General features: G+C 42.1%; 2 protein-coding genes and 1 long non-coding RNA gene across 8 annotated transcripts in view; all 3 read left to right on the forward strand.

Annotated features, from left to right (window-relative positions):
- The window catches only part of LOC119622115 (uncharacterized), a 7,373-nt gene extending 7,216 nt beyond the window's left edge, over nucleotides 1-157 (forward strand). Inside the window, exon 4 of one of the 2 annotated variants that reach the window (XR_012088807.1) lies at nucleotides 1-157. This exon is cut by the window's left edge and continues 5,518 nt beyond it. This is a non-coding gene — a long non-coding RNA (uncharacterized lncRNA). The other variant, XR_012088808.1, reaches the window with a different exon arrangement.
- A 40,286-nt stretch (nucleotides 158-40,443) lies between these two features.
- SRSF1 (serine and arginine rich splicing factor 1) lies at nucleotides 40,444-44,332 on the forward strand. 2 transcript variants are annotated; one of them, XR_005238715.2, is made up of 5 exons: nucleotides 40,577-40,885; nucleotides 41,294-41,478; nucleotides 41,846-42,018; nucleotides 42,219-42,897; nucleotides 43,822-44,332. XR_005238715.2 is itself a non-coding variant. In XM_008011337.3 (4 exons), the coding sequence occupies exons 1-4, from the start codon at nucleotides 40,692-40,694 to the stop codon at nucleotides 42,411-42,413; spliced, it is 747 nt and encodes a 248-aa protein (XP_008009528.2). In that variant the 5' UTR covers nucleotides 40,444-40,691; the 3' UTR covers nucleotides 42,414-44,332. The 2 variants fall into 2 exon arrangements, 1 of the variants encoding a protein (XP_008009528.2); XM_008011337.3 differs by having other exon boundaries at nucleotides 40,444-40,885; nucleotides 42,219-44,332.
- Nucleotides 44,333-59,512: 15,180 nt separating this feature from the next.
- Nucleotides 59,513-71,532, forward strand: part of VEZF1 (vascular endothelial zinc finger 1) — a 15,695-nt gene continuing 3,675 nt past the window's right edge. Inside the window, exons 1-6 of one of the 4 annotated variants that reach the window (XM_037993231.2) lie at nucleotides 59,513-59,788; nucleotides 62,410-62,621; nucleotides 64,490-65,184; nucleotides 65,948-66,011; nucleotides 67,090-67,273; nucleotides 68,528-68,686. In XM_037993231.2, the coding sequence (XP_037849159.1) occupies nucleotides 62,616-62,621; nucleotides 64,490-65,184; nucleotides 65,948-66,011; nucleotides 67,090-67,273; nucleotides 68,528-68,686 (1,108 nt within the window). In that variant the 5' untranslated portion in view covers nucleotides 59,513-59,788; nucleotides 62,410-62,615. Of the gene's footprint in view, nucleotides 59,789-61,903; nucleotides 62,622-64,489; nucleotides 65,185-65,947; nucleotides 66,012-67,071; nucleotides 67,274-68,527; nucleotides 68,687-71,532 lie in introns of those variants that run through there. The other 3 variants (XM_008011339.3, XM_008011338.3, XM_073004905.1) reach the window with 3 other exon arrangements.

The following is a 71,532-nucleotide window of genomic DNA, read 5'->3' on the forward strand; positions in this document are numbered from 1 at the left end:
CTATAAAATGGGTCAGTAATAAAAATACTAGTACTCCTCTTTCTTATGGTGTGTGGTGAGACTTGAAACGGACAACTCATCTAAGGCACTTGGCAGAAGGCCCTGTGTGCTGTTGGCACTCAGTGTCTTGCAGCTGCTATTGCAAAAGTGACAGAAGTGGCTTCTACTCTGGCCCTTTCCTCTCCCCTCTCTGCAATGTTTATCTCACCCCTGCACAGGTGCTCAGCAGCCTGCAACTTCTTTCTCCACCCCTATGGAACCAGCTCTCAGGGGAGGGTCTGCCTTAGCAGTGTCAGTTCAGTGTAAACAGAGAGAACTGTGTGACCTCTCCTAGGGGAGTGGCCTCAAATTTTTTAAACTGTGATCCACAGGACAAAATACATTTTACATAGTGACCAAGGACACACATACTTATCAGTAAATAAAACAGAAACGTAAGTTTCATGAAACCACACTTACACAAACCAAGTGCAATGCATTCTGATACGTTCTGTTCTCTTCCCTTCTCTCTTCTATCATATTCTATTTATACATAGTCTCCAATTTTTTATAGTATATATTTTAATTTATATTATATATGTTTATATTATATAATTTATATTTTATATATTCTTCTAGTATATATACATATATGTATGTATATATGTGTATATACATACGTATATAGCAGTGTCAGTTCAGTGTATATATATACACTGTGTATATATGTATATAAATATGTGTATATAAATATATATGTGTATATATATTTATATAAAACAGTTTTAAAATTTTGCCAAAGGTCAGGATCCAGAAACCTTCAGTGTGAAACACAATGCCCCAGGAAGAGGTAAGTTAGCTTTCATCTCTTACTATGAATTCAAAGCCTGTGTTCTCCATTCTTTTTTTTTTTTTTGAGATGGAGTGTTACTCTGTCACCCAGTTTGGAGTGCAGTGGCACAATCCCAGCTCACTGCAACCTCCCCCTCCCAGACTCAAGTGATCTTCCCACCTCAGCCTCCCAACTGGTTGGGACCACAGGCACACACCACAACACCCAGCTAATTTTTTGTATTTTTGGTAGAGATGGGGTTTCACCATATTGCCCAGGCTGGCCTCGAACTCCTCAGCTCAGGCGATCCACCTGCCTTGACCTCTCAAAATGCTGGGATTACAGGCGTGAGCCACTGTGCCAGGCCTCTGTTCCTGTTAAAGGGATTTTTTTTTTTTTTTTCAATCAGGGAGCTATTGAGAGAGAGAGAGAATTCTGGAAAGCTGGAAGCTTTTCTCTAAAGCCACAGAGCCATGAGAATGGGTTTTTGCATAAGTTCTTTTTAGGGGGGCTTCAGAATTAAGCTATTTCCCAAGAAACATGGAGGCCACCCATCCTTTGCTCCTATACTAATTTACAAGTTAACTTTTCCTTAGCTGGGATTCCAGAAAATCTTCCAAATGCCACTATGCCTAGGTGCCAGGGAAGGGCAAGATTTATGTAGACTCAGTCGGACAGGAAATACTCTGAGCTAGGATTGTACTTAAGGGTTTTTTCCATAACAAAATCAGGGCATGTGGCCTCACAAGTACCTATGAGGACAATAGGATAAAATATTTAAAACCGGAACTGTCCTGGAAAGTCTCCAACTTGGGACTGCACGGTTACCATGAGAAGTGGAGAATCTGATGCCAAGAGAATCAGAAGGAGGGAGAAATCCTCTCTCCTATGCACCCAGGTCTTGCCTTCTGGTTTGGGGGAAGGAGCCTTGGGTTTCCAGAACCTTCTGGAATGCCAGAACTCTCTCCTAATACCCTTGAGCATTGTATTAGTCTATTCTCATGCTGCTAATAGAGACATCCCAGAGACTGGGTAATTTATAAAGAAAAAGAGGTTTAATGGACTCACAATCATGGCAGAAGGCAAAGGAGGAGCAAAGTCATGTCTTACATGGCAGCACGCAAGAGAGACAGCATGTGCAGGGCAACTCCCCTTTATAAAACCATCAGATCTTGCGAGACTTATTCACAATCATAAGAACAGTATGGTAAAGACCCACCGCCATGATTCAATTACCTCCCACTGGGTCCCTCCCACGACACGTGGGAATTATGGGAGCTACAATTCAAGATTTGGGTGAGGACACAGCCAAACCATATCAAGCATGTTCAGTTATTAAATACTTTAGTGGATTTATAGGAGGACTGGATCGTGACTGGTAAGAGGAGAAGTAGAGAGAGTAAAGGGAAATGGGAGGCCTCCAAAGTTTTTCCTAATTTCACTTACAGCTGCTTGAGCTCCCAACTTCTTGCTCCCCCTGCCCTGCTCCAACCTCCCCTCAACTCTCCACCACATCCCCAGAGTGCCCTCAGTTGTCTCTGCCATTAACAACTTGACTGTGGTCAAAGAGGGGCTGGGCTGGGCTGGGCTGAACTTTCACAATTGACTGTTTTCTTCATGGATCAGTTCCACAGTAGGAGAGTGATGTAATCAGAGACGCTTAAATGCTTGGGTTCCTCCCTTCTACACTAGGACCCAGGTTTTGAAGCTTGAGTGGGAAAACAGACCTGTGGGAGGGTCTAAGGACACCCTCATCCAATCTTCCCTACCCACAATTTCTTCTACTTTCAGCCCTAGCTACATATACTACCCTCATCTATATTTCCCAGTAATATACATATACATAGCCACAGAGAATGGTCATCTCCAAGCCTGAGTCTTCTGTGAGCCCCTCAGAATGGTCAGAGCAGAACCACGGAAGGGATGTTGATTGCAGCATACACTCAAGAGCCTGATTTGCATATAACAATTTTCAGACTCTCTCTCTCTATACACACACACACACACACATATATATACACGCACACACGTATGTAAAAAGAGCCTGATTTGGACCCCAGGGTGCAAAGCCAGATGAGACAATGGAGAACCTCCTCTAAGAACCCTCTCTGAGAATTTCCTCCCCACAAGTTCCAAGGAGAAGAACCGAAGGGGAAATGGAGTCACCTTCCAAGACCTCTTTCAATCTCTATTGGTACCAAACAATCCCAACCCCGCACATGAGATCAACATTTGCCAGTCCCCAGCCTCAATGCCAGAAAATAAAACTCAAAGTCTCATTAATCATTTACCCATTTGCCTTGTTCCAAGCTCCAACTCCACTCTTCCTCAGCCCTGCACTTTCTGAAAACAGTGCCTTGAATGAGAACCCCCCCAATTGCTGTTGCTTTCTGCCATCTGCCTCCTTTGCCTACCTGTTTCCTATGTCTATGTTCCTAGGAGACTAATTGTGATTAAATTACAGGGTAATACTAATAGAGGGGTGAGAACCCAGCTAATGGCTTACTGTTCCACTAGGCAACAATTGTAGTAATCACCAAGCTGAAGGCTCCTGTGCATTAGCTGGGGGTTGCTGGGGTTTCCTGGCCCACGCTTCCTCCACAGCCCTGTCTGAGCAAAGGAATGCAGTTCACAGGGCAAACTGAAAACCCAGAGGCAAGTGAAGATGCAAATGACATGATTGAAATAATAAGAGGGAAAGCAAGAAAGCCCTTTCAGGAGTAAGAATTTGAATCACGGCAAAAGCAGAAGCGAATTGTATTGGGTTCAATGTTTCAAAAATATCTTGGAAAATGAAACTAAGTAATCCCATAAATTATTAAAGGAGCTTTGACTTGGGTTTTCCAGGATGCAATGAGGCTGGTCCTTAACTCACTTTTTTCAGATTTGACCTGATGGAGGTATGTGTAACATAAATATGTAGCTCTGCATGGCAAATCCACACCCCAAACCATTTTAGACATGTGGCAACAGCATCACAAGCCCGTCCAAAAAATTGTGCTCAGCCGGGCATGGTGGCTCACTCTTGTAATCCCAGCACTTTGGGAGGCCAAGGCAGGCGGATCTCTTGAGGTCAGGAGTTCAAGACCAGCCTGACCGACATGGAGAAACCCCATCTCTACTGAAAATACCAAAATTAGCCGGGCATGGTGGTGGGCACCTGTAGTCCCACCTACTCAGGAGGCTGAGGCAGAAGAATCACTTGACCTGGGAAGCGGAGGTTGCTGTGAGCCGAGATTGCACCATTGCACTCTAGCCTGGGCAACAGAGCAAGACTCTGTCTAAAAAAAAAAAAAAGTTGTGCTGACATTGGGATGGAAGGAAAACAAGTCATGGTCCCTGACTTCAGGGTCCTCACAGTCCAAGATGGGAGATGAAATCAAATTTAACTGTTAGTACCTATTGCTGACACTTGTGACCCGCTTCTCAATTTAGGAAGCACTTCACAGGACCTCACAGGATCTCATCTGTGAGGATCATAGGGACTATTCACATTCTACGTGGAAACTGAGACTCACAGGGATTAAGTGACTTGCTTGAGGTCCTATACAGCCCAAATTTCTGAATTATTTTGACTCTTGCCTCTTCCCAGCAATGTCTCATTCTGCTCTTGAAGAAGTCTGTCCTTGCACACTCACACTCCTGGAGATGCTATAAAACAGGAAGAAACAGCTCTCTCCCCTCCAGGGTCAGAATATCATACAGAGATGCCCCAAGGCCTTATAGAGTTTGGCCGAAACAGTGGTGCTCTCTCTTTTTAATTAGAGTTCCCTCTCTCTCGCTAAAACCCAGACTTGGATGCACTGAGCCCTAGCCTAGGAAATACATCCAAATGGTAGACAGTATCTTGTGCTTGAAAAAAAAAAAAGAAGTAAATGTCATGTTAATGCTCAGCATTCAGAAAATAGAAGCATTTGAGTTCAAAATGTGTCATAAATCAAATGTAATCAGATGTTAAAATAGGAATTTCAGCTGAATCACAAATAGATACCAAATTCCAGAGTGAAGTGCTAGACCAGGATTTACAAAGTAAGTGGCCAAGAATAAATATGGTACAAAAGAGTTGAGGGGAGGATTTAGATGAGAATTTCTTTGGAGAGAGCTGTGCTGCGAGTCCTACCCCATCCCTACCTCAAATATAGGTGTCAAGCCTGAGAAACCAAAATGGCAAGAAGTACAGCAGAGTACACATGGGAGGTACACATGAGGGTTACACATGGGAAGTGACTGTATTCACAGCGTTGTTGGGGCAAAGGTGTGAGCCATGACCAAGAGAGGGGATTGGCCTGGTGTGTTCAGAGAACGCTACTCTAGAGAGTAACCTGGAGGGACAAAGAGATCTTAGCCAAGAGAAGCTGGGAGGTGTGGCCAGATTCCTAGGGATGTGGATGGAGTAAGCAAAGAGCCTGAGGAAAGCATATCACTTGAATTGAGAGGTCCCCAGCAATGGGGGAGCTGAAAGCACCCACAAAAGTGTCAGCATTAAATACTTGCCAAGTATAGGAAACCTCCCTGCCAGATCCTCACACCAGGGCCAATCACATGGAAGCTTTCCTGCTTCTTCCCACTGCAGGGATCAGAAATCACGGTTTAAAAGAAGAGAGAGAGGGGACAAAAGTGCCCCCTCCTCTAAGTGCCCACCCTGAACTGAAGGAGAGGGGAGAAGCCTCAATTTTATGTCATATTTGGAGTCTTAACGACTATATAAACGTTTTAATCACTGAGTTGAGAACAGACACAAGGTGACTAAGAACAGACCTAGAAAGTCATGAGATCTGGCTCAATTTTTATCCAGGTACAGGCGACGTGCCAGCTCCACCAAATTTAAAGGGTTAATGAAAGAGGAAACTTGAGTTTCTTTAGAAATACATCCCATGAGTTATGCTTGTTTAATGTAACAGTTGTTCAAAGAATGTACTGATTTGTTAAATTGCTTTGCTACGAAAGCTAGAAACAGTTATGCCATTTATAAATAGACCCCGCTCCTGGGATGATGTTCAGCTTTTGGGAGGAGACAGGCCAATGAGAGACAGACCTCCACTCTCGACGTCACTGCCTTGAGGGAAGCGTCCAGGCAGGAGCAGACCTGCTTCTACGGTCCTGGGGAAATTGTTACCCAAGGTCAGGCCTTCATCATGGTCTGCAGCTGGTGGAACACCACCGGCCTGTTCTGAGGATGCCCTGAGACTCGAGACTCTGCCAGCTTGCCTTGGACAGGAGAGACAGAGAGAATTATGTGGCTGAGCCTCAGTGCAAGAGGATCCATGAGCACAGAATCTGCTCCATTTGTCCAGATGGGAGAAATTCTACCCTGAGCTGGGTCGAAGGGGGTGTGGAGCTGTTGGTGCCACTTGCTTCTTGGTTCGCAGTGTGCCATCAATAGCCTCTTTGTACATCTGACTGCCTGGTGTAAGCACACTCACTTCAGCTGAAGCATGCTAGTGGGCAAGGGAGGATGGAAATAGAGAATGTGGAAATTACTCAAGGTGGCTCAGAGGTCACGCATCTGGAAGGCACCCCAATGTGCTCATCAGACATGTCCTAGCAAGTTTGAATTCAAGCTGAGACCTAACCCCCAGGGCCCTTCTCCCTGCCCCATCACATACATACACACTCATACATGCAACATTAGGAAGTAAAATATGAAAACACCAAGAGTGAAACCCAGGACTTCTGACACACTCCTGCCCACTGCAATAGTGTCCCCAGCGGCCTCCTTGCCTCAAAATTTTCCTCCTCAAATGCGGCCTGCACACCACCACCAGATTAATATCCCCGAATCCCTGTTTTAACCTTTCCTGTTTCTCAAGTATGGATCTTCCTGCCCCGGGAGGGCTCAACTCATCTACCTTCTTGACCTTCTCTGGGGCTTTTCTCCCATACAGCCCTCCTTCTTCTGTGGCTGCACCTCTCTCTTTACTGGCCCTGGACAGGCTTCAAGTTTCCCTCTGACCTGTTCACATGCTTCCCCCAGTGCACAGAATCCCACAAGCCTCAGGCACATGGGCCAGAGAAGCTGGCAGTGGACTGACACTGTGAGACGTAGTCACCTCTTCTGACTCTGACACTCCACTCTTCAGACCTGTGTCCTATAGGAAGCAGCTTCCATCTCTAGGTCTCCTTTCTTCTATCACAAAATTATTAGACTGGATAATTTTGAAGTTTTCTTCTGTAGCTCAAAAATTGTATTACTGCCTCAGTCAGCTTATGTCTGAATACAGTCTCAACTCAGTAACTAAAATGTTTATATAATAATTATTGTCTCTCCTTCATCTCTGCTGAAAACCCAAGGAGTAAATCATATTTAGAGGGTAGCACAAAAGATAAAATGATCTGTCATGGGATTTAGGTTCACTTGGGTCTGGAATTACCAATTCCATGACCTAAATCTCATGACCTAAAAGGTTATTTCAGACCCAAGTGAACCTAAATTTTAGATAATTCCAGACCCAAGTGAACCTAAATCCCATGACAGATCATTTTATCTTTTGTGTCACCCTCTAAATATGATTTCTCTCCTTGGGTTTTCAGCAAAGACGAAGGAGAGACATATAATGATTATATAAACATTTTAATTACCAAGTTGAGACCGTATTCATACATAAGGTGACTAAGAAAGATCTAGAAAGTTATGGAATCTGCTTGAATTTTTATCCAGGTGCAGGTGACGTGCCAGCCCCACCAAGTTTAAATTTGCTTTTCTTTTGAGCATCTCCACCAGCAAAGGAAACTTTGTCTTTTTTTTCTTAGCATATTCTGGGTCTCCAAATTTGTGTTTTTTAATGGCAACAGCTTGACTTGAGGCCCTGCTTCAAATGGTTGAAGGATTTTAAAGATTCTGCTGTCCAAGCCTTAATTAGACACAAAAGTTTCTGGGTTCATTTGGGGCCACAAGAATGGATTTTTTTTTTTTTTTTTTTTTTTTTTTTTAAGAGAGACAAGGTCTTACTCTGTAGCCCAGGCTGGAATGCAATGGCACAGTCTCGACTCACTGCAGCCTCAACCTCCGGGGCTCAGGTGATTCTCCTGCCTCAGCCTCCCAAGTACCTGGGACTACAGGTGTGTGCCACCATGCCTCACTAACACAAGAATAGGATTCTAAAAGAGAGAAAGGGCAGAGGTTTAGCTGCAGTATTTTCTGACTAAATTTTCATCACTCAGGAAAGGCTAGAGGCTACTACATAATAAGAACCTTGCCAAAGACGTTGAGATTTTGCCTGCTTATCTGCTCTTGGCAACTGCTCTGCTTCCACTCTGGGGATCAAGGATCACAGTGCCTACCCTCCTTTTCAATCCTAAGTCCATTTGAGAAACCCATTTAGATGGACATAGGAGCATCAAAAATGCAAAACATTTGCATTAAGGACTGGGTTCCCTGGATACCAATCCTAGACAACTGTTCTATTAGTTGGATGACCATGGGCTAGAGTCTAAACCTTTCTGTGCCTCAGTTTATTACCTATAAAATGAAAAATAGCAATAGGATTATCATGAGGATTAAATAAAATAATGCATGTGAAGCCCTTAGCACAATGCTTGGCAAAGGTGATTCATAGTATAATAAGGTATATATAACCACACTAAGTGCTCACAGTCACTCAACTTTGTGCTCCTGAGAGTGAGGTTTGATAATGAGAGAACACAGAGAATGCAAGGGTCCAGGGTCTAATCCTTGTTCTCCTCATCTCCTTGCCTTTGACATGAGTTCCAAAGTATCCTTCCACCTACCTACCCTTCAGCACCATGCTACAAAAATAGGAAGTAACATGCAGGCAGCAAGCAGTATAATGAGTGACCCTTAGCAGGACATAGGCATGGGCAAGGACTTCATGTCTAAAACACCAAAAGCAATGGCAATAAAAGCCAAAATTGACAAATGGGATCTAATTAAACTAAAGAGCTTCTGCACAGCAAAAGAAACTACCATCATAGTGAACAGGCAACCTACAGAATGGGAGAAAATTTTTGCAATATACTCATCTGACAAAGGGCTAATATCCAGAACCTACAAAGAACACAAACAAATTTACAAGAAAAAAAAAAACAAAAAACCCCATCAAAAAGTGGGCAAAGGATATGAACAGACACTTCTCAAAAGAAGACATTCATACAGCCGACAGACACACAAAAAAATGCTCATCATCACTCACCATCAGAGAAATGCAAATCAAAACCACAATGAGATACCATCTCACACCAGTTAGAATGGCAATCATCAAAAAATCAGGAAACAACAGGTGCTGGAGAGGATGTGGAGAAATAGGAAAACTTTTACAATGTTGGTGGGACTGTAAACTAGTTCAACCATTGTGGAAAAGAGTGTGGCGATTCCTCAAGGACCTAGAACTAGAAATACCATTTGACCCAGCCACCCCATTACTGGGTATATACCCAAAGGATTATAAATCATGCTGCTATAAAGACACATGCACACGTATGTTTATTGCAGCACTATTCACAATAGCAAAGACTTGGAATCAACCCAGATGTCTATCAGTGACAGACTGGATTAAGAAAATGTGGCACATATACACCATGGAATACTATGCAGCCATAAAAAAGGATGAGTTTGTGTCCTTTGTAGGGACATGGATGCAGCTGGAAACCATCATTCTCAGCAAACTATCGCAAGAACAGAAAACCAAACACCGCATGTTCTCACTCATAGGTGGGAATTGAACAATGAGATCATTTGGACACAGAAAGGGGAACATCACACACCGAGGCCTATTGTGGGGAGGGAGAGGTGGGAGGGATAGCATTAGGAGATATACCTAATGTAAATGACAAGTTAATGGGTGCAGCACACCAACATGGCACATGTATACATATGTAACAAACCTGCACATTGTGCACATGTACCCTAGAACTTAAAGTATAATAATAATAAAAATAAATAAAAATAAAAATAAATGAAAAAAAAAAAGGCTTAAGAGGGCCAGCCATGGTGGCTCACGCCTGTAATCCCAGCACTTTGGGAGGCCAAGGCGGGCAGATCACTTGAGCCCGGGAGTTCGAGACCAGCCTGGCCAACATGGTGAAACTCTATCTCTACTAAAAATAGAAAAAATTAGCCAGGTGTGGTGGTGGGTGCCTGTAATCCCAGCTATTTGGGAGGCTGAGGCAGGAGAATCACTTGAACCCGGGAGGCGGAGGTTGCAGTGAGTTGAGATTGTCCCACTGCACTCCAACCGGATGACAGAGTGAGACTCCATCTCAAAAATGAAAATTTTAAAAAAGCTTAAGAGAAGGTGAAGGTAAAATGTAAGAACTGGGGCAGGGCAGGGGGGTGAGAGGACCTGGACTCCATTCACCCTTAAATTCTCTCTTTATAATAAGCAAAGGAAAATCCATAGAGTAATAGTGAATCAATGGTAAAACTAATTCAGGGAGATCTTGGTAAATGGCAGACCCAGGGAAGTAGCGCTAAGTCAAGTTTTAGGAAGCTGTGAAGAAACTGGTATTAGTTTTTGCCATTAATTGCCATTATAATTGCCATTTAGATTTATTGCCTAATAAATCTAAACCATTTTCATTAATACCCCAAAAACTCTATACCTACTGGCAGTCACCCCCGATTTTCTCCCAATTCACACCCTAGGCAACCACTAATCTACTTTGTCTCTATGGATTTGTCTAATTAGCTTATTTCCCTTAGCAGAATGTCTTCAAGGTTCATTCATGTTGTAGCATGTGTCAGTACTTCGTTTCTTTTCATTGTGAGAGACTATTCGGTTGCGTGGGTATACATATTGTGCTTATCTACTCATCAGTTGATAGAAACATGCTGTTTCCACCTTTTGACTGCTGTAAATAATGCCTCTATAAACATTCACATACAAGCTTTTGTGTGGCCATGCATTTTCATTTATTTGAGTGGAAATGTCAGATTATGTGATAACTCTGTTTGTTCATGTGACGAGCAGCCAGGTTGTTTTCCAAAGTGGCTGCACCTTTTATACTCCTACCAGCAGGGTATGAGGGTTCCCATTTCTTCACATCCTTACCAACTTGCTACTATCTGACTTCTATTATACCCATCCTAGTGGCTGTGAAGTGGTATCTCATTGTGGTTTTCGTTTACGTTTCCCTGATGGCTAATAATGTCTAACATCTTTTCAAGTGCTTATTGGCCATTTGTATATCTCCTTTGGAGAAATATCTATTCAGATCTTTTGCCCTTTTTTTTTTTTTTTTTTTTTTTTGAGACGGAGTCTCGCTCTGTCACCCAGGCTGGAGTGCAGTGGCCGGATCTCAGCTCACTGCAAGCTCCGGCTCCCGGGTTCACACCATTCTCCTGCCTCAGCCTCCCGAGTAGCTGGGACTACAGACGCCCGCCACCTCACCCGGCTAGTATTTTTGTATTTTTTAGTAGAGACGGGGTTTCACCGTGTTAGCCAGGATGGTCTCGATCTCCTGACCTCGTGACAGCCCGTCTCCGCCTCCCAAAGTGCAGGGATTACAGGCTTGAGCCACCGCGCCTGGCCTCTTTGCCCAATTTAAAATTGAGTTGTTTGTCCTTTTATTTTATATATATACACATATATACACACACACATATACACACATATTTAGAGAAGGGTCTTGTTCTGTTGCCCAGGCTGCTATGCAATTGTGCAGTCTCAGACTGCTGCCTCCAGTTCCTGGGCTCAAGCGATCCTCTCACCTCAGCTTCCTGAGTAGCTGGGATGACAAGTGTTCACCATCATGCTCAGCTAATTTTTAAATTTTTTACAGAGATGGGTCCTCACCATCTCACCCAGGATGGCCTCAAACTCCCGGGCTCAAGCAGTCCTCCCAGCTTGGCCTCCCAAAGTGCTGGGATTACAGGCATGAGCCACCACACCCGGCCCTGTCCTTTTATCATTGAGTTGTAAGTGTTCTTTATATAATCTGGATACTAGACTGCCATCAGAGAGATGGTTTGCAAATCTTTTCTCCTATTCTGTGTTGTATTTTCACTCTCTTGATGGTGTCCTTTGAAGCCTGTGATGGTTTTACTTTTGATGAAGTGCACTTTGTCTATTTTTTCTTTCGTCACTTCTGCTTTCGGTGTCATATCTGAAACACCATTGCCTGATCCAAAGTAATGCATATCATTATTTGCCTCTCCGGGCATTTTGTTAGTGTGCAGCAATTTTGGGTGAATTATAAAATAACGATGTTTAATTAATAAATTATATTTTATTCCATAAGATTTATTTTATTGTCTTTATTTCAGCAATATCACCAACTATGTTGCTATAATCTAGAGTCTTCACATAATTTACATTCTATTGATCTAAGGGGTCAGCAAACTATGACCCACTGGATAAATTCAGCCCACCACATGTTTTCGTAAAGATTTATTGGCACATAGTTACACTCATTCATTTATTTATTGCAGCAATCACCTATAACCGCAGAATTGAATAGCTGTGACAGAGATCACATGCCTAAAATACTTATTATCTGGCTCTTATTACTTATTATTACTATCAAGCTCTTTAGAGAAAAGGTTCACCAAGCCCTGATCTAAAGGATTAAAAAATAAAATGTAATTTTGTTCAAAAGGTATACAATTTAAATATATTTCATCAAAAATGTACATTAAAGGGCTGGGCGCACTGGCTCATGCCTGTAATCCCAGCACTTTGGAAGGCTGAGATGGGTGGATCACTTTAGGTCAGGGGTTTGAGACCAGACTGGCCGACATGGTGAAGCCCTGTTTCTACTAAAAATACAGACTGGGTGCGGTGGCTCACGCCTGTAATCCCAGCACTTTGGGAGGCCAAGGCGGGCAGATCACAAGGTCAGGAGAGCGAGACCATCCTGGCTAACACGGTGAAACCCCGTCTCTACTAAAAATACAAAAAATTAGCCGGGCGTGGTGGTGGGCACCTGTAGTCCCAGCTACTTGGGAGGCTGAGGCAGGAGAATGGCGTGAACCCGGGAGGCGGAGCTTGCAGTGAGCCAAGATCGCGCCACTGCACTCCAGCCTGGGCGACAGAGCGAGACTCCATCTCAATAAAAAAATAATAATAGTAATACAAAAGTTAGCTAGCTGTGGTGGCACGCACCTGTAATCCCAGCTACTTAGGAGGCTGAGACAGGAGAATCACTTGAACCTGGGAGGCAGAGGCTGCAGTGAACCAAGATCGCCTCACTGCACTCCAGTCTGGGTAACAGAGTGATACTGTCTCAAAAAGAAAAAAAGTACATTAAGGTCAGTGTCAAATATTGAAAAATTGAAATTATATTTCTGTTATTAAATCTTAAATTGCCTATTAAAATTAAGACAAAATTCAGACCAGGCATGGTGGCTTACACCTGTAATCCCAGCACTTTGGGAGGCCAAGGTTGGTGGATCACCTGAGGTTAGGAGTTTGAGACCAGCCTGGCCAACGTGGTAAAACTTCATCTCTAATAAAAATACAAAAATTAGCTGGGCGTGGTGGTGTGCACCCGTAATCCAAACTACTTAGGAAGCTGAGGCAGGAGAATCACTTGAACCCGGGAGGTGGAGGTTGGCGTGAACTGAGATCACACCATTGCACTCCAGCCTTGGTGACAGAGTGAGACTTCATCTCAAAATAAATAAATAAATAAATAAGACAAAATTCAAGCTATCAACAAATAAATATCAGCATTTTAAATCAAAATAATTTAAGGCTGTGTACGGTGGCTCACACCTGTAATCCCAACACTTTGGGATGCCAAGGCCAGCAAATCATTTGAGGTCAGAAATTCTAGACTACCCTGGCCAACATGGTGAAACCCTGTCTCTACTAAAAATACAAAAATGAACTGGGCATGGTGGTGTGTGCCTGTAGTCCCAGATACTTGGGAGGCTGAGGCAGGAGAATCGCTTGAACCCAGGAGAGAGAGGTTGCAGTGAGCCAAGATGGTGCCACTGCACTCCAGCCTGGGTGACAGAGCAAGACGGTTTCAAATAAATAATTAATTAATTAAATAAAATTGACACTTTAATTTATTTTTGGACACTTTAATTAAATCTTAATATTTTTATTAAAATAAAACTAATCTCCATTTGTCTTAGTCCCTTAAGACTGCTATAACAAAACATCTTAGACTGAGTGCCTTAGAAACAACAGAAATTTCTTGCCTACTGTTCTGGAGGCTGAGAGGTCCAATATCAAGATGTCGGCAGATTTTATGTCTGATGAAGACCCACTTCCTTGTAGATGGCACCCTCTAGCTGTGTTCTCACATGGTGGGTGGAAGGAGTGAGTGAGTTCCCTTGGGCCTCTTTTAGAAGGGAACTAATCCCATTCATGAGAGCTCTACCCTCATGACCCAGTTACTTCCTAAAAGCCCTACCTCTTAATACTATTACTTAGTACTATTATACTTAATACTATTATGCTCTTGGGGGTTTGGTTTCAACACATGAATTTTAGGTGGTGCTGTAGTTTGGATGTTTGTCCCCTCCAAACCTCATGTTGAAATTTGATCCCCAGTGTTGAAAGTAAGTCCTAATGGAAGGTGTTTGGATGATGGGGGCAGATGCCTCTTGAATAGATTAATGACCTTCCTTGAGGGTGAGTTCTCATTCTATTAGGTCTCTGGAGAAGGGGTTGGTAAAAAGAGACTGGCACCTCCCATCTCTCTTGCTTCCTCTCTTGCCACGCAATCTCTACGCATGCTGAATTCCCTTCCCCTTCCACCAAGAGTGTAAGCAACCAAGGTCCTTACCAGAAGCCAAGCAGATGCCAGTGCAATGCTTCTTGTAGAGTCTGCATAATCATAAGCTAAGTAAGCCGCTTTTCTTTACACATTACCCAGCCACAGGTATTCCTTTATAGCAAAACAAAACAGACCAAGGCTGGAGACACAAACATTCAGACCATTGCACAATTCTAGTATACAATGTTCATCTAGTGACCAAAATAAAGAACCTGTCTCATGCATCACAAATCATGTTACCTACACTTTAGACACATTTAAGACTAATATGAATTGTTCAATATTGCAAAATATTCCTCAGTCACAATGTGAAACTTTTGCAAATACCACATTAATTAGCATGAGCCACAAATGGAACAAAAAGAGAAGCAAGAAAATAGATGTGTGGTACTCCTGGGAAACAGTGCTTCATTATGCAAGAATCTATTGCATTCATGTTATCTAAGAGAAAGGATTTGACAAGTTAATTTGTCTTTTCTCTTACCTAATCCCCCTGATGCTCAAATCCAAAGCATTCTGTCACCAGCACAGGCAGCAGCCACAAACCATTTTGTTTCATGGATACTGGGCACAGGCAGTGAAAAAGCATTGCCCTGGGGCCTGAAGAGCATTCATCATGAGAATGGATGTTTAGGATGATAGGTCATGTTGGTTCCATGCCAAGCGTAGAATTCAGAATGACAAAGGCATATGTTGTTTTTTAAAATAAATGTGTGCTTGTGATACAAAGACCTACCTATAAAGCATTGAACCCAGTGCAGGGGTCACTCTTGCCTGCATCTAAAGGTGGTATTTCCAAGACTGTTAGAAGGAACTGGCATGAAAACCTGGGGTTTAGGTAGAATCATCTTGGAAACAGAGCTAAGAACCAATATTTTAGTACAGAATATCTTACTGTAACTCAAATCTGTAACTATATTGTGGTACCGAGCCTTTGACTAAATAAGCCTAGTTGGTTGGCTTCTCTTGGATAAGGGACTTTATCTCGTGAAGGTAGAGAGGTAGATGTTTGAAATGTCTTAGAAAATTTAAATTCTCTAAAATGTTAGATAATTTATTATATAAAATTTGTTATTTCAATTTGAAATGTTTAATGTCTTTAGGCATGATATTTTTAATTTTTTTTTTTTTTTTTTTTGAGACAGGGTCTCACTCTATCACTCAGGCTGGAGTGCAGTGGCACAATCACGGCTCACTGTAGCCTTGGCACCTCCTGGGCTCAAGTGATCCTCCCACCTCAGGCTCCCGAGTAGCTGGGACAACAGACACATGCCAGCACACCCATCTAACTTTTTTGCACTTTTTGTGGAGACAGGGTTTTGCCATGTTGCCCAGGCTGGTCTTGAACTCCTGGCCTCAAGTGATCTGCTTGCCTTGGCCTTCCAAAATTCTAGGATTACAGGTGTGAGCTACCACAGGTGGCTGACATTTTAAAAACCTTAATCAAAGTTCTCTATGCTTAGGGATGTAAATATTTTTGTTTGTTTGTTTGTTTGAGATGGAGTCTCACTCTGTCACCCAGGCTGGAGTGCAGTGCTGGCTCTCAGCTCACTGCAACTTCTGCCTCCCAGGTTCAAGCGATTCTCCTGCCTCAGCCTCCTGAGTAGCTGGAACTATAGGCACGCGCCACCACTGTTGGCTAATTTTTAGTATTTTTAGTAGAGATGGGGTTTCACCGTGTTAGCCAGGATGGTCTTGATCTCCTGACCTCGTGATCCGCCCGCGTTGGCCTCCCAAAGTGCTGGGATTACAGGCATGAGCCACTGTGCCTGGCTGTAAATATGTTTTTAAAGATAACTTAAAAAGTGAAATGAGGGGGCCGGGCACGGTGGCTCAAGCCTGTAATCCCAGCACTTTGGGAGGCCAACGCGGGCGGATCACGAGGTCAGGAGATCGAGACCATCCTGGCTAACACGGTGAAACCCCGTCTCTACTAAAAATACAAAAAACTAGCCGGGTGAGGTGGCGGGCGCCTGTAGTCCCAGCTACTCGGGAAGCTGAGACAGGAGAATAGCGTGAACCTGGGAGGCGGAGGTTGCAGTGAGCTGAGATCTGGCCACTGCACTCCAGCCTGGGCAGCAGAGCGAGACTCTGTCTCAAAAAAAAAAAAAAAAAAAAAAAAAGTGAAATGAAGCCGGGCGCGGTGGCTCATGCCTGTAATCCCAACACTTTGGAAGGCCGAGACAGGCGGATCACGAGGTCAGGAGATCGAGATCATCCTGGCTAACACGTGAAACCCCGTCTCTACTAAAAATACAAAAAAACTAGCCGAGCATGGTGGCGAGCGCCTGTAGTCCCAGCTACTCGGGAGGCTGAGGCAGGAGAATGGCGTGAACCTGTGAGGCGGAGCTTGCAGTGAGCCCATAGTGCCACCGCACTCTAGCCTGGGGGACTGAGCAAGACTCCCTCTCAAGAAAAAAAAAAAAGTGAAACGAGCTGGGTGTAGTGGCTCATGCCTGTAATCCCAACACTTTGAGAGGCTGAGGTGTGCAGACTCAGAGTTCAAGACCAGCCTGCGCAACATGGTGAAACCCCATCTGTACAAAACAAAACAAACAACAACAACAAAATTAGCCGGGTGTGGTGGCACGTGTCTGTAGTCCCAGCTACTTGGGAGGCTTAGGTGGGAGAATGGCTTGAGGCAGGGAGGTTGCAGTGAGTTGAGATGACACCACTGCACTCTAGCCTGTGCAACAGAGTGAGACTGTCTCAAAAATAAAAAATTTAGAATGAAATAATAATTTAAGGCTTAACAACAACAACAACAAAAACCATAGTTCCCCATCAGTTCCCAGTAGCATGTATTTCCAATCTTTTAGTTCCTCTAGTAATTACTTCCATATTTCTATAGCATATTGCTCTCTTTCATTTCATCAATTGCAAACAATATCTATGACTTCCTATTATGGTAGATGAGAATGTTTAACTCTCTTATAGCCCCCATCCAATTTCCAAATATACTTATATCACAATTTTGCTTGGATTCATGTTTTACTTTTTTTTTTTTTTTTTTTTGATGGAGTCTAGTTCTGTCGCCAGGCTGGAGTGCAGTGGCGCGATCTTGGCTTACTGCAACCTCCGCCTCCCAAGTTCAAGCAATTCTCCTGCCTCAGCCTCCTGAGTAGCTGAGGAGCTCAGCCTCCCGAGTAGCTGTAGGTACTACAGGCACGCGCCACCACACTTGGCTAATTGTTGTATTTTCAGTAGAGACAGGGTTTCACCATGTTGGCCAGATGGTCTTGATCTCTTGACCTCATGATCCACCTGCCTCAGCTTTCCAAAGTGCTGGGATTACAGGTGTGAGCTACTGTGCCCAGTCCATGTTTTACATTTTAATTATGATGATTATATAAATATTGCTCAAGGTTGAGCCAATATTTTACTACGATTTTTCTTCATTTTTTGTAAACCTATTTGGTTCTCTTAGAATCAACATTGCCTCATTGTTAAAAATAAACTTTCAAAATTTGAGAATAGTTTTAGTTCACAGAGTTGTTGAGAAGATAAAACAGAGAGATCCCATATACCCCACACCCAGTTTCTCATATTACCTTAATGGGTATCTCTGTCACAATTAATGAAACACTAATGATACATTGTTATTAACTAAAGTTAATACTTCATTCAGATTTCCTCAGTGTTTCCCTAATGTCCTTTTTCTATTCCAAGATCCCAAGCATGATACTTTGTTACATTTAGTTGTCATGTCTCTGTAGACTCCTCTTGGTTATAATAGTTTCCCAGACTCTCTTTGTTTTTATAACGTTGAAGGATTTGAGGATTACTGGTCAGGTATTTTATAGAAAGACTCTCAATCAGGATTTGTCTGATGTTCTTCTTGTAACTAGACAGGGGTAACATTTTTGAAGAGGAAGATCACAGAAGTAAAGTGCCATTTTAATCATGCCATACCAAGGTTACATGTTATCAATATGACTTATCATTGTTAATGTTAACCTTGATTGCCCGGCTTAATGGAGTTTATCAGTTTTCTTTACTCTAAAGTTACTTTCCCCTCTTCATTTCTGGTTTTGTTTGTTTGTTTGTTTGTTTTGAGACAGTGTGTCGCTCTCTTGGCCCAGGCTGGAGTGCAGTGGTGTGATCTCGGCTCACTGCAACCTCCGCATCCCGGTTCAAGCAATTCTCCCTGCCTCAGCCTCCCGAGTAGCTGGGGCTACAGGTACCCACCACCACACCACACCCGGCTAATTTTTTAGTAGAGACAGTGTTTCGCCATGTTGGCCAGGCTGGTCTTGAACTTCTGACCTCTGATGATCCACCTGCCTCAGCCTCCCAAAGTGCTGGGATTACAGGCATGAGCCACCACACCCTGCCTGCCCCCTTCATTTCTATACTGTACTATAAAAGAAAACCACAGGCTGGGCTCCTAATACATTTAATCATGTATTTATATCATTTATACTTTGGTGATACTCCAATTCTACTTTGTGTACTTTTTTTTCTTTGTTACTTCTCAGATTGTTTTAGCTTGGGCCATTGGGTGCTCTGTCAATTGGCTCCTATATCCCTTAGACATATCCCCATTATTGTGGTGTTTTTTTGTTTTGTTTTGTTTTGTTTTTTGAGATAGAGTCTTGTTCTGTTGCCCAGGCTGGAGTGCAGTGGTGCAATCTTGTCTCACCGCAGCCTCCACCTCCTGGGCTCAAGCAATTCTGCCTCAGCCTCCCGAGTAGCTGGGATTACAGGCATGCCCCACTACCATGAGCTACCACAGCTGGCCTCATGGTGGGTTTTTAGTTTGGTTTTGGTTTTGTATGTACTTTCTTACTTTATGGCACTAAAAGATGCTCCAGACTCATTATGTATATTTCCTCTCCCAGTCCTACAATCAATCATTTCTCCAAGGAACGCTGGCTCTTTTATTGGAGAATGGTATTATAAACTAAGATCTGGGTGCTAAGTGTGCTCATTGCTACTGTGGTGTCTTGCTTCTAGGCCCTCTCAGCTGATAGAGCAAGAAGATATATGTGTGTAAACTAACATGTGTGTATATATATCTATATATATATTTATATGCATATTTATGAATATCTATATGTAGGCATCTGTGTTAGTCAGTTTTTGCATTACTATAAAGAAATACCTAAGGCTAGGTAATTTATCAAGAAAAAAATTCAATTGGCTCAAGATTCTGCAGGCTGTATAGAAAGCTTGACACTAGCATCTGCTTGGCCTCTGGTGAGGCCCCAAGGAGCCTTTACTCATGGTGGATGGTGAAGTGGGAGCAAGCATGTCATATGGCAAGAGAGGGAGCGAGAGAGAGAGAGAAAGTGGGAGGTCCTAGACTCTTTTTTTTTTTTTTTTTTTTTTTTGAGATGGAGTCTTGCTCTGTTGCCCAGGCTGGAGTGCAGTGGTGCAATCTCGGCTCACTGCAGCCTCTGCCTCCTGTATTCAAGCAATTCTCCCTGCCTCAGCCTTCTCTGGGTGGCAGTGGGGCTTCTTCCTGGCAAAGAGCTTTAGGAGTTCTTTTATCAGATCCTCATGGTTTTGTTTTTGTTGTTGTTTTTGAGACAAGAGTCTTGCACTGTCACCCTGGCTGGAGTGCAGTGGCACGATCTTGGCTCACTGCAATCTCCTGGGTTCAAGCGATTCTTCTTCCTCAGCTTCCTGAGTATCTGGGACTACATGCACACGCCACCACACCTGGCTAATTTTTGTATTTTTAGTAGAGATGGGGTTTCACCATATTGGCCAGACTGGTCTGGAACTCCTGACTATGATCCGCCTGCCTCGGCTTTCCAAAGTGCTGGGATTATAGGCACAAGCCACCACGCCTGGCCCCAGGCTCTTTTAAACAACCAGATCTCGCATGAAGTAACTAAGCAAGAACTCACTCATTATCACAAGGACAGCACCAATCCATTCATGAAGGATCCACACCCAGGACCCAAACATCTCTCTCCAGGCTCCACCTCTAACATTGGGGATCTCATTTCAACATGAGCTTTGGTGGAGACATACATCCAAACCATATTAAGGTAAACATGAGTTCATGCTGATTTCTCTAATTGTAATCCATTACCACACAGATTATTCTAGCCCTTGCCCCTTGCTTGTCTGTAAGCTTTCCTTCTAACAAGGAGAGCCCCACTTTCACCAATGGCCATCCATTTTCTTAATTGTTCAATTCCAGTATACATGTATAATGATTTTGGAATTCTTAACCTGTATCCCTGTGAGAAACAACTAGGATTTTTTAAAAAATTAACTAGTGTATTTACAGTGTTTATATAGAATAACTTTTGCCTTATAATTACAGACTCCACTCATTTCCAAAGTTACAGAGGTCAGACCCTTATTCCCCCATCCTCTCTAGACAGATTGCTTTGTATGTTTGCAACACATTTAGATTCCTTTGTCACATTCCGAATTTCATGCTGAGTTCCCCCAACCTCCTAAATGATTTAAATTTTCATACATTAAACTTTACTCTTTGTATGGTAGTTTTAGCGATTTAAAAAATGCCTAATGTCTTGTGTTCACTATAACAGTATCATGCAGAATCATTTCATCTCCCTAAAAAATCCCGAGTACTTCACCTATTCAACCCTCCTCCTTGAGACTTTGTTGACCACTGATCTGTTTACCATTTCAGTAATTTTGCCTTTTCCAAAATGTCATGTAATTGAAATACATCATGTAGTTTTTTTCAGATTGGTGCTTTCACTTAGCAATATGCACTTAAGATTTATCCGTGTCTTTTCATGGTTTGATAGCTCATTTATTTTTATTGCTAAGCAATATTCCACTGTATGAATGTGCCAATCCCATTTTTCATGCACTTAGATTACCTTAAACTTATAGTTAAATCTTGCAACACTACCCAACATTGAAGTGTTTTCATGCAAGTTTTACATGGTCAGTTGGTCAATGCTGTCAGATGATCTACCAGTTCCTTCTCTTCCCACCTCCTGCCCAGAGATACCACACCTGAAGTTTTCCATTGTTCCTGCTCCAATCTAAACTAGCAGTCCTTGGCCGGGCATGGTGGCTCACGCCTGTAATCCCAGCACTTTGGGAGGCGGAGGTGGGCTGATCACCTGAGATCAGGAGTTTGAGACTAGCCTGGTGAAAACTGTCTCTACTAAAAATACAAAAATTAGCTGGGCTTGGTGGCACGCGCCTGTAATCCCAGCTACTCAGGAGGCTGAGGCAGGAGAACCACTTGAACCTGGGAAGCAGAGGTTGCAGTGAGCTGAGATGGCACCACTTCACTCCAGCCTGGGCACCAGAGTCAGCGCTGTCTCAAAAAATAAAATAAAATAAAATAAAATAAAATAAAATAAAATAAAATAAAATAAAATAAAATAAAATAAAATAAAACAAAGCAGTCCTCTAACGAAGCTATGGAATCGTTGTCCTGGATCTGTTCCTTGACATCATGCTGAAAATTCCTTTGTCTCTCTCTGTAAACCTCTTGTTCCCTGCATCCAGTGTTTTCCTTTTTCATGGTTTATTTCTTTATTTTAGTGGAACATATCCTCCAGCAGCTTCCGGAGAAATAGTAAATGGAAAATGCACTTTAATAATAAGAGCAAAAATGGGCAAAAGTCACAGATAAGCAAAAAAGAAGGAAAGAGAGAGAAAGAAAGAAAATAGAAAATGCACCACTGAAAGTTGTGGCTTCACTCACAATTGAGAGTTTGGCTAGGTTTAGAATTGAACATTAAAAATAATTTTTACTCAAAAATGTAAAGAAATTGCTCCATCATTGTTATTGTTGATTTTACCTCCCCACATTGTTGAGAAATCTAATGACATCTGATTCCTGTTTTTCATATTTAAAGGTTTTTAGGATATTTTCTTAAGCCGTTGTGTTCTAAGATTTCACGGTGTTGGCCCTTATCAGTTTGAAGATTAATGTTCTTCAGTTCTGGAAATGTTTTGGGCTCTTTAATAATAATATTTTCTCTACCACTGTGCTTTTTTGGAGTGCCCATTTGTAGTTTTTAGACTTCATGAATCTTTTTTTAAATCTTTTTTCTCCTTAGTGGTATCTATTTAGTTTTTCTGTTCTAATTTCTAAGAAGCATCCTTGATTTTATCTTCTAACTCTTCTGTTTAGATTTTCTTTAATTTTTTCTATCATATTTTGAATTTCAAAATGTGCTTCTGTCTTATTCCCTGATTTTTAATATATGTACATATATATGCATGAATGCATGGATGTGTGTGTTAGTGTGTATACATATGTATAAAAGATAGATGATAGATAGATAGATATTCCTGTTACTAGTTTGTAGAGATGTATTATCTTTTATCTGTTTGGGGAAACTAATTATAGTTTCTTTGAAGTTTTTTCCTGTACCTCACATTGTATCTATTTTCTCTGAACCCTCTTTTTTTCCTGTGTTCACTTCAGTCTCTCTCATTGGACATTTTCCTTAAACACCTAGCAATCCTTGGCTGGCTATTCATATTTTTAAGTAAGGCATTAAAAGTTGATTGAAAGCACCATATATATGGGTGAGACTTCACTGAAAGGAAATCTCTGACTGTAGTCTTTCTGCTTTTTGTCAAATGAAACTTTTCCAGAGATTTTATATTCTGTGCTAGTCCCACCTACCCAGGTACCTAAAATCTGTTTCTGAGCCTTTTTTGGGTTTTGAGAGAGAACCAGCTTGTTATTCAGGGTGCCCACATTTGCCCTTCTGTGACTCTCCCAGCTTGCCAAGTCATCTATCACTTCCCAATCTGCTTTCTATTTTCCTTTATGGCTCAAGGCCTCAAGTGTCTTCTTGTTTTCTTTACTTTCCTTTTTCTTTCTCTTTTTTTCTGCAAGATAGGGTCTTGCTCTGTTGCCTAGGCTGGAATGCAGTGGTGGCAGTGAAATCATAGCTCACTACAGCCTCAAACTACTGGGCTCAAGCAATCCTCCTGCCTCAGCCTCCCAAGTAGCTGGGACTATAGGTGTGTATTACCACAACCGGATAATTTTTTTTTTAGTAGAAATGAGGTCTCACTATATTATACAGGTTGGTCTCGTCGAACTCCTGGGCTCAAGTGATCCTCTCCGGCCTCAGTCTCCCAAAGTGCTGAGGTGTAAGCTACCTCACCCAGCCAATATTTGTGATTTTAATTTTTAAAAATTAAAGACAATTTGGTTAATTTTATTTAATTTATTTATTCATTCATTTTTTACTTTATAGCCCAGTGTAATGTTGAAAGCCCTTTTTGTTTTCTTCTGTGGGTAGTGGAGTGGAGGGGAGGTGTGGGATGGGGACAGTGTCTTGCTCTGTTGCCCAGGCTGAGTGCAGTGGTACAAACATAGCTCACTGCAGCCTTGGATTCCTAGGCTCAAGCAATGCTTCTGCCTCAGTCTTCTGAGTATCTGGGACTACAGGCGTGAGCCACCATGCTGGCTAATTATCTAAGTTTTTTGTGGAGACACATTCTTACTATATTGCCTAAGCTGGTCTTGAACCCCTGGGTTCAAGCGATCCTCCCACTTCAGCCTTTCAAAGTGCTGGGATTATAGGCATGAGCTATCGCACCCAGCTCCTAATTTTCTTTTCTTTCTTTCTTTTTTTTTTTCCCGAGACAGAGTTTCACTCTTCTTGCCCAGACTGGAGTGCAATGGCACAATCTTGGCTCACTGCAACCTCCACCTCTCAGGTTCAAGCGATTCTCCTGCCTCAGCCACCCAAGTAGCTGGGATTACAGGCATGCACCACCATGCCCAGCTACTTTTGTATTTTTAGTAGAGACAGGGTTTCTCCATATTGGTCAGACTGGTCTCAAACTCCCAACCTCAGGTGATCCACCCACCTCAGCCTCCCAAAGTGCTGGGGTTACAGGCGTGAGCCACCACACCCGGCCAATTTTCTAAATATAATTATGTTATTATTAAATTGGTAAGCAGTGTTACATTAGGACATTTTTCTTTATATCAGGTTTACGTGATGGCCATGAGTGCCATTCCCAACACACTTGTGCAGCTAGCATTCTGGGTGTAAATTAAGTTACACCAATTAGATCTACAGGTGGACTATGCAACAAACTAAAACTTTCAGCTACAGCCAATGACTACCAAACATCTACTATCCACAGCAAAATAGCTACTTAGTAATGTCTGCAATGGATGCCTCTGTTTCTAATTGGAATTGGAAGTGCCAATGGAAGTGACCCAGTTATCCTTTCCCATTTCAATAGTGCTTTCTGTGTAAGCTCAGGTTTGTTTTTGGTTGGTGTACCGAAAATTGAGCTAAAGAGTCTGGAAGATGAGGATAATCCATCAAAACCCAAGGCATCAAGATGACAGTATCAAAATAGAGAATACCCAACCATCAGAGTCCATTTACTGAGCAACTTCTGTTTGCCTGTGCCTCGGGCTGAAAGCTAAAAAGTCATAACACCTTTTCTCATGGAGGTTTCAGTTCACTTAGCCAAATCACAACATGTATATGAGCAACAATTACCAAACAAGACAGTGGAGAGAAAAGCAGCAAGGTCCATCTTCCTGACGCCCTGCAGTATGTGGTGCTTGTGAAATTTCGGCTTCAGTCTCTCTCTTTGGTGTTGAGAAGCCATTGCAGCAGTGGCAGCCAGATAGCACAATTCAGTGATGAGACAGTTGTGGTTGTGGCTTCTACAGCTTCCTGATCCTAGCTTTATGATCTCTGAATGGCATTTTGATCAGTATGCCAGGGATCTTTTGATCGTAGTAGTTTACTTTTGGCCTCCTGATCTCCACTTTTCTGTCTGTGGCAAAGGAAGCATCATTCTTGATAGACCAGTTCTGCAACATTCTGGGAGTCATGCCAGAGGTATGCCTAGAGCCCACCCCTCCATCTCTTCCAAAAAGTTTCTAAATATCTAATCTAATCTACTGTATTTAACCCCTTTCTGCTTAAAATACCTAGAGTAGACAGAGCGAGGTGGCTCATGCCTGTAATCCTAGCACTTTGGGAGGCTAAGGTGGGCAGATCACCTGAGGTCAGGAGTTCCAGACCAGCCCGACCAAAATGGAGAAACCCCGTCGCTACTAAAAAAATACAAAATTAGCTGGGCGTGGTGGCGCATGCCTGTAATCCCAGCTACTCAGGAGACTGAGGCAGGAGAATCGCTTGAACCCGGAAGGCGGAGGTTGTGGTGAGCCCAAGATCATACCATTGCATTCCAGCCTGGGCAACAAGAGCAAAACTCCATCTCAAGAAAAAAAAAAAAAAAAACTAGAGTGTTTATGTTTCCTGCATTGAACCCTGACTAATGAACTTTGTTAGGAATTTGAAGTGTTTGAGAGAATAAGATATATTAAATTTTCAATTACTTGAAATATTTAATAAAAACTAATGAACTACTTATATAATACGCTAAATGTTTAGGGATTTAATTTTTTTTTTTTAAGACAGAGTTTTGCTCTTGTTGCCCAGGCTGGAGTGCAATGGTGCAATCTCAGCTCACTGCAACCTCCACTTCTCGGGTTCAAGCCATTCTCCTGCCTCAGCCTCCCAAGTAGCTGGGATTACAAGCATGCACCACTATACCCGGCTAATTTTTTGTATTTAGTAGAGATGGGGTTTCACCATGTTGGTAGGGCTAGTCTTGAACTCCTGATCTCAGGTGATCCATCCGCCTCCGCCTCCCAGAGTGCTGGGATTACAGGCGTCAGCCACTGTGCCTGGCCGGGATTTAATCTTTTACATATAAGTATTTTAAAAAATATAAGTATTAATTGAATATTAATCACAGAACAAGTAAAAATAATGAATCTAATTTCTTATATAATATAGGATTAGATTAATAATTATCAAGATTTGTAAGTTGAGTTTAAAGACTTAAGAAAAACTACTGGGTTTAGTGGCTTACACTTGTAATCCCAGTGAATCAGGAGCCCAAGGCAAGAGGATCATATGAAGTCAGGAGTTCGAGACCAGCTTGGGCAACACGGTGAGACCCTCACTACAAAAAACACAAGTATTAGCCAGGGGTGGGACATGGTGATGCACAGCTGTAGTTCCAGCTACTCAGGAGGCTGAGACAGAAGGATCATTTGATTCCAGGAGTTTCAGGCTGCAGTGAGCTATGATCACACCACTGCACTCCAGGCTGGGCAACAGAGAGACTCCAATTCTAAAAAAAATTAATGTTTTTAAAAAAGAAAAACTAGGTGGGGCATGGTTGCCCAGCCTGGAGTGCAGTGGCACAATCTCTGCTCACTGCCTCTCGGATTCAAGTGATTCTCCCACCTCAGCCTCCTGAGTAGCTGGGATTGCAGGCACACACTACCACGCTTGCCTAATTTTTTGTATTTTTGGTAGAGACAGGGTTTCACCATGTTGGCCAGGCTGGTCTGGAACTCCTGACCTCAAGTGATCTGCCTGCCTCAGCCTCCCAAAGTGCTGGGATTATAGGCATAAGCCACTGCACCCAGCCTCACAGTATCTAGTTAGTCATAAGACAGACTGACTTAAATTTCACATCTTATTTCTTCTGAAGAAGAGTAAAACTGGCTGGGCGCAGTGGCTCACGCCTGTAATCCCAGCACTTTAGGAGGCCGAGGCGGGCAGATCACGAGGTCAGGAGATCGAGACCATCCTGGCTAACACAGTGAAACCCCGTCTCTACTAAAAATGCAAAAACTTAGCCGGGCGTGGCGGCGGGCGCCTGTAGTCCCAGCTACTGGGGAGGGTGAGGCAGGAGAATGGCGTGAACCCGGGAGGCGGAGCTTGCAGTGAGCCGAGATCACGCCACTGCACTCCAGCCTGGGCGACAGAGCGAGACTCTGTCTCAAAAAAAAAAAAAAAAAAAAAAAGAGCAAAACTGATCAGTCTAACTACACATGTTGAAAAAGCAAGGGAATAGGTTTTTGCAGCCTTAATAAGAAACACTGTTTATTATGGTGCAGGGCACAGAGTAGTGCAGAGTATAGATCACTACTATGTGCAGGGCACTCGACGACTAGTTGATTTCCATGTTATTTCATTTAATCTTCACAACAGCTCTGTAAGTGTTATTATTGACCCCATTTTATAGATGAAGAAATAGAGGCTCAAGCAGGTTAAGAGAGTTGCGCAAGATCACACAAGTAAGAAGTGGTATTGGGGATTCAAACCCAAATCCATCTTGTTCAAAGCCCATCTTTCCACTGCACCTTCATGCCTTTTAGCGATAAGATACACGGGCCGTGCCTCTGCCAACTCGTGGCTGCCAATATGTAACATAAGCAAGAAGCAAACCTTAGTTATTTTCTTAAGCCACTGGTACGTTTGGAGTTGTTTATTACTGGAGCCTTATCTAACACAAGTTGGCTGATAATAGGTATCTTTATTTTCTATGTACAGCAGTGTAAACCTTGGAAACTGTTTTAGTATTAATAACTTAGTACAGTGCAAAATATGCTTGGTGAGAACCTCTATTAATTTACACCATCCCCAAACAAGTACTTTTTCTTTCTTTTTTTTTTTTTTGACAGGATATCGCTCTGTCACCCAGGCTGAAGGGCAGTGGTGCAGTCTTGGCTCACTGTAACCTCCACTTCCCAGGTTCAAGCGATCCACCCACCTCAGCCTCCTAAGTAGCTGGCACCACAGGTGTGCATCACCATGCCTGGCTAATTTTTGTATTTTTTGTAGAGGCGTGGCTTCACTATGTCGCTCATGCTCTCAAACAAGTACTTTATTTAGACAAATGCTCAACAATGATTGATGCTCTCTGGGGAAGACAATTAATCCGTTGGGGGCATGGCTTTGGCATTCAAATTTGTGGCAACATAAATTCCTGTATAAGTATCTAGAGAAGTATATTTTCTTAAGAGCAACTAGAAAATTTTAAAACTATATTGTCAGATGGGAAATATAAATAGAGCCCCATATTTTCCTATGTGTATTTGCAAAGTAATTAAGAATTTATAAGAAACTTACTAGAATTATGACATAACATTATTAACAAGGTGCCCAGGCAAATGCCTATAATTTTTCCTACCCTGGATTTAGTTGAGGCTAAGAAAATGTAAACTAAGGTGATAAGCAGTTATTGTATCTATAGAGGTGGAAAGCCTGAATAATTCTTTAGAATAGACTGTTTCCTTTGTGTTAGGAAGTCTGCCTAAAGGGGCTCTTCAGTTGCACAAATTTAAAGCAACACTCGCTTGTCTTGGGAAAAGTTATAAAGCTTTTTTCTGAATGCAAATATATATATATGTGTGTGTGTGTGTATTATATATATATATACACACACACACATACATATTTTGAGACAGAGTCTCAGTCTGTCGCCAGGCTGGAGTACAGGTACAATTAGAGCTTACTGCAGCCTGGAACTTCTGGGCTCCAGTGATCCTCCCACCTCAACCTCCTGAGTAGCTAGAACTACTGGCATGTGCCTCCCTGGCTCTGTGTGTGTGTGTTTGTGTGTGTGTGTGTGTATCTATAAACAGGGTCTTGCTGGTCTCCAAAAAACTGGAGACTCAGAGCCAGGGGAAAGAATTTTTTTCTCCCCTGGAGTCTTAATTTGATGGAGCAGAAATTAACCTGGAGTGAATTGCAGCTGGTGAGCAGAGTGGCTCCTCGTCACATGGAAACAGATGGGAGGCAAACAAGGAAGGACACCCCGGACATGGGTCTGGACTGTAAACTGTAAACACATCTAGTAGCCTCCTGGGGACAGGGTGGTGGTATCAGCAGCAGCCTGAGAGTGAGTGATCCCAGTACTGTAGAAAAACAATATGAACATTTTGGAAATTTCACCTGCAAATTCCATAGTGAGTGGACACTAATATTTACTTAGAACAAAACCTGTCATGGACTTATTGTGTGCCACATTACTTCAATGCAAGAATGGTTACAGAAACCTGCCATCATTGAACAATTTTGATCAACTAGACTGAAATACAAAAGAAGGAAAGAAAGAAAAAAAAAGATATCAACTGCAGTAGAGCAACACCTCCTCTTCTAGGCTGGGCAGATGGGCAGGATAATTTCTTTCCACCAGTTCTCAGTACCTTATTACTGAACTGTAGTAGTGGCTGATCAAACACGTGTTAGCTACCTATCACTTGAAAAGGTTTATTATTTATGTTTACAACTAATAATATATTACCCATGACAGAAGCATCTGCAAGAGGAAAAGGACATGCATGACAGAGCTGAGTATTTGAATTAGTTAAGCACAAATGACAAATGCAGGTTATTATTTTCCTTTTGGTAAGGGGTTGACAAACTTTTTCTGTAAAGGGCTAGACAGTAAATATTTTAGGTTTGTGAGCCATTAAGTTTTTTTTTTTTTTTTTTTTTTTTTTTTCCTGAGATGGAGTCTTGCTCTGTCGCCCAGGCTGGAGTGCAGTGGTGAGATCTCGGCTCACTGCAACCTCCTCCTCCAAGGTGCAAGTGGTTCTCCTGCCTCAGTCTCCTGAGTAGCTGAAACTATAGGCACCTGCCACCACACCCGGCTAATTTTTTGTATTTTTAGTAGAGACGGAGTTTCACCGTATAAGCCAGGATGGTCTCGATCTCCTGACTTCATGATCTGCCCTCCTCAGCTTCCCAAAGTGCTGGGATTACAGGTGTGAGGCACTATGCCCAGCAGAGCCATGAAGTCTTTGTTGAAACTACTCAACTCTCCTTTGTTGAATGAAACCAGCCATAGACAATATGTAAATAAGTGGTGATGGCTGTGTTCCAATAAAACTTAAATATGGACACTGAAATTCGAGTTTCATATACTTTTCACATGCACAAAATATTATTCTCTTTTTGTGTGTTTCTTAACCACTGAAAAATATAAAAAACATTCTTAACTCATGGGCATTCCAAAAAACAGGTCATGGGTCAGAGGTCTGTAGTTTGCTGACCCAGTGCTCTCAGTCTAATAAGCTCTGCGATGGTCCTGCAAGTAAATATACAAAAGTAATTCTGAGAGATTTTTAGCGCACCTAATCTGGAATACCTTTTACAACAGTAAAGAGGAAAAAACTGTCACATACTCAAAATTTCAAACTAAAAAATTTGTCAAAATTAATTTTCTAACATACTTGATAGTAGTAGTAGCATAGAATACCACCATCACTATTAATAAAGAAAGCTAACATTTATATAGGACTCACATATTTGTGATTTGTATAAGAATCACAAAAACGGCCAGGCATGGTGGCTCACGCCTGTAATCCCAGCACTTTGGGGGGCCGAGGTGGGTGGATCACCTGAGGTCAGGAGTTCAAGACCAGCCTGGCCAACATGGCGAAACCCCGTCTCTACTAAAAATACAAAATTAGCTGGGCGCAGTGGTGTGTGCCTGTAATCCTCGCTACTTGGGAGGCTGAGGCAGGGGAATTGCTTGAGTCCAGGAGGAGGAGGTTGCGGTGAGCCGAGACTGCACCATTGCACTCCAGCCTGACAGAGCGAGACTCCATCTCGAAAAAAAAAAAAAAAAATTACAAAAACAAAGGTAGCATTTTTAGCAAATAAAGTATGCCTGCAATATGTTTTTATAGGATCTTAAAGAGCCACTTACTCTAATTAGGAAATGTACAATTTGAATTGGAGTCTGATTTTAAAAAGAAAGAACTAGATAGAAAGAGGAGACATAAAGTTAGAGTAGTAATAGGAAAAGAAAAACATGGTGAAAATACATCTTTTCATCATCTTTTTTTTTTTTTTTTTTTTTGAGACAGAGTCTTGCTCTGTCACCTAGGCTGGAGTGCAGTGGCACGACATTAGCTCACTGCAACCTCTACCCCTCGGGTTCAAGTGATTCTCCTGCCTCAGCCTCCTGAGTAGCTGGGATTACAGGCACTTGCCACCACTCCAGGCTAATTTTTTGTATTTTTCTAGAGACGGGGTTTTGCCATGTTGGGCAGGTTGCTCTTGAACTCCTGATCTCAAGTGATCCATCTGCCTCAGCATCCCAAAGTGCTAGGATTATAGACATGAGCCACTGCGCCTGGCCCATAATAGATCATTTTAAGAGCTGTTTCCTGTCAAAATCATATTCTATTATTATCAATAATGGGACAATAAAGATGGAAAGAATTAGCCAAAGATGAAACAAAATGAATGAAAGAATGAGGTGGGCAAGTCATGAAATAAGATTACTAAGACTGTATTATTAGATGAGTTATTTGGGCTTAAAAGGTGGCCATCCTTTTTATACCATGAAATAAAGAAACAGGCTGGGTGCAGTGGCTCACGCCTGTAATCCCAGCACTTTGGGAGGCTGAGGCGGGTGGATCACGAGGTCAGGAGTTCGAGACCAGCCTGGTCAGCATGGTGAGACTCCCATCTCTACTACAAAAATAAAAAATTAGCCAGACGTGGTGGCACACACCTGTAATCTCAGCTACTCAGGAGGCTGAGGCAGGAGAATTGCTTGAATCTGGGATGTGGAGGTTGCAGTGAGCTGAGATTGCACCATCGCACTCCAGCCTGGGCAACAGACTCTGTCCCAAAAAAAGAAATAAAAAACAATCCTTATACCCATTGTGTGTATTCACTGACAGTAACATGATGAAGTTTCCATGGAAACAACATTCTGCTCACCTAACTTCCCACCTTTTTCAAAGAGCAGTCAGTAAACAGTCAATAATATTCATTTTAACAGATAACATACTGGTAATAAAGGGAGTTACAGCAGAAATCTGTCCTCAATATAATTTACTAGGGAAGATGAGACAAATATAAATGAAAAATTAAAAGACATGGTTTCTTTCCTTTTCAGGGAATATTTATCCCTGAATCAAGTGGAGTAAGGGAACAGAGAATCTTGCAACTGAATTGTTTCTGGAAGTAAACTCCTGTACACAGTGGAATCGAGTGGTAAGCCTAGCCTTTCTAAGTGTCTTTTTACCTAGTAGTAAAAATAAGAATTATCCGTTCAGAAGACAGTAGGGATTGGCACAACAAATGTTGGAAACAGAGTTTCCAGATTAGGAAAGCCATATTTCAGTACAAATTACTCTTAGACTTCCCCCACTCCCAATAATGCCTTTCGAGGACTGGTACTGAAGAGAGATTTTTCTGACTGTGGAGATACAGAGGTATTTTTTCCCCCAGTCATTTGAAAAAAAAAAAAAAAAGTTACTGAGTTATAATTTACATACCATACAATTCATCTGCTTTAAGTAGACAATGCCATGATTTTAAATATATGCACAGTTCTGTAACTATCACCACAGGTGGAGTTTTGAGTAGTAAGCAAATCACTGAAAAATTGTGTCTCGTGATTTCAGCTCTTACAGCAGTTAACTCTTTGAATTTCTTTCTTCTCCCACCCCCCAAGTAATCATTTCCAGGATAAAGTATGATGCTGACACTAATATGAGGGAACTTCAAGAAGTCTATGGAAAAAAATGGTATTAAAAAATAAAAATAAAAACTTTATTTCTCCATATAAGCTCCATCAAGCTCAAGACACTTCTGTAAGTAGAATACCAGCCATTTAGTCCACCCCTAAAGAACTCCAGGTCCTGGGAATTTAACCATGTCAGCGTACTCTTTCACTTAAAAAAAAATTTTTTTTTTTTTTAGATGGAGTCTCACTCTGTCGCCCAGGCTGGAGTGCAGCGGCGCGATCTCGGCTCACTGCAACCTCTACCTCCGGGGTTCAAGCGATTCTCCTGTATCAGCCCCCCGAGTAGCTGATTCCAGGCGTGCACCACCACGCCTGGCTAATTTTTTGTATTTTTTGTAGAGACAGGGTTTCACCATGTTGGCCAGGCTGGTCTTGAACTCCTGACCTCAAGTGATCCTCAAGTGATCTGCCTCGGCCTCCCAAAGTGCTAAGATTACAGGCATGAGCCACTGCGCCAGCCCCTTTTCACATTATTATTATTATTTTTAAAGGGTGTCATTTACACATTTTTAAAGATTAAGAAACAAAAAGATATCAGAAGGGGTCACATAAAGACTGCAAGGTGAATGCCTAATCATTTCCCATCAAACCTCTTGCAAAATTGCCCTTGCTTGATGAGAGGAATAAGCAGGAGCATTGTCATGGTGGGGAACTCTCCAGTGACGCTTTCCTGGGCAGTTTGTTGTTATTGTTGTTTTGCTAAAGTTTTGGCTAACTTTCTCATAATAAGCCTATCTGCTTATTTTTGTAATAAGCACAAATTATCATTCTTTGGCCCTCCAGAAAGTCAATAAGCAAAATACCTTGAGCAGCCAAAAAAACTGCTGCCATGATCTTTGCTCTGGGACTGGTCCATTTTTGCTTTGACTGGACCACTTCCACCTCCTGGTATCCATTGTTTTGATTGTGCTTTGCCTTCAGGATTGTACTGGTAAAACCATGTTTCATGTCCTGTTATAATTCTTCAAAAAAATGCTTCAGGGTCTTGATCGCACTTGTTTAAAATCTCCATGGAAAGCTCTGCTCTTGTGTGCAGCTCATCTGGGTGTGCAGTTTTAGTAACCTTTGAGTGGAAATTTTGCTCAGCTTAAATTTTTCAGTTAGAATTGTGTGAGCCAAACCAATTGCAATGTCTATAGTACTGGCTTTGGTTTCTGCTATTGTTGGTCATCTTCTCTGAGAGTATGTGAGAAACAAACTTACCCATCCAAACCCAAAGAATGGACTCAGAGACCCAGAGAACTGTGAAAGTGAGACTTTTAATGACACTCTTGCAAGACTGGGTGTCTGATAGACAGGCACACCCAGCACAGTTTTTTATTTTATTTTTTTGAGATGGAGTTTTGCTCTTGTCGCCCAGGCTGGGGTGCAGTGGCACGATCTTGGCTCACTGCAACCTCTACTTCCCAGGTTCAAGTGATTTTCCTGCCTCAGCCTCCCAAGTAGCTGGGATTATAGGTGCCTGCCACCATGCCCAGATAATTTTTATATTTTTAGTAGAGATGGAGTTTTGCCATGTAGGCTAGCCTCAAACTCCTGACATATGCTGATCCACCCGCCTCAGCCTTCCATGGTGCTGGGATTACAGGTGTGAGCCACCACGGCCAGCCCCCAGCATAGTTGGTTTTTTTGAGACGGAGTCTCACTCTGTCAACCAGGCTGGAGTGCAGTGGTGTGATCTCAGCTCACTGCAACCTCCACCTCCCAGGTTCAGGTGATTCTCCTGCCTGAGCCTCTCGAGCAGCTGGGACTACAGGTGACCGCCACCACGCCCAGCTAATTTTTGTATTTTTAGTAGAGATGGGGTTTCACCATATTGGCCAGGATGGTCTCTTGACCTCATGATCTGCCTGCCTCAGCCTCCCAAAGTTCTGGGATTACAGGCGTGAGCCACCATACCTGGCCCCCAACATAGTTTTAACAAGCAATTTATCCCCTAGTATGCAGGTCCCTCCCCCGGTTTCTCATAGGCTGAGTACTATGGGGTCACAATCTTCCCAGACATTGCCTATTAATTGTTGGGTAGGGGCTTTAGGTGTTTTGTTTTGTTTTGTTTTTTGCGGGGGGGGGAAGGTGTCTTGCTGCATTTTATTGCAGCCCACAATGCACTGCAATCCTAGTTAGCTCAGGGGCTTTTCAAGTATTTAACTTATGACCTAAGTAGCTAGGCAGGTTGATAAGAGAAGACAAAGTGAGCTATTTTGCAGACTAGTAAACTTTCATCTTAGACTAAACTTTTTCGGTTTGGGTGAAGGCAACTAAAGGGGGAAGGAGAAGTGTTGGGGAAGAGGGAGGGCGACAAGCAGGCATCAGCTATCCAAGCAGCAGCCCAGTATGTCCTGTTTCTTCTGTAGTTTGCTGACCTATGCCCATGTAAGGCATTTTGTCTTGAAAACGGGCCACTGTATACGTTATTGCCTTCAAGCATGAAAAGATTATTTTTTTCCTTGCAAATTGATGTGGGTAGGCTACCACTGCAGGCTTCCTCTTCAACACTGTCTCATCCCTTCTTAAAATTAACTCTCTAATTATAAAATACTGATATCTTTGAGGCATTGTGCCCATAAACTTTTTGTAAAGAATTAGTGATTTCACCATTCTTTCACCCAAGTTTCATCATAAATTTGATGTTCATCCTTGCTTCAATTTTAACAGAATACATGTTGCTCTGATAGGGGCTCTTTTCAAACATATGTCTTATTCTTTTTAGTACATCAAACTAGATGCTGTTCATACGTGTTATAATAAGTTAGTACGAGTTTATTTTGGTGTAAAAAATTTTTCAAATCCATGCATGATTGTTCATAACACATTTTCCATGAACTTTTAAAAGTCTCCTCCTGAGATTACTGGATTGAATCAAAAGTATTTAAAAAGTTTCTCTTGGTCGGGTGCAGAGGCTCATGCCTGTAATCCCAGCACTTTGGGAGGCCGAAGCAGGCGGATCACGAGGTCAAGAGATCGAGACCATCCTGGCTAACAGTGAAACCCCATCTCTAATAAAAATTTAAAAAATTAGCCAGGCATGTTGGTGGGTGCCTGTAGTCCCAGCTACTTAGGAGGCTGAGGCAGTAGAATGGCGTGAACCCAGGAGGCAGAGCTGGCAGTGAGCCAAGACCTCCACTGCACGCCACTGCACTCCAGCCTGGGTGACAGAGTGAGACTCCGTCTCAAAAAAAAAAAAAAAAAAATTTCTCTTGGAGGAAGTAACTTTTACTAAACAGCGATAGTGTTAAAAATTAGGTTGCTTCCGACAATGAAGTTGGTAAAGTTCATGCTTAATAAATCCGCTGGTTGTGGGAGCAATTCATAAAACTGGCAGTGAATGTATAACTAAGGAGTTTAGAAAACCCTCAAACTCCAATTAAGATGAGGATGTAATCTCAGGAGGCAAAACTGGAAGTGGTTGTAATTTGCTCAGCACAAAAGGAATCAACCATCTAGTATACTGTTTAGAGAATTGTGTGAAGATTAGTCTGTAGAAAGATAATTGCCAGTCTTTACCCAGCACTGTCCAGGGTACAGAGACACAGAATTCAGGTGCTGTGAATTTATCTGTCTTGGAGAGAAATACTTCGTTATGGGGGCAGGGATCATTTATCAGGTCTCAGGATCTGAATGAAATATCCCTCAAAATGATTCACCTTGTTTTGTTCTTATTTCCAAATAAGTTGTTTATTTGCTTTTTTGATGTTTTACTCTTGTGGACTGAAATATGTTAACTCTGGTTAACTGGTAATATCCTTAATTGTAATCATCACCAAGCTAACGCCATCCTGGGAGACCTGATAAAACAGCCGTCAAGACTCTTCCTACCATATACTGACTTCATCATCAATTCCAGAACAGTTGGTTACATTCAAATACAAAAAAAGATGCCAGTGGAGAAATAAGAATGTCCTATTCACTCTCAATTAAGTTCTACTTTGTATTGTGCTGAACTGAACAAAATCAGAAATTACTGCATTAAATTAGACAGACAAGAATAAATCAAAGCAAATTCAGGTTGGGTGTGGTGGCTCACGCCTGCAATCCCAGCACTTTGGGAAGCCAAGATGGGCAGATAATTTGAGGTCAGGAGTTCGAGACCAGCCTGGCTAACATGGTGAAACCCCATCTCTACTAAAAATACAAAAATTAGCCTGGTGTGGTGGCATATGCCTGTAGTCTCAGCTACTTGGGAGGCTGAGGCACGAGAATCGCTCGAACCTGGGTGGAGGAGGTTGCAGCGAGCCGAGATCCTGCCACTGTACTCTAGCCTGGATGACAGAGTGAGACTCCATCTCAAACAAACAAACAAAGCAAATTCAGTTATATTTTTCTGGAATGAAAATACCTTGAAATTAAAAGTACCTATGTATTGTCTCATTCCTTCTTAAAATGAACTATTCAATTATAAACTATGGATTTCAGTTATTACTTCAGTTATCATTGACTTATCATTAACAGAAACTTTGCCTGCATAAATTTAAATTGATGGATAAAAGAACATAAATGTGTTCAGCAAATAACTGTTGAATGAAAGAATCAACAGGCTGCAAGTTTTTAAAAACTCTCCTCTTTTCTGCCACTCACTTAATAAAACAATGCTAGAAACAGTAGATTTGTTGAAATAGTATCTTTTTTGGTCACTTTCTCATTTAAAAACATATCAGGCTCTGGCCAGGCAAAGTGACTCATGCCTGTAATCCCCCCGCTTTGGGAGGCCGAGATGGAAGGATTGCTTGACTTCAGGAATTCAAAAGCAGCCTGGGCAACATGGCGAGACCCCATTGCTACAAAAAATACAAACATCAGTCTGAAGTGGTGGTGCATACATGTAGTCTCAGCTACGTAGGAGACTGAGGTGGGAGGATGGCTTGGGTCCAGGAGGTCGAGTCTGCAGTGAGCTGTGATTGCACCACTGCACTCCAGCCTGAGTGACAGAGCAAGACCCTGTCTCAAAGAAAAAAATTGGCCGGGTGCGGGAGCTCATGCCTGTAATCCCACTACTTTGGGAGGCCAAGGCCAAAGGATCACTTGAGGCCAGGAGTTTGAGACCAGCATGGCCAACATGACAAAACCCCGTCTCTACTAAAAATACAAAAATTAGCTAGGCATGGTGGCATATGTCTGTAATTCCAGCTACGCGGAAGGCCAAGAAACAAGAATGGCTTGAGCCAGGGAAGCAGAGGTTGCACTGAGCTGAGATCACGCCATTGCACTCCAGCCTGGGTGACAGAGGGCAACTCTGTCTCAAAAAAAAAAAAAAAAAGAAAAAATATATATACACACACACACACACACACACACACACACATCTATATATATACTTGAAGGATGGTCTGAAGGATAGGCAATCTATCCCTCCCTTGACAATTTTCAGAAGTTCTTTTCCCTTTTGGGATCTATGGACTCCTTTAAGAAGTTGATTAAAATTTCAAATCCTCTTCCCAGAAAAAAGTACGCACATGCATATAATTTTGTACATGCATACATGCATATAATTTTGGAAAACATTACAGAAAGCTCAAGGATTACCAAAGGTCATCTGTGGATATACTGAGGATCTTCAGACACAAGACCAAGCATCCCTGCTCATTTCAAATTGAATATGTATTTTGGGGTCACCGAGAGACATTTGTAAAATACATTTCATCAGCTTTTAGAATTAAGAAAACATGTCCTTCTCCTGAATGACCTATTTATTTTTATCCCAAAGGCACTTTGGATTTTGAATACGCAATACTGGTGTACCCTTCTTTACCGCGACTTCTGCTAAGACTAAAGTAAAATTTGCAGTCTATCTCAACAAATTCAACAGGCTTTCACTGCAGGCATTTTGTATAGTAATTTATGCTTATTTCATTTAATCCACCCCTTATTTTCCCATTCCTCTAGTTTTTGTGTGTGTGTGTGTGAGATGGAGTCTTGTTCTGTCGCCCAGGCTGGAGTGCAGTGGCATGATCTCCGCTCACTACAGCCTCCACCTCCTAAGGGTTCAAGAGATTGTCCTGTCTCACCCTTCCAAGTAGCTGGGATTACAGGCATGCGCCACCATGCCCGGCTAATGTTTTGTATTTTTAGAAGAGACGGGTTTCGACATGTTGGTCTCAAACTCCTTACCTCAGGTGATCGGCCCGCCTCGGCCTCCCAAAGTGCTGGGATTACAGGAGTGAGCCACCACGCCCAGCCTCATCTACTTTTAATAATGTTTTATGGTATCTCTGTAAGTTGCCTCACATCCTTGCGGAGAGGGACTGCTGTAAATAACATGAAGAAAATTATCCCTGAAAATCAGGGTGTAGATCTGTTATCGCAAATTTATAACTGCAGGATTTGATTTTGCTGTTGTTTCCCTCTCCTTTTTTTTTTTTTTTAGGAGGAGTCTTACTCTGTAGACCAGGCTGCAGCGCAATGGCGCGATCTCGGCTCACTGCAACCTCCACCTCCAGGGTTCTAGCGATTCTCCTGCCTCAGCCTCCCGAGTAGGCTGGATTACAGGCGCCCGCCACCAAGCCCGGCTAATTTTTTGTTTTTTCAGTAGAGACGGGATTTCACCATGTTGGCCAGGCTGGTCTCGAACTCCTGACCTCAAGTGATCTGCCGCCTCTACCTCCCAAAGTGCTGGCGCAAGCCACCGCGCCCAGCCTGATTTTAATTTGAATTCATTAGCGACGTTTAAAAATCCCAGGATTTCACATAAAAATCCAGATTGCAGATGTCGAAAAAAAAAGTAAAATGTTATCTCCCAATGCCGCAGGCAAATAGGATCACAGTCCTGAATAGCAACCGCGGTCTCTAGTGGTTACGGCTCTCATCCATTTCGCTCCATTTTATTACCTGGGAGGACTGGTATTTTCAATTTCAGTAACTTTTAGAGGAAACTTTTGAAAAAAGGACTGCACACACGCACCTTTTCTTCCTTCTCGTTCTTTAAAAGGAAACAACGGAAACAATTCATTCTGCAGGCAATCTGCGCTAGTCCCACGGATAGGCGATTAACAAGAGATAAAGAGGTGTGGGTCCCAGAAGCAGTACTGTTACCCCTTCTGGTTGGCGGGTACCACGTTGAAAGGTCGGGGTACGGGCCCACTGCGACTAGCACAAGGAGTGCTGAACTCAGCTATGCAAAGTTCTGACGAGAAGGTGGAACGGTTCTTAATGAAAAGGATTAAGGAATCTAAATCGGTTTCGCTAAATTAGACACATCTGTCTAAGCAGCCACAGCCTGTTCGCAGCAGGGGCGGGAAGACAAACCAACGACCCAGCTCTCCATTCAGTCACCGGCATCTCAGCTCTGGACTAGACGCACTCTACGAAGATATCCGGGTTTCCGGAGCAACCGCCCGAGCCCTCCCCCTTTAGCCCCGCCTCCGAGTCTCTTTCCCGCCAAAGGCCGTTATCGCCGCAGAGCATGGTGGGACAAGGCTTTAGGCTAGGTTTCACCCAGTCCTTTGAAGGCGCCCAGTTGCTTTCAAAGCTCCTCATTCCTGGGGAAATTGACTGTCCTTCAAGACCCGACCTGGATGACTAGCTCCTTTAACGAGAGTTCTTTATTTAACTTTTACCAAACGGCTGCTCACTCTATTCGCAAACCACCCCAAGAGGGGAACGCGGGGGACTTTTTTTCCCCCTTCGTGCGGAGGGTGACGTCGCGCGTGCGTGCGCGTGCGTTGCGCGTATCCCTCGCAGCATCCGTTGCGCTCCCGCGCGTGCGTGTTGGGGTCGAATCGCTGTTTCCTTCCGCTTCTCTTCCTCTGTCTCCCCCCCATATCCGTGCGCCGAGCTGATAAAGGCGCCATTTTGGAGGGGCCGCGGGAGACGTGGTGCCGCTGCGGGCTCGCTCTGCGGTGCGCTAGGCTTGGTGGGAAGGCCTGTTCTCGAGTCCGCGCTTTTCGTCACCGCCATGTCGGGAGGTGGTGTGATTCGTGGCCCCGCAGGGAACAACGATTGCCGCATCTACGTGGGTAACTTACCTCCAGACATCCGAACCAAGGACATTGAGGACGTGTTCTACAAATACGGCGCTATCCGCGACATCGACCTCAAGAATCGCCGCGGGGGACCGCCCTTCGCCTTCGTTGAGTTCGAGGACCCGCGGTGAGGCGGCATGGGGCTTGCAGCCTTGAGGAAATAGGTCCGAGTAGTCGGGGAAGGCTCCAAGGCCTTAACGTAGAGAACGGGGAAGCGGGGGCTCTTAGAGAGGTTGGGGCGAGACTGTATCGCCCATGCAGGAGTCGAGTAAGGAGCTGAGTTGGTGTGGCTTCTCTGGCGCCTCGCCTTGGACGTCCCCGGAGCCCATTCGCAGGCTGGAGCGGGAAACTGAGGCGCTGAGGGCTGGTGTAGTGGTTGGGAGCCTGGCGTGTTTCTGGGTGGGGGAGGGGCCATTCCTATTATGCGGCGCATGTGGGCTCTTCCACGTTGGGTGCGCATGTGCGGGGGGTTCCCGACTGAGCGAGCTTCTCCTCCTGGTCTTTCTCATGCCTTTTACTTTCTGCGACCCTGCAGAGACGCGGAAGACGCGGTGTATGGTCGCGACGGCTATGATTACGATGGGTACCGTCTGCGGGTGGAGTTTCCTCGAAGCGGCCGTGGAACAGGCCGAGGCGGCGGCGGGGGTGGAGGTGGCGGAGCTCCCCGAGGTCGCTATGGCCCCCCATCCAGGCGGTCTGAAAACAGAGTGGTTGTCTCTGGTGAGTGTACTTGGTTGTGTGGATTGATGTGAAGGGACGGAAGCTACCTAAAATTTTTGTCTTGCATGACCGGTTTAACAATTGCAAATTTTTCATGCTAGGTCTTAAATTGCTTTAGTTTTTGGGTGAATTTAATAAACGAGGATTGCTGCTGTGGTGATTTACCAAATTAGGTTGCGGTACTAGATACGAAGATCCGTTACAAATAATTTTGGACTCTGGATCCCAGAATCTTACCAACTCTTTACCTGGTATCACTTAAGTACACCTATTAAGTATTTTAAAGTACTCTTTGTCCTAATGCACCTTACCAGCTTAACGTGAAATTTAAGATAATTGATACTAAGAAAAAAAATCACTTTTTCAGGACTGCCTCCAAGTGGAAGTTGGCAGGATTTAAAGGATCACATGCGTGAAGCAGGTGATGTATGTTATGCTGATGTTTACCGAGATGGCACTGGTGTCGTGGAGTTTGTACGGAAAGAAGATATGACCTATGCAGTTCGAAAACTGGATAACACTAAGTTTAGATCTCATGAGGTAGGTTATACGCTTATTCTTTTCTTTGACCAGAATTGGATACAGTGGTCTTAACAGTGGAATTTGAAGGTAAGAATTCAGGCAAGGGTGTCCAAGTAAATTGCCAGATTTCTGGTTGTAGTTACATTGTATGCATTCAGCATGCCTGAAGATAGATGAAAGCTTAGATCTTTCAATGGAAAGTTCTGTCTATCCAATAGGGAGAAACTGCCTACATCCGGGTTAAAGTTGATGGGCCCAGAAGTCCAAGTTATGGAAGATCTCGATCTCGAAGCCGTAGTCGTAGCAGAAGCCGTAGCAGAAGCAACAGCAGGAGTCGCAGTTACTCCCCAAGGAGAAGCAGAGGATCACCACGCTATTCTCCCCGTCATAGCAGATCTCGCTCTCGTACATAAGATGATTGGTGACACTTTTTGTAGAACCCATGTTGTATACAGTTTTCCTTTATTCAGTACAATCTTTTCATTTTTTAATTCAAACTGTTTTGTTCAGAATGGGCTAAAGTGTTGAATTGCATTCTTGTAATATCCCCTTGCTCCTAACATCTACATTCCCCTCGTGTCTTCGATAAATTGTATTTTAAGTGATGTCATAGACAGGATTGTTTAAATTTAGTTAACTCCATACTCTTCAGACTGTGATATTGTGTAAATGTCTATTCTGCCCTGGTTTGTGTGAACTGGGATGTTGGGGGTGTTTGTGGTTATCTTACCTGGGGAAGTTCTTATGTTTATCTTGCTTTTCATGTGTCTTTCTGTAGACATATCTGAAGAGATGGATTAAGAATGCTTTGGATTAAGGATTGTGGAGCACATTTCAATCATTTTAGGATTGTCAAAAGGAGGATTGAGGAGGATCAGATCAATAATGGAGGCAATGGTATGACTCCAAGTGCTATTGTCACAGATGAAATTGGCAGTATTGACCTTATACTAAAAGGCAGGGGTTAAAAATGATTATATACATTTTCCTTAAAACACTTGCAAACATTTTATTCAGTTATCTTTAGCTACAATTGCTTTGCTCTTTAAACCTTGGCAATTGTGGCAAAATTGTATTGCCCATTTTGTAGCAACTTATTTTGCTCCCTTCCCCCCATTTTTGTTTTAATAGGGACTAATGTGGGAAGAACTGGCTAATTTGTCACAGTGCTTAGTTACAACTGTTAATGTGTGACCTGCTGTTGGTGTACATGTGGGTACAGGGTGTCTTTAAATCCAACAAGATAGAGTATAATATCAATACTGCTAAATCTGCATGTCCTCTGTGTGACTGATAGAGCGTTGCTATTTCATTTTTTTAAGACAAAATGAAAGCAAAATATAGAGTTCCAATGTATTGGTGTAGATAATCTAGTTGGGAATACTTTTTTTAAGTCTCACCTTCCCCTTTAAACTAATATTCATAATTGATTCATATGTTTAAAAGACTTTAATTTACAAATTAAATTGCAAATGGGAGCATTAGATATAGTTTTAGACTTAGGTGGGTAGCAATGCCAGTAAACTTAAATTACGTAACTTCTTGCAACCACGAAACCTGTAATACGCTGTACAGTAACAAGTGTTGGCATTATCAGTTGAACTGTAAATACAAAATGCTTCTTCCAGTTAGTCTCTATGATGATTAAGTTTCTAAAATTTATCTGAACACCATTCAGAAACTTGTTTTGGGGAATTTGATAGTTATTGATGTGCATCTGTTAAACTGATGACAGACATAACTCATCATTCCCCAGAAACCTTTTTTGATTACAGTATCTAACATTTTGCCTCCTCTTTTTTGGTTTTGCTGGTTATAAAGGTTTGGATTGGAGAGGGCTCACTGGATCCCAATCCTTGGAGCTGGATCATTGGATTCAAATCATAATGTGGATAGGATAGGGAGGATGAATTACCAGGATTCATGGAGCGGGATCAGATTACCAGGAACATAGGAGTGGATTCCTGCCCCAACCAAACCGCATTCGTGTGGATTTTTTTATTCAACTTAATTGGCTATTCCAAAGATTTTTTTTTTTCCTATTTTTGACGATTGGAGCCCTTAAGATGCACGATGGAATTGTGTTTTGCGTTTTTTGGTAAAAGGAGCAAAGCGAGGACCTGGAGATAAACGCTGGAGCAATCTCCTTGGAAGGATTCAGCACGAGTAGATGGTAAACATTTAAAGGGGAAAGGGGGGGTTTGTTTAAAATAGTAAATCAGTAAGTCACTTCTAAATTTAAAGAAAACAAAATTGGAGTTGAAGAATAAGTAGGTTTCCAATTGGCTATTGCCGTTTTTCTTTGAAAAAATAAACATTTTTTAAAAAACTATGCATGGTTGTCCTTTTTCCTCTTCATGTAAGATTCTAACTGGGTCTATCAGTTAATCTTTAAATTGTTAAGTAAGATAAGATTTTGACTCTTGTATTAATGTGTTAGCAAATTAAAAGTTCTTAAAAGGCACTATAATGGTATTAGCCATCTTTTATTGTTAATTGTAAAAGTCTTCAGGGGAAGGCAAAAGGGGAGAATAAGGCATTTGTGTATGTAACTTGGTAAATGACGGTGGGGGGTTGGATCTAGCATCTGAAAGATAAGCTTCTCTACTTTGTTATAAAGTGGTTAAAAAACTGTAGATGCTGCTTATTTTCTGGTGGTCATAGACAACAGGCTTTTGTGCAAAGTTGGTTGATGGCTAGTAAATTAATGTTCACTTGGAGATAGCTTTTGATATTTTCAATGAAACTCATCTCAAAAAAAGGTAAGTATTAAATGTTAACATCAGCACAGAGGTATTAGAACTGTTTTTTGTTTTTGAGACAGAGTCTCGCTTTATTCCCCAGACTGGAGTGCAGTGGTGTAATCTGGGCTCACTGCAACCTCCACCTCCTGGATTCAAGTGATTCTCGTGCCTCAGTCTCCCGAGTAGCTGGGATTACAAGTGTGTGCCACACTTGCCTGGCTAATTTTGTATTTTTAGTAGAGGTGCAGTTTCTCTGTGTTACCCAGGCTGGTCCCAAAACTCCTGGCCTCAAGTGATCTGCCTGCCTTGGCCTCCCAAAGTGTTAGGATTACAGGTGTGAGCCACCATGCTCGGCCTGTAGAACTTTTAACACAAGTCACGTTTCTTTTTTGAAAGGGAAAGTGTGTACAAGATTAACTGCTTCTTTGGATGAATCGTTGCTAATAAAAAGCTGGGCATTTAGAATTTTGCCTTATAAGCCCTTCTCAACCATAAGATTATTTTGTACCTAAAACTTTGGTGTTCTCTACCAAAGCAGTCGTTAAAAACTTGTAGTCTGCTACTTTTTGTATTTGTCTACTGACAGCCCCCGATACTATTTAGGTTGGGGGAGGGGACCTAAAATAAGTAACTAGACTTTAACATTTCCCTCGGGTGCTAATCATAGTTGGAAGTTGAATTTAAGGTGATTATTCGGGTGACAAGTAAAAACCTAGGGAAAACCAGAAATCTTGGTAGTGGAAGAAATGTGTAAGGTTACCCCAATCAGATTTTAATGAACGTTGTGGAATGTTGGGAAGAGGGGATGTTGAATGCAGAATTTCACTAAGTAAAGTACTTAGTTTAAATTTATTAAGGATGTAGCTCTTTTTATGTAAGAATTTAATATAATGGCTAAAAGGCAGATTTACTGTTTAAAATTTGAATAATTTTACATGACATTCTTAAAGTTCTAAATTCTGTTTTATGTGTAGAACATTTTAATTCAGATTATTAAAGGGAAAATAAATGATTAATGATCATTTTGTAAGGTTAATGTGAGCTAGACTTAAGCAAACTTTGGTTCATTTGTGTTCATTGAATGTTTTGGAAACCACCAAAAAATGTAAATGGCCTTCACTCAAGTTTGAGTGTTTAAAGTTGAAAGATGTGCTCTACTAAAAGTTACAGTAATTCTAACTTCACATTGAAATGAGACAGCATTCCTTGTTATACAGGCTGAATTTGAAGATTAGAGAGGACCTCATGTTTACTTACGAAAGGTAAAGGGGCATAGATTTTGTAGTTAAGATGACCAGACAGCTAAAAGCTGTGATGGGAAGTATGGACTGCTCCTATTTATAGTCTCAGAAAATGGACCTTTAGGTCTCTATCCATATTGGCAATTATTAAAGTCACACCCTTTTGAAACTACAAAAGCTGTCTTGGAATTTCCCCTTCTTCTCCCTATTTATGTCCCCTTAGAATGTTTTAGGGAGCCTATAATTATTTTCTAACCAAGGAAAAACTTAAGTCTCTTTAAGAAGCAATTACTTTTCATAACATCAGATTGAATAACCCACCTTGCTGTTCAGCCCACATCCTACTGGAAACAAAAGGTAAGAAACCCATTTTCTGGTTCCTGATTGTTTGGGTCTGAATTTTGTTTTTAAAACGAAGCTAAGTTTAATATTTTTAAAAATGCTGTTTGGAATATGTGAATAGATTCCCCATAAAATGGTTTTTCCTGTTTTATGCTTTAGAAAATATTCAATGCTCACGTCTGCGCATCATAGTGCTTGCATTTAATATGATTTATTGTAGAATCTCAACTTTTCTTGGTGTTGCCTTTGAAACATTGTCTTGGTCATTAGGGCTGGTGTTTTCACATTTCTGTGGTCAAGGTGAATTTCTTATGTGTGCCTTTTTGCTTACTTTGTATATGAATTTTGTAATTTAAATTGCAAGTAAGTTATATATATGTATTTACCATAAATAGTATTAAAAGATGAGAAACTGTTAGACTGAAGTTCTGTTGTAACATAACCACTCTTATTTCCATCACAGTATGAAGAGTGCAAACGCAGAAAACAGATTACAGTCTCTTATCCATTTTTTGAAATCCAAAAACTATATGAAAACGAAAGATTTTCTGTTGTTGAGCTAATTAAATGTGAAACCTGACCAGAATTGCTGCCTTCATTTTGCACTTAGTGTGACTAAACTGTTTCCTGTTGAACTTCATTATTCATTGCACAGTTGCCACAGACTTTGCTGAGGGTTTTATGTAATACAGGGTATATATGTACCTCATAAAGTGCATACAGCTCTGAATCCCAGATATGTCTGTCTCCAAAGAGTTCATATAAGGGAGTGTACTAGCATACACAGGCCTAGTGCTTTTGTCTGTAACTGGGGTGTCTTGGCTGAAAAACCTATTGTGAATCCTTTATTGATTGAATTTTAAGTTCCCCCATCTTTTTAGGCTGAAGCAGCCACAAGAAAAAAAGGTACGGCCCACATTTCTTTACATTCTGTTGTATTAGTGGACTCAACAGTTATATCCCATTGAAGCAAATACTCAGGCATCCTAGAGTGTACAATACAACATTCTTTTGAGTTATTGTGTCTGTATCAGTACTTACAGGAACACTGACCAATTAGATCCTATAGGAAAAGCTGGGATTGGCATGAAGTAAAGAGATTATAAGGAAACATCTGTTCATTGTGTCTATTGTGATTGTCTATTGAATAAATAGTAATGCTACCAAGGTAACTTTTGCTTTAAACATGGACCCCAAGAGATTATATATAGTATACTTAAACCAGTACTTATTCCTGTTATTGAGACCTTTGGAATGCTTCTTGGTAGCTTTGAAAGCTAATGCCTAACAATCCTGAGGGTGGTTGTGAGCTTGTAGTGATTAAAGGAAGGATTTTTTTTTATTATAAAAATCATTCCGTGCTTCATTAATGCACAGAATAAAAATTGAATAAATGACTCTTTGTCATATATAAGTTAACTTAGGCAGATACAACATTTGTAGTTTACAACATTTTAATAGGTGCTAGGCTGGGATTTCAGGGGGTGAAAAGTCATATATGACTTTTCATAAGAAGTTTAATAGGTAAGCAAAACAGAGCACTTAGTTCAGCTTGACACTCAAGCATCGGGTTAAAAAGCATCAAACTTATGTCACCAGACAACTTCTAAGTGCCAACTATTGGTAGAACTGTGGACATGGAAATAGTGGAAACAGCTTTTCTAGGATACTATACTCATCTCCACCAATTGCACTTTGAACAAAAACAACTTGTAGAAATATGTCTTTATTTTTTTAACAACATGCTGTACTGCTCTCCATTGGAGTAAGTGCTAGGGAAAATCACTTAGCCACTAGAGGGAGCTATAACACAAAATTAAGCAGGAAATAATCCCCATTGTAGATAGGTACAACAAAGTGGAGACCAGCTTAACTACCTTGATCCTCTGTATCAGCTCTAAAGTTAGTTGGTTTGGGTAAGTTTTCTTGTAACTTTACCTTTGTCTTCCCATCTTTTGTGCAAAATTCTTCCCCTTTTCAGCTTTTGCATCCATTTAGGTTTTCGGTAGAGTTTAACTTACAGTCACTCATTTTGTAACGGAAAAACCTAGGTTCTGGGACTAAGAAAAGGATGAAGACATAAGTCTGCTTGTTTTTCTGCCTACCTTGTACATCAGGTATGGAGTAAGAAGGCCTTGAATGTGAGAATTGGCAACAGGAGTTAGGTGTGCTGGTGAAAAAAAATCTAGACATAACAATTTAGTTATGAACTGGAAGAAATGAATATGCTTTTAGAGACCTGTAGTTTGCTTTTACCGTGCGACAGTTTCAGGCGTGATGATCTTATTTCTCAGTATTACTAAGAGGTTCTTAAAATTTGCCTTAAAATTCTACTTACGTGTCAACTTAGCTGTTTGCTATTTTCTAGGCCTCACTTAAGTAGGAAGTTGTCTTGTGATCAGAAAGTCAGTACACACAGTAGTTAATGCCATATTAACAGCTGAAAATTACTGAGAATTAAACACTTTAGTATTTTAGTATTTAGTATTGACTAAACACTTTAGTCATTTCCATCATCCCTTTCTCCCCAGGTTTCTTCTATAAAAATGGGAAGGACACAAACTTATCTCCTGTTTAAAGTATGAATTGTCATTGAGAATACTAAACCTTTTAGGCCCTCATGATGGGATTTAGTCGTCCAGAAGACAGGTGTGGTACAACTGGCCTTAAAATTAATTTTAGAAAGTCGATCTATTTCAAAAATAAGGCACTAAAAGTGGACAAAGTGGACTTCTTGTGGGGGAAAAAGGAATCAAGTTTACACAGTAGGGATTTCCCTGCCTGCTTAGTTAACACTAAGTAGCAAGGAAGGCTACAGAAAGTAGTTACTGTTAACTAGCAGTCTTGCTGCAAATTGGATTGACAGCTGAAAGGGCACTAGCTAGATTGAAACCTGTCTTTAATCCTGTAGATGTTAGCTCTGGTGTGCCTTTGATAATTTTTAAATAAGTTTTGAAAATGCACTCTGAAGCCACAAATGAGGCAAATGAAAATTCAGAATTCTCTTTGTAGAAAGAAAAGTGCTAAACCTGGAGATTGTAAAGTGCTAAGAAAAACCATGGTAGAATTATTCCCTCAGGTGCTGTGTATTAGAGGAGTCTTTATATGTCATTTTGGGATAAGCTTTCAACAGTTATTAAGGCTTAATACATAGGACTATAGGATCAGTCAAACAAAAGGGAAGGTATAGCCTTTAGATAGGACTGGGAAGTCCTGGGTGTATCTCTTCTGCCCTTAATGGTGGCATGCCTAGAAATTTGAACTACAAAATAATAACCACCAAGAGTGACTTTCACTTTTTTTGGGGGGGGGGTCTGTTTTTGACACAGGGTCTCTGTCACCCAGGCTGGAGTGTAGTGGTGTAATCTCAGCTCACTGCAACCGCCGCCTCCCGGGTTCAAGCGATTCTCCTGCCTCAGCCTCCCAAGTAGTTGGGATTACAGGTGTCCACCACCACACCTGGCTAATTTTTGTAGTTTTAGTAGAGACGGGGTTTCACTATGTTGGCTTGGCTGGTGTCTGAACTCCAAACCTCAAGTGATCCACCTGCCTCGGCTTCCCAAAGTGCTGGGATTACAGGCATGAGCCACTGCACCTGGCTGACATACACAACTTAAGGCTAGAAATGTAAAATGTTGGTTCGCAGTGCAATGAGCACATTCCAAAGAAAACTCAGATGGCTCCTTTGTACTCTAAAAACAGTAAATTTGTAGCAAGATGATAGTCAAGTTCTGTGTCTTCAGGGTGTCATTGCATCTATGATTTAGACTAACCTAGAGATTTGTTTACTTGCCAAATAGAGTTCAAGATGCTGTTTGGATTTGTCTTCCCATCTCTAACTGCCATATCAGCATTTTTGTCTGTACCCAAATTCATATTACTGAAGTGTTAGAGCTGGTTTCAGTGACTCCAGTTTCTTCTTAAAACTTGTCACTCCCATAATATGAGTTAACAATGGGTTATATTCTACCTTTCCAATTTATCCTGTTCTCAATTACATCTTCCCCTACCCTGGTTGGTTTGGTAAATATATATTTTTTTTAACTCTACAGACCCAGGAACTTGAATATATTTATATTTCCCAATAAGCTAAATGCAATGCTGACAGTTTAATATTGATTGGCGAGATGGAAAGAACTTAATACTCCCTAAAAGCAAAGCGTTGTAGAAGTCTGTCTCACAAGCTGTTCGTTAACTGGGTGGATTATTGGAGAAGGTATTTTAATACTAATAACTCCTCAGATGTGAAGCCAGAAATTTTGAATTAATTTAAATGCTAGCCTAAGTCCAAGTATAATGGATAAGTAAATGTTGCTCCCAGAATTGATCTTGCAAAGTAAGACCAATTGTAAGACCAAAGTAAGTGGTTTTGTTGTAAGCTATGCACACTTTCAGTACAGATCACCAAGAACTGATGACATTGTCCCCAAAAAGACTAAGTAGTTGCCTCCTAGGTATCCTTTTTCAGTCATTCTCTTTTAAGCTTCTTACAGAAGAAGCTTTAAGTTGCCTCTGAATTTAGTGGTACTGCCTCAATGAGAATTTCTGCATATTTCTCTTTGGGATAGAATCCTTTTAGTTCTTTTTTGTTGTTGGTAACTATATGTAAAGAGATTAATACACAATGATGTATTGTGAAGAGACTAGTGTGTATGTATATTATTCCTTGGGTTGGGAGTCTTAAGCATTACTTTAGGACCCTGACCCTGGTCTTCAGGTTTATAGGATCAGCTAGCTTAAACAATGCTCTCAAAACCAAGAGACCCAGCATTCATACATTTTAACACCCCACACCCTAAATCCCATAAGCAGCCCTGTTCCTTTTGCCATTAAAAATCTCAGTCCTTCATGATTACACCTAATGACTGAAGCATTCTTGAACTAATTGCATTGTTTCTGCTTTGCTTCAGCATGTTTTAAAAAGTGTGCTACACATGCATGCACATGTTGACTTTAAGCTGTTCTCTAGTTCAACATGTATGTTTTGTTTCCCTCAGCTACATAGTAAACCGGGAGCAAAGGCTGTGTTTTTTTTGTTTTGTTTTTTGTTTGTTTTCTAAATGGCGTCTTGCCACTGTCAACTGGGCTGGAGTGCAGTGGCGCAATCTCGGCTCACTGCAACCTCCACCTCCTGGGTTCAAGCGATTCTCCTGCCTCAGCCTCCCAAGTAGCTGGGATTACAGTTACCCGCTAGTTTTTTGTATTTTTAGTAGAAACAGGGTTTCACTATGTTGGCCAGGCTGGTCTCAAACTCCTGACCTCATGATCTGCCCACCTAGGCCTCCCAACGTGCTGGGATTAGAGGCATAAGCCACCGCGCCTGGTCCCCCAGAGGCTATGTTTTTAACTTTTTGACATTTCTTCTAAGATGTCCAGAATGCTAGTACCTATACCTTAATAAATGTTGGTGAATAAATATATTATTGAAATCTTAGGCTGGTGTGCCACGTAGCTTAAATCTGAGACACTGTTCTTCAGTCAGATCACGCATATTCCTAGAATAGTAACCTCAAATTTGGGTTTATGCCCTTGCTACCTTTTATATATTTTTTGTAGAGATAGGGTCTTGCTCTGTTTCTCAGACTGTTTTTGAACTCCTGGGCTCAAGCAGTCCTCCCACCTTGACTTCCTAAAAGTGCTGGGATTACAGGTATGAGCCATTGTTCCCAGTCCTGATACTGTGGCTCATATTAATCCTCATGTAGTATTTAGTCTCATTTTGCAGTTTGAGGAAATAGGCTCAGAGATGTTAAAGTGGCAGGCCCAGAACTTGAATCTAGGTTTTGTGATGAGAAATTCTTGTTTATTTTACTACCAGGTTGTTTTTTAAAGCCAGCCTGCTTTTTCCAGTTGGGAGGCCTTGGGGAGAAAAGTCTGACCCAAGTGAAAAACACCTGTAATATCTACCAGATGCCAGCAGGGTGTCCCATGGTGCTGTCTTTGATCCACATTCTTAACCTGTGTACTGAGGGTTGTTCTAGAGTAGGACTACATCTAGTCACAGTGGCCATGGTCCAGAGCCTGGCAGCAAGAAAGTGGGATGCCTAGCTCCTTGGCTTTCCAGTGTGCAGTGCATAACCAGCTCTCTCAGAGAAGCCCTTGCCCTCTTTTGACCTCTACCATTGAGGCTGGCCCACAGGAGTACAGCTGGTCACACAGTGGCCGGGGCGTGGTAGCCACTCAATAACTATGCAGCAGCCCCACAAAAAAAATCATAGAAAAGAACCTGTGAAAGGGTAAATGTTTGAAACATCTGCATTTGTGTTGATAGCTGAGTATACACTTACATTTGTATTAGTAACAGATCCACAAAAATGACCCACTCTAGGAAGATGAGTTTTAAAAGCCAGTGTGTGGTAACTTCCAGTTTCCAATAAAAATGTTTGCATTACACTTAGCATACGCATACAACCTCTTAGGTATCAGTTTTTGTATTCAGCAACCCTAGTTGGTAATCTACAGTGTCAAAACTATCATGTGAAAACAAATGAGCAAATAGTCCTTTTAAAATTTCCTTTCCCAGTGCTCCTTAAACACTGTACAAATGTCTGTAACTGTTTTATAATTATTTCTTTGCAAGTCTTGGTTTCTTCACTAGAGAATATTCTTAGAAGTATCCCCAGTGACAGTACAGCTCCTGGCATTTAGTAGGTGCTCAGTAATTATTTTACTGAAATACTAATGCTTTCATAATAGTTCTGGGATAATTCTACACACGAGCCATTTTTCTAAGGAGAGTTCACATTAGAGAGGTCTTTCTTTTGTATTCAAGATGATTAATTATGAACTGGGAAGTTAGTCCCTGGGGTGTCCTGGCTGGCCTTTGGAAATCGTCACTACATCTTTCTGGGTTGGAATTCTCACCACAGCTTTAATGTGGGGCTGTATCTGAGCTGTCTCTGAGTGCTGTCTGTCTGATATATCGAGGACTGGGTGTTTACCAGGGCTCTTCAAGCCATTGGGAGAAACAGCTAAAGAGTAACCTACTGATTTGAGATGTGTATTTGTGCCCCATCCCTTTCTCCTCCCTGTTTCCCACAGGAGTTTTATCTCAAACTCCTAAGTCATTTTTAAGGAGATCACTGGAACAAACTCCAAACCTACCCTCTAATAGTCAAGTTTACCTGAATTTTCTTAGTTCTCTCGGGAGAAGACTAATCATGTAGTACCAACTTGGACTTTTCATGTGCTTTTCTTAACTGATTAGAGTAACGCCTCAGCTACAGTGTATAGAACATACATGGGGCTTCCTCAGGCTTCAGAATCAGCTTCACTAGGTGTGCTATGTAGGAGGCCACGGAAAAATTACTGTAGGAGTAAAAGTTACCAGTTCTGATGCAAACAATCCTCTCATCCCCAAGAAGTATCACTAAGGGATTTTTTTGTCCCGTATTATAAATTGGCCTGAAAATATCCTTTCATATGTGAGGAATGAGTATATGATGACTTTCTCCTTTAAAGTATGAACTGCTAAAGGACAGAGATAATATGTATTCTGTATTCCAACACCCACTGTGTGTTTCTGGTCTTTGTACCAGGTGCTCAGGAAGTGTTTTCACTGGCTTGGGTTGACTACTTGCCATCTGCTCTCTGAGCATTCATTTCTGAATGAAAAGGGAGAAAGTGAAAGGAGTGGTGGGAAGAAAGAGGAAGCTGGAGAAATAAGAGGAAACAGCTGGAGGAGGGAGGTGAAACTGAGGAGGTGGAACTTATGTAAGGTCAGTAAAACAAAAAGCTAGCAGAGGGCAGGGTCAGGCCCTGGGGGTAGAGGGCTAATTAACTTCTGTCAGCTAGTTGAATAGAGCCTTGTGTGCTTTGTTAGAGACCAAAGGTACTTCAAAGGAAAAAATCTAGATTCTTCCCTGTGTACCTTAATAATTGTTCATCAGGTCAAAATCTGTCCTGTCCTCTAGGAATTCTGGTCTTCCCTCAGGCCTAGCAGAGAGCTTTCTGCCACTACTCAGGCAACCAAGGGTGAAGTGCTTCAAGTAGTATTTGTGGACAGCAGCAGGTAAGCTTGGTGTGTTATTCACAGCTTAAAGAGTAAATGCTGAGTACAGCTGTTGTCCATGTGTAGAGCTTTTAACAACCAGCTCAGCAGGCCCCTTCACCTGCTTTTATGCTGGGACCAGATGACTGAATGTGGAACTTCAGGCACTTTTTTTTTTTTTTTTTTTTGGAGGTGGAGTCTCGCTTTGTCACCCAGGCTGCTGGAGTGCAGTGGCACGATCTTGGCTCACCATAAGCTCTGCCTCCTGGGTTCACACCATTCTCCTGCCTCAGCCTCCCGAGTAGCTGGGACTACAGCCTCCTGAGTAGCTGGGACTACAGACACCCACCACCATGCCTGGCTGATTTTTGTATTTTTAATAGAGACAGGATTTCACCGTGTTAGCCAGGATGGTCTCGATCTCCTGACCTGGTGATCCACCCGCCTCGGACTCCCAAAGTGCTGGGATTACAGGTGTGAGCCACCATGTCTGGCCCTTTAGGCACTTTCTACTTCTCAAAGTCAAGAAACATCCTTTAAAAAGTTAATTCCCTTTTCTGGAGTCTAAGCCAGATCTTATCTAAGCCTTGTGTTGCCATCTGTTGGCATTGTTTTCTAGAATGGAGCAGCTTTCTCAAAGTTTGGTCTTGCTAGACATAAGGTCATGTCAGTGTCTTAGGTCACTGCTGCTCACCTTCCTTACCCAGGGAGCATACTGCCTAGGTTTCTGAACACCTGTTTTCATTATTCACTGTTCTTCTCACTACCAAGAATGGAGGGACCCTCAGATGAAGATCAAATTGACTCTGAAGAAAAACTGGAGATGTTTCTCTTGGAGTTTGGATAGAGTATTGATAACATGTTTTTGCTCTGCTTTGCTCTTCAGAAGAACATTGGGCCAGACATTAACAATTAGTAATTTTTTTTTGCATATGAACAGTATTTTTTTTCTGGTGATGTAGATAGGTGCACATGACACTAAACAATGCTGTTTAGTGTCATTATATCCCTCTTAACTGGTGGGATGTATTTGGGGTGGAGGCTATAGCCAATGAGAAGAGGTTCACCTCTGTACCCAATAAACTTTGTATAGGAATTTATTTTTTGACTATTAGCACAATGCTATAATTGAGCTAATCTTTGTAGTTTGGTGCAGGACCACCAAGTTTGTGTGACCTATTACCTACTTTTCCCATGCTCAGCCATTACGCTGTCCTGGGGCATCTGAGGGCAGTAAGGAACAGGTGTCCAAAGGAGGAATGTTGGTGCCTATGGTATGTTTTCCAGTTGTATTGAATTTCTTACTTGGTGTATTTTTGACTTGTCTTAGTTTCTTTCCTTGTGGTCTATGCTATTTTACTTGCTATTTGTTGGATATTCTCCCCTGTCATTAAAAGGGAGTTATAAAATGGAAGTTAGTATTTCTATGCAAATGCCTAGGTTTAGCGTTGATTTTTGCAGGTGTCCTTCAACAAGTGTGAAGGTGATAAATGTATTTCCATGGCTTTAGACTCATTTTTGAAGTATTGGATTGTGTGAACATTCTTAGAAACAATAGAATGTTTTAATTAAAAGCCCTCGACTACCAGTTGAACTCAGTGTCTACTAGGAAAATGGGTAGATTTGTTACATTGTCCCTTTGCTCTCTATGACTTTGTTCCAGTTGTCAAGGAATTTAAATGGGTATTCAGGGAAAAAGAATTCTTGTTTCCCTTTCCTCACTTTGCCAGTTAAAACAAATAACTCCTGGTGATACTTCAGGTGGTGGAATTGGAACAAAACCTGACTTCTGACCACATGGGTCAAAGGCAAATGGCTTCATTTGCCTTTAGTGTGGTTATCCAGTTTGGGTAGTGAGGAGATAACTTCTGCTTTCCTCCCTGAGGAGTTTGGAGTATTTAAGCGGGGAAGGGGGGGAGGTGTCACTTTGAAAATATGTTGCTTTTTCTCCTGATTGTATTGAGGCTGATATGGAAGGGTTATTTCTTTCTGGCCAGTACTTTTTGGTATTTGTAAATATTGCAATTTTGATTTTTACTATTTGTTAATTGTCAGTTCTGGCTTTTTTTTGCATAAGGAGTTGGTCCATTAACTTGTCAATTTGAAGCTTCTAACTAGATATTCCCTACTGAAAGTTTTGGATTTGTTTTTAGTTTGTGGAGCAGTCTTAGCTGGGGACAGGTAATTAACAACAGCAGAGATACTTCCTTTTCCTAGGATTCTAAGTCTGTAATCCACATCCTCAGTGTATTCACAGGACTTTAAAATTCTCTCCAAATGAGGAAGGAAATATCCTGTTGCTTTCTAATGTTTACTAAAAGTTGTGTTTAGAACAACAGATTTTAATAGGCATCTTCCTTTGTTATGTGTCATTAGCCCTTTGCCCGTTTACCTTAGGGTTCTTTGAAGGAGAAATGGATGGGAGAAAACCTGTCACTTGGAAAAAGTAAAAGGAATAATTAACTGACTCAGAGCTTATGTGCAGAGTTCCCAGCCTCAAAGTTAATCTGGAACTGCTTGATAGCACCAATAAAAATATTTATTTCACATCTGTTATTTCTGGAAAATGTTCTAAGCATCTTACATATATTTCTCATTAAATTCACAGGTGGCCATTGTGAGGTAGATATTTTGTTCTCATTTTCCAGATGAGGAAGCTGAGACCCTAAAAGGTTAGGTGACAGGTTATACAACTTGGAGTGTGGGAGGAGGAGAGAGGAACCTGAACAGGGCAAGTTGGGGATCTGACTTTTGTTTGGGTGGGTGTAGGCACATTGTATTTTTGGTTTAGACGCTTTATTCATCATGGCTGAAGGTAATACCATTTACTCACCGAAAACTGTTTACAATAATCAAGATGAATTTACTGTCTTTGAACATCTGTCTTTTGACTGGACCCCAGTAGATAGTCTGTGGAAATTCACTTAAGGAGAGGGCTCCTTTTTGTTTGGTTAGAGAAATTGTCTGTCCTAAAGGTAGAAATAGCCCCTTCTAGGTACGGATGGAGCATTTGATCATACTGATTTCATTATATTCCTCTAACAGTTGGAACCGATTGTTTTTGAGTACTTGTTTCAAACTTCTGAATATTTTCCTTCTGGAAAGTAGCTCAGTGTTTAAAATTTATATGAACTTAAAAAGTTAATTTTCTTTTTAAAGATGTTTGAGGAGCAATCAACAATTCTGGTTTTGTCCTATGGATAGAAATAGAATTAGCCATTTTCCTCAAGAAAAGTGATTCTTCTGAATCTTAATTCTTCAGTAATGAGAACTGTACTGTTTTCACTTGACCTCTGTTTCCTGTTAGTGGGAAACCCCTCCCCAGAGGTGCTGTGTGAAAGATTGCTGGGGAAAGGGTTTCTAGATCCCAGCATAACAAGTTGAAAAGAGCCCAGTGATATTGTCATTAGAATAATGGTCTTCATTAAGTACTGGTTTTCATAATCTTGAAGCTTCATTTTCACCAATTTGAAAGGCAGTAGCTAGGGAGGAGAAGACTATGCAGGGAAGAAGGAAAACTCAGGAGTGCATCACAGACCTTGAGTTAAGGCAGGGAAGAAGCAGATTTGCTGTCCACTGAATGAAAATAAAAAGAATTCCATTGTCCAAGGTCAGAGCAAGAACATAAAGGTTTTAGTTTACTTAGTTAATTCCTTAGGTTTGGACATTACAGGAGACATGGGGGTCACCCATAGCAATTTAGCTGATAAATGTATCAGAAACTCTTTCATCATTTTCTGTCCCCTCCTGTCTTAGGCTGACCGGTTCCCTGATGTGTTACCTGCTTCTGCTACTGATCCAAACTGCTGAACTTCTCCCCCAAGGCCTCCAGGCAGTATCCAATGGGGAATCAGCTCTAAAAGGAACCAGACCAACGTTTTCCAGCCCCTTCATTCTGGTGACTGAGGGGAGGAAAGAATGGGAGGGGGTATTCTTGTCTAGTGGATGGAAAGGAAACACACTGTCAAATTATTATATCTCCTTGGTTTTCTATTACAGTAGAATTCTCCAGCCATATTTTTATTGTCTATGGGGGAAGTTGGAGATGGTGACCTTGATTAGAAGTGTCTGGAGGGGGAAAAATGGAGGGGATAAGATTCAGCTGGTTTTGGAAAATGTTGAAGTCTTAATGCGTCCATCTGAAGAATGTTTCCTAAAAGCAGAGTTTATAAAAATATCACTGATACAGCCTGCCCCCTCATTTCCCTGCCACAGGAGATGTCTTGGACTAGAGACACTTGTTTAATAATAGCTTGTCTCTGATATTCCCAGTAGCTACCCTCTGTGTGAGGAAAGGATAGAAATGTTCAGGACATCATCATACAGGCTCCTCATCTACAAAGTTCCAGTAGCAGTGACGCCTACACGGAAGACTTGGAACTGCAAACAGAGGCTGGGGTCACCTCAGTGACATCTCCTGACGCTGTCCAACCAGAAGTTCGATTTTTGTTCTGGGGGTGAAGGAGGAAACAGACTGTACTAAAGGACTAAAATAATTTCTTGTCTATACTATCTCACTTGTTTTTATTTTTGGCGGGAGAGGAGGGGTGTTGGGATAGAATTTCACATCCTATCTTGCAGTGAAGGGGAGGATGGGGAGGCTCAGCCCTTCACCCAAGAATAACCCAGTAATGACATCTCTACGCGTGGGAAGTGTTTCCCTCCACACTGGGAGGATCTGAGGCTGCACCCCAGTGGGATTCCCTGCTCGAGTTGGAAGGCCATCTAGCCATGAGATGCATATCATAGCGAGAGCGCGGAGGGCTTAGCCGACCGGGGAGGAAATGCCAGAGGGAAGAGACACTCGAAGTCGAAAGGGCTTCCCCCAATTTGGAGGTGGGGACCATGCTGTGCATGAGCGATTGAAGAGCCGGGTGTCCGCTGTGGCCTGTGCCCTCCGCTGAGGATCTGACAGGGACGCTACGGTGCTGGACACCGTGTCTGAGTCACGGGAGACGGCCCAGCTGTGCCCAGCGGGCCAGCGCCAGACCCTGGCGTCCTCCATCTTCTCTCCTGAGCTCCCCCTGCTACAGCTGCCTGAGCCACGGACCGCAGCACCACACACCCCCGCGGGGGGGGACGCCGCGCCCCATCCCCGCCCCGGGCCCCACCCCAGCCCCCCCGCGGGGGCCCTGACCCCACCGCCAGCGGGCACTAGCTGAGCTCCGAGGCGGCGAGCCGGCAGCGGGGACGCCCAGAGGGGGTCCGGGCGACTGGGGGCGGCGGCGGCCGGGCCGGGGCTCCCCCCCCGCCCGCGCTCGCCGCCGCGGTGGTGCGTCCCGGAGGTTACCGGAAGTGGCCGCGCTCGGCGCTGCCATGTTGAGGAGCCGCCGCTGCCGTTGCCGCCGCCGCCGCCGCCGCTTTGTTGTCGCCTCCTCCGGCTGAGGAGGCTCCCCGAGCGGGGGGAGTGGGGAGGAGGGGGGTCGGCCGCCGCAGCCATGGAGGCCAACTGGACCGCGTTCCTGTTCCAGGTACTGGGGGCCCCCCCCGGGGGGGCACGGGGGGGACAGGGGGGCCGGGCCCCGGGCTGGCGGGCGGGCGGGCGCTCCTCCTCCCCTCCCTCCCGGCTCCGCTCTCCGGCCCGGCCTTAATCCCCCTTTGTTTTTCCGCCCGCCCGCCCGCCCCGGCGGAGCGGGGCTGCTGAGGTGAATGGAGGCGGCCTCACGGGGTGCGGGGGAGAGAGCAGGCCTCGGGGTGAACCCGGGGGCCCCCCAGCACACACACGCACACACACACACTCACACACACCCTTCCCTCCCGCCCTGAAGGGGAAGGGAGGAGGCCGGTCGCTGTCACCACCCCGCGGCCCAGAGAAAGGAGGGCGCCGGGCCGCTGGATAGCGCGGGCTGCTGGGCCACTGCGTGCCGGCCCGGTCCGGCACGGTGGGGTGAGGAGGTCGCCAGGTCCTGCTCTGAGTCCCCTCCCGCCACTTCATCCATCTTTCGCTTGTTCTCTTTTCACCTCCCTCTTCTTTTTGTGTGTGTGCGTGCGTGTGTTGACTTTCTGACCCCCTCCCGTGTCCCCGCGAATAGCGGGTATCCCTATGTTCCCCGCCACTCCCCCTCACCGCCACCACCCCTCTCGTGTTTACCCAGTTGGGGGGGGGAGGATGTTGTGAGTGTGTATCCCCTCCCCAAACTTTTTCACTGGATTTACATTTTTTCTTTCCCAAGCCTCAGCCGAGCCTTGGCAGCTGACACCTTCTCTCTCTGTCCAGCTCTCCCGCCGTCCCATTGAGCCCGGGGAATCCCCCAGCCGGGCCGGCCCGGGGCGGGGGGAGCGGTGGGGGCCGGGACTCCTGGAGGCCCGACCTTCTCCCGAAGCGCTTTTCTTTCTCGGCCCACCTCGAACGTTTCCTCCAAGTGGAGAGAGCAAACAAAGTCCGCTTACAAAGCCCCCAGATGAGTCACTCTCTGGGATGTTGGTCTTCGCTTTTTTGCAAGAAACTTGAAAGTGACTGTAGCCGATCTGTTTTGGCAATTCTCTTGCCCGCCCACTTTAGATGGGGGACCCCTCTTTGGCAGATCTAGGCTGGAACTTATTTTTTTCCTACTCCTTTCTATTTGCAAACGAAGCATTTAGTGGGCAGTAGCGATGAGCTCACGAGGAAACTTCGGAACTGGAGGAGGTTAGGAAGCTCGTCACTTTTAAGTGCGTTCTTCCCGCCTCTCTGAGTTATTTTCCTTTGAATACTTGGTGAAATCCCAAACGCGTAGCTGGGGCGCTTGATACCTTTTGGAACTAACAGGAACGGATGCAGAATTTTCAAAAAATTATTCTCCCAGCCACTGGATTCATCCTAGTGGAGTTAATGTAGGGATTTGGATAACTCAGAAATTACCTATTGTGTAGACTGGCCTTTTGTTTTAAGACGTATTTTTTCACATGTGGACAATTTGATCTTTAAGTAGTTACGAAAATATATTTGGGCTTCTTAAAATTGAAAATACCCAACATTATGGAATTCATGAACTTCCCCCTTTTCTCATTCTGGTCAGTGTTGTTTTATTGTACTTTGATGAGCTTGCTAATAATGTGATAAACCAACTTGAAAATGCATTGGAAAAGAAATGATATATAACTAGCATGCATCCAGGTTGGTGTAAAGGTGGCACATACTTTTCCCCAGAAAAAAGCTCAAATAGTCATTTTAAAATATGGGATTGATGGGCCACTGAAGTGTTTTTCTTATGTGATTAAAAACCATATTAAGCATGGTGTCTATACAGATTGAAAAAAAAAAAAAAAAAGTTCTTCATGTAAAGGAAAAACCCATAACGCATCTTTGGAAAGCTGGTTGAAAAATCTTTTGAAATACTTTTTAAAAATTATTTTTTCCCCTGGATAAAACAAATGCCAAGCGTTTATTGATCAACTTTTTAATTGGATTTTATATTATTTAATTTTTTTCAGCTATTAAAATCTTTTTTTCCACCTGATGGAGAAGTGTGAAAACAAATATTTGATCCTGGGCTTGGCAATGTGTGCAGTGAAATTTGTTGGAAAACTTAAAATTTAGAGCCGAGAGCAGTTGAATGGGTAAAGAGAATATTTCAGTCTTTTCTATGGAAAGGTATGAATAGACTTAATCAGTTCTGGTTTTAAGTAATTTTCACTGGGGATATGGAGTTAAGTTATCTTGTTTGTTTCCTGGAGCATCCTGTTGAATTTATATTTTAAAAGAATTTAATACCTGCTTGCTTTCCAGATAACTTGGTGGAAAGTGAAAGCTATAGCTATTAAAATGTTTGATGGATGATTCTTCTAACAGGACATTCAAGATATGACTCACCGATGTTAATTTGTTCAGTACAAAATCTTTTACCCTCTGGCACTGGAGATTTCATGGTGCCACATCCTACTACCCTGGGTGATGAAATAACATTTCTGTTTTGTTTCTTGCCAGCCCCAGGAAAAAGAAAGCTTGAGCAGGGTTAAAAAGCCTTGCAGTTGAAAGAGATGGGATATAAAATTAAAACTTTGGTTTGATAATGCTAGTCAAATAAAAGCCTACCCAGAAGTTATATTTTTAAAATAAATCACTTCACTGAAGGCTGGCTGTGGTTGTTATTTTACTCTGTCTCTCCCCCAGAGAACAAGTTGGGAAAACCCAGTTCCCCCTTAGAAGGCTTCATGTAGAAGTGTGGGGATCCTAGGAATCCTCAGAGAGTGATTCCTGTAGTGGTTCTACAGCATTTCACCCAAGAAGCAGGGACCTGGTGTGACCCTCGTGTGAGAGTGAGCTTCAGCAATGCTGTAAAAATACTTTATGTTGCCACAGACATCTGAATTGGTAAAATGGCAGTAAGTGCTTTTAGTACTCCATCGTACTAATGGTTGTTTAGAGTTGAAAAATGCCTCTAAATGCTATAAGTCTGAACTTTGTCCAGAAGATCTGCATTCCCTATTATCTGATCTGTTAGCCTTTGAAATTGTATATCTTCAGCTATCTTCAGCTATTAACTATTTGTATACTGTATGGAAACTTGAGTATCCTACAGCCAGGTTGGAAAAGGGATTACGACTGGAGTCCAAATTCTGTAAGTTCCTACTGATGTCACCTGGGTTGATAGACCCTTGCATTTACAGGAGCTTCACAAATTAGATTAAAAGTGGACTGTAATTTGCTAGGAGCAGTAAGTCCAGAAAGAGACTCATAAGTAACCACATAATTTCTGAGAATGCTTCCAGGACTCAAAGGGTGATTACATCAAAATTATTAAATTGAAACTGAGCACTCTGGATGCCACACCTCCTAATCATTTGGGGGAGACTGGTTCCAGGCTTAACTGTTATGCTGCCACCAAGTAAACATAGAGCAACGTGTGGTAGATGTTCTTACCCATCAGAGGAGGAGCTGTGAGTGAGTGTGTGCGTTTCTCCTTGTTTTTTCGTCCTTAATCAAGTTAGCTGTGGGACTTGTGGTTATAGAGTAAGAAGGGTAAATAACTGTCTAAAGTGTCTAAGATGATGGGATGGGCCCCTAGTAGGACATTGTATGCTTACAATATTTGAAACTCCTCTTGAGTACATGCATCCTATTAGGATTACAAAACTCAAAGCATAGGGGCTTGGGCTCACTGTCAAGAGTTTCAAAAATAATGTTGGTAAAGAACAACATATTAGGAAGAACTATTTCAGGAATTTTTTCCATCGTTTCCTAAATGTTTATCAGTATGGAGAATTTTGAAAGTATCAGAACCAAGAGAGGAACTACTCATAAATGCCAAGAACCTGATCCATGGTGAAATTTTGGTTTCAGTGCAGCCAAAAGAATTTACAGTGTGCAGCCTCCAGTTTTGGGAGTGGAGAAGCACATCATAACAGCAAATGTCTAATACTTTATTGAAACCTACAACTGCTGGAAGAAGATAAATATGAAAGGAATATAAGTGTTTATAGTTTGTTTTTCTCATTAGTCTGTCTTTGAGAGTTTGGGATTTGAACAGCTAGTGTTGCTGAAAGATGCAGACTTCAGTATACAATTAAATAACCTGAGAAACAACTGACAGGTGTTTTGCTATGGGCTACCTTCACAGATGCCTTCCAGGTTGCTTAATAGCAGATTTTGTTTCAACTAAACCTTTTAGTAGTCAAGTGAAAACTTAAAGTTAACAACTAGCAAATGTGTTTAGAGAACTAGATTTCTTTCATCACTTAGCAACAGCCCCTTCCTCAATCTGAGTTTTCTGATAGACATGATGCTTTTCTTCTGGGTGATAGACAAATAGATGATTATGTTATTGTGTGTATGTGAGTGTGTATGTGTGTGTTGCTGCAGTAAGGTACTATTACATACTTAAATCTGGAGTGTTTTGGTTTTTTTTTTAATATGTTATTTAAACTTGGTTTCAGCACTGACAGACTAATGCAAACTGATTTCATCAGCTGGTCTGTCTCTTATGAACCAGGATAGTGTGTAGTTTAGTCAGCTGTTTAAAAGCAAGATCACTGTCAGCAACTTAGTTGCAAAAGTTTTGTGTCTGCACAGTGATTTTTCAATGCTTTGTATTGTGAGCTCTTAGAGTAACTAGGTGGTTGCTGGATTACCACTGCAGAGTAGCTGATAGGTTCTTTGACTGTTTCTTCTAGTCTCTATTGTCTGGAGCATGTTGAATTTCGAAGGCCTTTGTGAGAGGCTGAGTTTCTGAAGTGTAAATGTTTGGTTTTAGGCCCATGAAGCTTCCCATCACCAACAGCAGGCAGCACAGAACAGTTTGCTGCCCCTCCTGAGCTCTGCTGTGGAGCCCCCTGATCAGAAACCCTTGCTTCCAATACCAATAACTCAGAAACCTCAGGGTGCACCAGAAACATTAAAGGATGCCATTGGGATTAAAAAAGAAAAACCCAAAACTTCATTTGTGTGCACTTACTGCAGTAAAGCTTTCAGGGACAGCTATCACCTGAGGCGCCACGAATCCTGCCACACAGGGATCAAGTTGGTGTCCCGGCCAAAGAAAACCCCCACCACGGTGGTTCCCCTTATTTCTACCATCGCTGGGGACAGCAGCCGAACTTCGTTGGTCTCGACCATTGCAGGCATCTTGTCAACAGTCACTACATCTTCCTCGGGCACCAACCCCAGTAGCAGTGCCAGCACCACAGCTATGCCGGTGACCCAATCTGTCAAGAAACCCAGTAAGCCTGTCAAGAAGAACCATGCTTGTGAGATGTGTGGGAAGGCCTTCCGAGATGTGTACCATCTCAATCGGCACAAGCTCTCCCATTCAGATGAGAAGCCCTTCGAGTGTCCTATTTGTAATCAGCGCTTCAAGAGGAAGGACCGGATGACTTACCATGTGAGGTCTCATGAAGGAGGCATCACCAAACCCTATACTTGCAGTGTTTGTGGGAAAGGCTTCTCAAGGTACTGCATTTTGCTTTGCTTTGCTTTGTTTCATTATGGTATCAGTGTACTTCAGTTTTGTCTCCATGTGATCTAGAATTTTTATGTGAGAACAGATGTGGACAGACCTGTGTTATTAGAGGAGACTGGTGATAGATAAAGAAGTATTAACACCTTCAGGTCTAACCCCAGTTTGGTGTGATTGACAAGTGGTGACATAATGATTAACCTGTTTTTTTCACTTAACAAGTACCTCGGTGGACTCAGGCTTTCATTTGGAACATGAATACTTATCACTGCAAAACCACCAGTTTTCAGTTCAGTTGGGGCACTAGACATGAGGGTCATTGTGCAAATTAAAGTAACATTTCTTGGAAGTTGGTATGACCTTGGATGCTCTTAATTAAACTTTTAGACTGTTTTTTCATTTTTCTGAAAGCACCAACATTTCACTAATTTTCATTTTTTAAAGTTTTTAGAGTTAGTATAGTGGTAGCTGTTTCTGGCAGGTGTTAAGAGTAAAACTTAGGTATTTTGTGATTATAAAGAATCAAGACTATGTGATCTGATGTTGACTAGGAGAGAAAATTAACAAGTAGAGGCCTAAGACTTTGTTTATGGTAAAAGAGGGAAGGAGACTTGCACTGGGGGAGGGAGGTTGGTAATTCTGCTAGCTTTCTGTAAAATGCACCCCCTCCCAATCTGCCAAGCATGTAAGCATCACATAAATAGCATTTCTCTGTGTGTTCGATTATATCTTCTGTTGAAACTCTCTTTTTCACAGGCCTGACCACTTAAGCTGTCATGTAAAACATGTCCATTCAACAGAAAGACCCTTCAAATGCCAAGTAAGAGTTAAAATGACTTATCCTTAGTGTAGCACTTATCCAGAAGGTCTGAACCAGTTGAATCTCACCAGTCTTGAATAGTCTTAAAATCACTGACCTGAGTAAATGTGGCCCTATTGACTTCTAGTTTTATAAAATATAACTGACAGCCTCTGCTTCTGTAAAGCAAGATCATTTAAAAATTTAAGTGTGTTGTTTTTGTTAAGCTATATTTCCCTTTCTTTGGGCAATAGTATTTTTTGTTAGGAAAAAAACGTTACGGTCTTGCAAAGGTGGTTGTGTATTTGAAATGAATAAAGGAATAAAGGGCTTTAGTTTCTGGGTTGATTATTGAAGTTGTTTTAACTGTAATAGGAGAAAATAATGAATTTTTCTCCCAAATGTTATCACTTACCGGATTTTTGTCTGTTATTACCAAATTGGAGCACTTACTAGTTGTTTAAAAATCCATTCCAGTTAATGATTTTATTTGACATCAGTTATAATAATGAAAAGATTAAGAATTTTGCTAAATCAAATGACCGTTTTAGGCATTGGTAATTCTAGTTGTTGCTGGAAGTCTTTTAGTGCACCTTTCAGTTAAGTTTGTTAATGACTGATTTTATTAAGTAAATGATTTGAATTCTAAGAAAGATCTAATTGGAGGAAGGAAGCTAGTGTCATTGAGTGAGTGCCTGCTATGTATACCAGGCTCTTCTTAATCCACTAGTAATTTTGTGAGAGATGTTATTATCCCCATTTTACAGATGAAGAAACCTTCAGATAGGTTAACCAACTTGTTCAACATTATGCTGTTTAGTAAATTGTGGAGCTCAACTTAAACCCAGGTTTAACTTACCCCAAAGCTTACATTTTTTGTGCTACTCTGTGTTGATGTATTTTCTTCCTTTAAAATGGAAGAGTCTAAAATTTATCAAGTGTTTTATTATGATTATGATTCTAGGTAACATATGCAATTAAAATTAAACTAGTTGTCAGCTTGCATATGTGGATAGGGTAATGCATAGAATATAATGTACTTTAAAATGAGTAGAACAGGATAGTCTATATTTAAAAAAAGTTTTCCTCCCTCATGCAGACATGCACTGCTGCCTTTGCCACCAAAGACAGACTGCGGACACACATGGTGCGCCATGAAGGCAAGGTATCATGTAACATCTGTGGGAAGCTCCTGAGTGCAGCATACATCACCAGCCACTTAAAGACTCATGGGCAGAGCCAAAGTATCAACTGTAATACATGTAAACAAGGCATCAGTAAAAGTAGGTGGTGCTTCAGATTTTATTTCTTTTATATTTCAGATTGGTGAAATATGCATGTTTTCATAATATATCAAAGGTATTAATATGTTTATATGTTTCCTCCTATTGCCAACATGTGCAAACAGGCAACAATGGACAGAATATATTTGTGTCAGAACTATGCTTTACTTTCATGTATGCAAACAGAATTGATAAGCTGCTAATAACCTTTAAGGTGAAAGCAGTGTTAATAAGCGTGCTTTTCAAACCCAAATCTGTAGAGAAATGAGATATCATATCCACTTGCAGGTTTAAATGTTTTGTTTGCCTTAAATTCAGAGTTGAAGATAGAATACTTGCATTTACCCAGGATTTTTCATTTAAGATTACCCTAACCACTAGAAGAAGGCATTTTCCTAATCCTTTATTCTATTATATATGTATTTTATGCAGTAGAAACATCAAATTCTCAAAAAAATAGGTGGCCACAGGAGAATGGGGAAGAAAACTTAATGTGTGTTATATCTATCCATTTTTGCTTCTTTGTAAGTACGTTGGGTTTGTTATCTAGTGTGTTGTACTTTATAAGCATTCACTTCTTTTTTTTTTTTTTTTTGAGATGGAATCTTCGCACTGTTGCCCAGGCTGGAGTGCAATGGCACGATCCCGACTCACTGCAACCTCTGCCTTCCAGGTTCAAGTGAGTCTCCTGCCTCAGCCTCCCAAGCAACTGGGATTACAGGCGCACACCGCCATGCCCAGCTACTTTTTTTGTATTTTCATAGAGACATCATTTCACCGTGCTGCTCAGGCTATTCTCGAACTCCTGAGCTCAGACAATCCACCTGCCTTGGCCTCCCGAAGTGCTAGGATTACAGACGTGAGCCACCGCACCCGACCTATAAACATGCACTTTTAGTGTACATTGTTGTGGTCAAGTAAAAAATATTTTGTTGAATGTTGGTTAGTCCTATATTAATATTATCAAACTTCCATTTTTAAAGACACTTGGTTTGTTTTTTTTTTTTTGACACTTGGTTTTTTTTTATAGCAAAGATTCCTTTTCTCTTTTATATTGTTTTTCGCTAATTCTCTAGACTTTTTAGTGCTTGTTTATTTTGACCAATGTAGACACAGCAATAGAAAAGATGCACTTACTAAGAGCTATCAGGTTAAATGGTTAAGATCACAGAAGCATGAGAAGTCAATTTTGAAAAAAAAAACGGCAACAGTTTTACAGGTAAATACAGTGTTTTTGGTTTGTCTTTGTAATAGCATGCATGAGTGAAGAGACCAGTAACCAAAAGCAGCAGCAGCAGCAGCAGCAGCAGCAGCAGCAACAACAACAACAACAACAACATGTGACAAGCTGGCCAGGAAAGCAGGTAGAAACACTGAGACTGTGGGAAGAAGCTGTTAAAGCAAGGAAGAAAGGTAAGGCACAGCTTCCAGTGTTGAAAATATGGCTAGAGAAGTGTTTTCATTTAGTATGCCAAGTGATCAAAGTAGAGAAGCCACAGTTTTAGGAAATCTAGCTTAATGGAAACATGGAAATAGTGCATGCTGGGAAATATCTGGTAAAGTATAGTTATTGGCAGATAAGTTATTACTAGGAATTAAAAGTTCTCAGTACTTCTATCATGTCCTTTCTTTTGATTTACTTTTTGTTACAAACTTGGAGCCAAAATTGGTCCTTTGCTATGCCCAGAGTTGCATTTTTATTTTCAAGTTGATGTCAATCTCCATGCATTGTGGGTTTTTTTTTAACCTTTCTAAAATATTCCCACTTTTAGAGGTGGATATCCTTGTGTGTACATAAGTTCATTTTCTTGCAACTGAGCTATTTTTGCTCTTTAGTGTTCTTTTTCATTGTATTGTTTATTACATGTTTCAGATTCTATAGTGTTGATGTCTTTTCTCTTGGTCACACCCTTAAATCTCCTTCAGTCCATCACTGTGGCTGGCCTTAACATACCTAGTCTTCTGCTGCTGAGGACTTTACTGTAATTGCTTAAAAAATTTTAAATGATTTGCTTTTCTCTCGTGTATATCTTCTAACAAATCAGTTGGAATATCAGTTTTCAGTGTACTTTTCAACTTACTAGTACAGCTTTGGCTTCTGGACTATTGTGCAGCCATTTCAAATGAATCATTTTGTCAATGTACCATGAGCCAAAGGGCAGATTTGTAAACTCCTTCTTCCTCCTCCACCTCTGCAGTGTCTTACTATGTTAAATGTTAAGGAATCCTCTATCTGTGGGCTCCTCTGTATGTAATTCCTTTTCTGTGTAGTTTCTTCCATCTTTTGCTTCTTTGCTTCGTGTAGCGTGGCCCTTAGAGTGATCCCTTCTGTTTTTTTAGACAGTCTCTCGCTCTGTTGCCCAGGTTTGAGTGCATTGGCGTGATCTCAGCTCACTGCAGCCTCCACCTCCTTTGTGCCTCAGCCTCCCGAGTAGCCAGGACGACAGGTGTGTGCCACCACACCTGGCTAATTTTTGTATTTTCACTAGAGACAGGGTTTTGCCATGTTGGCCAGGCTGCTCTTGAACTCCTGATCTAAGTGATCCACCCACCTCAGACTCCCAAAGTTCTGGGATTACAGGCATGAGCCACCGCACCTGGCCAGAGTGATCTCTAAACCTCCTATACCTGGATAAAAATAAAAGGAATAGCATTCTTCTTTTTTTTTTTTTTTTTTTTGAGATGGAGTTTTGCTCTTGTTGCCCAGGCTGGAGTGCAATGGCGTGATCTTGGCTCACCGCAACCTCTACCTCCTGGGTTCAAGCGATTCTCCTGCCTCAGCCTCCCGAGTAGCTGGGATTATAGGCATATGCCACCATTCCCAGCTAATTTTGTATTTTTAGTAGAGACAGGGTTTCTCCATGTTGGTCAGTCTGGTCTCAAATTCCCGACCACGGGTGATCCGCCCGCCTCGCCCTCCCGAAGTGCTGGGATTACAGGCATGAGCCACCAGGCTCAGTCAGCTTTCTTTTTCATACATTTACTGGCATTGGAAGAAAAGAGTACAGCAGTCCATATAGGCTTTCTACCATTCCTCAGGTGCTGCTTGTTCCTAGCTTCCATTTGAAGATTTGTCATTATTTTAATAAAATGTTTTGGCCAGGTGTGATGGCTCACACCTATAATTCCAGCACTTCAGGAGGCCAAGGTGGGAGGATCACTTGAGGCCAGGAGTTTGAGATCAGCCTGGGCAACATGGCAAGACCCCATCTCTACAAAAACTCAAAAAAAAAAAAAAAAAAAATTTAGCCGGACGTGACAGTGCGTATCTATAGTCCCCGCTACTCAGGAAGCTAAGGTGAGAAGGTCGCTTGAACCCAGGAGTTTGAGGCTGCAGTGAGCTACAATTGCATCACTGCACTCCAGCCTGGACAACAGATTGAGACCCCCATCTCAAAAAAAAAAAACAACTTTTGTGTTAGAATGGGGAGAGGGGACTGGCAATGGGGAGGAAAAAGTGTAGTGCTATGGTAATTGTATAGTGCGTTGAAAGTATATTATGAAGGGTATTTTACTTATATAAGGAGTAAAAATGTTTAAGTCATAGTAAAAGGTCACTTGGATTAAAAAGAAAACACGGAGGAGGAGGTAAGGGGGTCAGCAAATAAGAAAGTAAAAATTCTTTGGTGAAAGCAGGCGGAGAATATCCTCAGCAATACTCCCAGCACCTTAAAGTGAATTGGTTTTCTCTCATTCTCTCTCTTGGTGTACTCCTCTATTTGGTATTGTATTTCAGTTTGCTTGCACAATAAGACTTGATTGTTTAGCTCATCTTCTGACTTCCATGAAACAAAATGTTATTGTATTCCCATTCATAGCGTGAATCTCTCTGGAAAAGACCACTGATGTTAGAAACCTCTGTATTCATATTAGTAAATGTCACATTTTAGGGGAGAGGAGACTCCTGACCTGAAAACCTAAACTTGAATTTACAGCATCCCTTTAAATATTAGGCCTAAATAAGCTAACGTAAGTTTTCAAACCTGATCGATGATCATATCATCTGGGAAGCTTTTTAAAAATACACATTTCCCAGGTTGCATCTAAATTATCTAAATTTCACTATTGATTCTCCTGGAGTCCTTTTTTATTTTTTGAAGTCCTCTAGATAGTTGATTTTGATAATCACCCAGGTTTGGGAATCCCTGATAGGGAGAATGGTGTATGCCAAAGTTACATTGTATTGCTCAAGTAAGGGCTGCTTAACTCAAGGGTCCCCCTGCGGTGATAAGACCTTTGTGGATCACATACAGATCTCT

The sequence above is a fragment of the Chlorocebus sabaeus genome, chromosome 16, assembly GCF_047675955.1.
Source record: "Chlorocebus sabaeus isolate Y175 chromosome 16, mChlSab1.0.hap1, whole genome shotgun sequence".
NCBI classification, from domain to species: Eukaryota; Metazoa; Chordata; class Mammalia; order Primates; family Cercopithecidae; genus Chlorocebus; species Chlorocebus sabaeus.

Bases quoted from the DNA above. Each gene is read 5' to 3' on its own strand.
- SRSF1 (XM_008011337.3), top strand. From the start codon at position 40,692: ATGTCGGGAGGTGGTGTGATTCGTGGCCCCGCAGGGAACAACGATTGC. The intron at 41,479-41,845 runs GTGAGTGTACTT...TCACTTTTTCAG, and splicing joins AAACAGAGTGGTTGTCTCTG to GACTGCCTCCAAGTGGAAGT. The intron at 42,019-42,218 runs GTAGGTTATACG...TCTATCCAATAG, and splicing joins CTAAGTTTAGATCTCATGAG to GGAGAAACTGCCTACATCCG.